We start from the raw sequence: 68,710 nt of genomic DNA on the forward strand, positions 1-68,710 counted from the left end.
CAAGGCCCCCAGGATTTTCGCCCCCTCCCCCACCCTATGATCCACTTCCGCTTCCATGGTTCCATCCGCTGCCAGATCCACTCCCAGATATCTAAAACACTTCACTTCCTCCAGTTTCTCTCCATTCAAACTCACCTCCCAATTGACTTGACCCTCAACCCTACTGTACCTAATAACCTTGCTCTTATTCACATTTACTCTTAACTTTCTTCTTCCACACACTTTTCCAAACTCAGTCACCAGCTTCTGCAGTTTCTCACATGAATCAGCCACCAGCGCTGTATCATCAGCGAACAACAACTGACTCACTTCCCAAGCTCTCTCATCCACAACAGACTTCATACTTGCCCCTCTTTCCAAAACTCTTGCATTCACCTCCCTAACAACCCCATCCATAAACAAATTAAACAACCATGGAGACATCACACACCCCTGCCGCAAACCTACATTCACTGAGAACCAATCACTTTCCTCTCTTCCTACACGTACACATGCCTTACATCCTCGATAAAAACTTTTCACTGCTTCTAACAACTTTCCTCCCACACCATATATTCTTAATGGTTGCTCACCATTGTGAGACGAAGGGTATTCGAGTACTTAGTATTTCGAATAGTTGTTTCCTATTATACAGTCCCATAGCCTAGCGGTTAGCATGCCTGCCTCTTGCACAGGGGTCCCGGGTTCGATCCTGGCTGTTGGAGGTTTGTATGTTCTATGAAGGTGCGCGTTCATATGCACTTTATTCATATATATATATATATATATATATATATATATATATATATATATATATATATACGAATATAGTGCATATATCATCCAACCTCATGTCCCCTTTTATGGCGCCCTTGCAACTTGGAGGAAGCGTTCCATACAGGAGCATCTTGAGGTCAGCTACTATGAGCTGAAAAAGGATCTTCGACGACGCCCAAGTCAGAGCTCTCCGTCCGCTGATGGGAAAAGAAAAAAAGAATCCTCGTCGAATGTGCCTTTTCGCGCGCGGTCTAACCACCACTTAATGGCGGAAGCCGCGAAACTGATGTGTGATTGTTTGTATGTCTAAAACCATGGCTTTCCTAAATGTCTCACCGGTACGTCAGAAGATCAAGGAATGGCGTCCATGTCTGGCAGGGTTTCATATTTGCTTTGCGTCGTGTGTCCCCGTCTGTTGCTGCAGCCTTTTCCTGAACCTAGCCTTCCATCTGCATGTATAATGTAATCTTGTTAACCTTGGAACACATAAACTCAGTGTTTCTGCAACACTGTGAATGTATTCCATCTGATCCACGTACTTGGGAATGATTGCTCCTCCCACAACGGGGAGAGAGAGAGAGAGAGAGAGAGAGAGAGAGAGAGAGAGAGAGAGAGAGAGAGAGAGAGAGAGAGAGAGAGAGAGAACTCTAACGGCTTTCTTGGAGCCATGGAGGAAGCAGGTCATGTTTGCCAGAGGGCATGACAAGGGCGGCTGCTGATCATGTCAAGGGCACCGCCCCCACCCACCACAACCCACTTGAGGAAGGAGTGAACGTTCCCAAGCCCACTGCTCTGCTCCCACTCCCAAAAATCCTTGAACATTTGGGTCAGTCATGTAAGTGATGGCGTCTTCTAGCGTTAAGAGACAGGAAGGTGTAAAAGTTACCTCTCTCTCTCTCTCTCTCTCTCTCTCTCTCTCTCTCTCTCTCTCTCTCTCTCTCTCTCTCTCTCTCTCTCTCTCTCTCTCTCTCTCTCTCTCTCTCTCTCTCTCTCTCTCTCTCTCTCTCTCTCTCTCACGTACACACATCAGGTTGCAGACAGCAGCCGCTCAGAGAAGTTTTACCCTCCAGACTTACGAGTTCTGAGTTGATGCCGCTTCAGTAGGCTGTGGACACCAGCCGCCCATGGAAGTATAGGCACTTCTGGGGTAGCTTCACGTCTGGCACTCTGGGGTTACCTTTACGTCTGGCACTCTGGGGGTACCTTTTACCTCTGGCACTCTGGGGTTACCTTCGCGTCTGGCATTCTGGGGTTATCTTCACGTCTGGCAGTCTGGGGGGATCTTCATGTCGCAATTGCCACATACGGACCTTGTGCGCGCGCGCGTGACTCACCTGTCCACCCAGAAATGAAACATCGAACCCCTGAGAACGGAACAGTATCATTAGCGCCCAGAATGATCAACCCCCATGCTAGCTTCCAGCCGTGACGAGGAGGCTAGAAAGACCGCTTCTGCCGACCGCTTCAAGTGGTTTAAAAGGAATAGAAAGGCTTATGGATGAGAATCAAGTGCACCGCGGGTGGCCATCCGCGACGGTAAAAAGGCTTGAGAATGGGAGCAGATTCCAAGGTGAGCGGGTTCGGTGTGGTATCATCAAACGACCACCTCAGCTTTCCCCTTACCAGGCCCGTGCTGCTGGCTGACGTCATGGACGGCAAGTGCGACTCACATAACACCTGGTGAGGAATTCTCTCTCTCTCTCTCTCTCTCTCTCTCTCTCTCTCTCTCTCTCTCTCTCTCTCTCTCTCTCTCTCTCTCTCTCTCTCTTACCTACATTCAACAACTATCAGTCAATATTATCATCTTATTGACATATTTGTCCTCTGCTTGGCGTTCACGAATTAAACATTCAGTTCGGTGCTGAAGTGACAGTTGTGTAAGATTATCTTACCACTTTAAAGTAACACAAACTCTTGATATTCTAGCCAGATTGCTGTCGAAGATGAATCTGGCTTCCTAAACACTGGCGAGCAACACAATACACAGCTGCGCCTCATTGGTTTTGTTTAATCCTTGTGACCCAGAGGGTCCTATACTTGGTATGTGGAACGAACACGTAATGCGCATGACCATTTTCTGTTCTCTACTGTTTGATTTGTTAGGTCTGGGTGATCCAGCAGGCTGTTTATTCTCCTGACCATAAAGAGGCATATTTGCATGTACATGAGTAAGAGTAAAAGAGTTCCATGTTTGAACGTGGGTCGAGTGTGACCAGGAAGAGACGCTACAAATGGTCGAAGTACCCTGAAAAGCAGTAGACGAAAAGGATAGCAAAGCAAAGGCTCTCTCCTCACTCTACACTTCCTCTGGCAGCACATTGGATGGAAAACAGGTATAAAAGTGCCTTGCAGGATTAATATGCCTGAAGGAAATTCTTAAAGGAAACTCTTAAGGTAGAATGAACACGAATATGCCATGCATTCCATCACGAACAACATACATCCCTTCTCGTTTTGTTATAAAGACAATAGTAAGTATAAACTTGAGCTCCAGCCTCTCGACTTACCATGCCTATATCATTCCTGATGCTGAAGAATGACGCAATAAGTCTTACTCTTTCATAACAAGTGACATGGGTTGATCAATGTCAGTATTACCACAGCCTGGCTGGCCAGAGAGAGAGCGGTGGTTGAGAAGGCAGTGTGATATACCACTGTGTTATGAAGATTGATTTACTAGATCATTCACTATCGGAGAGTGACACGTGATGATCAAGCCTAATTTTGAAGATATTAAGAGTGTTGCTCTGAACAACATGTTCTGGGAGGTTATTCCACGCATCAGTAATGTTGTTAGTAAATAATTACCTCGAACAGTCCAGATTAACTCAGTGGCTACGTTTTAGTCTATTCCTCTCGTTGGCAGCACTGGTGCTACCGTAAAAAAAAGAAAAAAGCTGGATGTTGATGATTCCTTTAAGTACTTTAAAGCATTTTATTAATTTGCCTCGGGTAGCCCTCTTGCTTAGAGAGAACAAGTTAGATTGCTCGTAATTTTTTTCATACGGTTCGTCATGCAGGGAAGGAACCAGTCAAGTTGCCATTCGCTGCACTGTTTCTGATTTAAGGATGTCTATGCTTTAATGTAGGGCCCAAAAATTGCACTGTATATTCGAGGTTTGGACTAACTAGACTTATAGTGACAATATCTCATCCTTGCTTATGTATGTTAAGCTCCTGTTAATATACCCTGATATCCTATTTGTTTTCTTAATAGCTTCAGTACAAAACTGGGAGGATTTCAGATTGTTGAAGATAGTGACACCTACAGCCCTCACATTAAGGGTGCCTTTATTTTGTGAACCATCAGTTCATCTCGATTTATCTTTTCTAGTTTCCCACTCGTAACACCTGACATTTATTGACGTCAAACGGCTTTTGCCATTTTCTAGATCATTTGATGATTTTATCTAGATCCATATGGTCATGTGAGGGGGGTCCTGAGAACCACCTCAGATGGTCATGTGAGGGGGTTCCTGAGAACCACCTCAGATGGTCATGTAGTGAGGGGGGTCCTGAGAACCACCTCAGATGGTCATGTGAGGGGGGTCCTGAGAACCACCTCAGATGGTCATGTAGTGAGGGGGGTCCTGAGAACCACCTCAGATGGTAACGTAATGGGGCCTTCTAGAAAACCAGCTGAGTGTTAATCGACCTGAAAGTGATGCATAACACGACTCACCAGTTCTACTTTGCGTAAGTTCACGAGCCTAATGGTAGGGTGACGTTCTGGTCTGTTTCCATCAAAGGGATATTCAACGTCAGGTCAGGAAGCTGGCACGTTATACCATGCCATAGAAGACGCCTTTTTAGCACTTCAAAGACAGCCATTATATGAGAGTCTTGTGTGAACGCGAAACATTATGGATGTTCTAGAGTTACTTCGTGTCATACAGTGCAACATGTTCTCTTGATTTCTATAATTATGTAAAACAGGAATCGAATTACTGTCAAAGATATTTGGATAAGATATGGCATACTTAGCCACAGCTAACACATTGTCCATACTATAGCATTATCTTCCGTGTGAGTGTAGCGCTCTAGAAGGTCTTCGCTGCGTCATGGTTTTAGGTCACAAGTAAAGGACTGAAAATTTTGCCTGCGGTACAACCTATCTACTGTACATCCCGCCTAATGTACAACCCTCCCACAGTACAACCCGCCTGCTGTACAACCTACTTACGGTACAACTTGCTTGGATATTTGACTCCTACAAACACACACACACACACACACACACACACACACACACACACACACACACACACACACACACACACACACACACACACACACACACACATTATAAAAACGATTACATCATACTGAAAGAAAAACCCACAAACAAAATAGTTAAGATATCTTCTACGTATTTGTTTAGGATTATGTCAGAATGAGAGAGCAGATGACTCGATCTTCTACGCGACATAAAGATCAACCACAAAGTTCGAAGTTGTATAATGACATGATCTAAATGCACGATTGCTGGGGGGATATGAGCTCCTGGCTGCTTGTGAGGAAGGGATTGCTGGGGGATGTGAGCGCCTGGCTGCTTGTGAGGAAGGGATTGCTGGGGGGATGTGAGCGCCTGGCTGCTTGTGAGGAGGGGATTGCTGGGGGGATGTGAGCGCCTGGCTGCTTGTGAGGAGGGGATTGCTGGGGGGATGTGAGCGCCTGGCTGCTTGTGAGGAAGGGATTGCTGGGGGGATGTGAGCGCCTGGCTGCTTGTGAGGAGGGGATTGCTGGGGGGATGTGAGCTCCTGGCTGCTTGTGAGGAGGGGATTGCTGGGGGGGATGTGAGCGCCTGACCGCTTGTGAGGAAGCGATTGCTGGGGGGATGTGAGCGCCTGGCTGCATGTGAGGAAGGGAGTATTATAGATCTGCCTCAGCTCGTGATGAGCAATGTACAGTGGCGAATGGTGTAGAATAATCCATCCTTGATGAGCCTGAACGTCGAGCAAATAAGTTGTAAGAGAGATAAAAACATTTCCTGATTTAGACAAAACCAAAGAAAATGGTTTTCAACAGTCTCGCGAAGCTTGTATAAACATCTGAACTATCGCTGGGGGAAAAATTAGACAGAAGCAAATATAGACGAATGAAAAGGCAGAAAAGTTGGTGGCCTAGAATAGTGAAACACATCGCCCGTGACTCAGGGTAAAGAGAGCATTGGAGAGACCATCTCTGCTGACCTCCATGTTAACATCTTTCATTCTGTTCTCACGTCGCTGAAGGCTGGGCTGGCGGCCATCAAGTTTGACAAAGAAGAATCTTTTTTCCTTCGTGCTTAGGAAGAGGCAAAGGACGGTACATGTAGTTCTTACTTGGTCAAGAAGAGTTGATGAACCTAACTAATAACTTCAGTGGAGATCTTTCTAACACGTCGTCATATATTTATTCTTTAACCCTCTTTAGTTACACAGGTCAGGGAATCGCAAGATAATGAATTCCAGTGCAACTGAAAGGCATTAGCGCAGCACCTGTTTCAATGTTTAGAAATATCTAGAGCAAATGACATCTTTTGAATTTTTACTTTTCGTAGAGCAGGAAGTTAGAACACAAAACGACATCCGGTACTCTAGAGGCCACAGATGGTAATCCTTGCCATTAACGTCTGGACGGCCAAGGTCGGCTTAACAGGAAAGGAACCAAAACTTTTGTCCAGTAGTTTGAGTCTCCCTTGACGTCACTTGGTGGGCGGGGCTTCGTGGGGTCACTCCACCAGTATATATAAGACGAATATGTCCAGTTTGGTTCATTACCTGCACCCTACACTCTCTTTTGCCATGTCTTTCAAGGTACTGCCTCTTTAAGACTCATAGGAACTTAGACTTTTGATTTCCATGTTGGGTTGTCTGTCTATGTGTGAACATTGAGGATCAGCAGGAGGCAGGGGTCGATGCCAGAGTGGGTGTCTATACCAGACATTATCTCCACAGGTTTGCATCGTCGCAGCTCTCGTGGTGGTCGTCTCGGCCCGACCGGAGTCCATCTCCTCATACCGTCGCCCAGCACCCACCTACAGCGCCCCAGCTCCGGCACCCACCTACAGCGCCCCAGCTCCGGTACCCACCTACAGCGCCCCAGCTCCGGTACCCACCTACAGCGCCCCAGCACCCACCTACAGCGCCCCATCCCCAGCACCCACCTACAGTGCCCCATCCCCAGCACCCACCTACAGCGCCCCAGCTCCTGCACCTTCCCCTGTCTATGGTGCTCCTGCCGCAGAGGTAAATTCCTATGTATTCCTTACTGCTAGACTGATGACGTGTGGCTGGGGCTAGTAATGTCACCAGTGGTGAGTGTATGATAATGGTAAGTGAGACTGCAGGCCAGCCGAAATAGCAGGTGACTGCAGGCCAGCCGAAAGATACAGCTCGTTCTCAGAAAAATGATTCAACCAGCCAACAGACAATCGGACATTCACTGTGACTAATGTCTCTTCTAATTCGCAGGCTCCCGCCAAGTACGACTTCAACTGGGCCGTGAAAGACGACTACTCCGGCAACGACTTCGGTCACCAGGAGTCCCGGGATGGATACGACACCCAGGGCTCCTACTACGTTCTCCTTCCCGACGGTCGTCTGCAGAGGGTGACTTACAACGTCAACGGCGACTCCGGCTTCGTGGCCGACGTAACTTACGAGGGCGGCGCCCAGTACCAAGCACCACAGCCCACCTACAGCCCAGCTCCCACTTACCAGCCCGTCCAGACCTACGCTTGACCACTCCAGACCAGACACGACCATAGTTATGATAGTTCATCTGAAGTATTTAAAGTATCAAACATGTTCACTATAGCTAAGACGCTGAACAAGACATGACACAGATTTATGTATTTTTGTCCTTCACCTGTCACGCATGTAGAAGTTTGAACACTTGTGTTCAATGTAGTAATAAATGATTATACAAATAATTCTTAACTCTTGCAACCCTCTGTGCACCAGGAGGTAACAAGTGCGTATACACAGACCTCACCAGGTTCTTGCACAATAACATTTCATGTGTAAGAACATCACACCTGTATGTTCACTGCGTTCAACAATGTTCAGCAGTCTGTGTAGAACATGACGAGGGTTGCCCATGTTCCTCATGTCAGGTCCTGCTCCGCTGGTGTCCAGGTGGTGATATAACAGTTCAGTGGTAGTACAATGGTCCTGTGATGCTCCTGTGGTAGTACAATGCTCCTGTGACGCTCCTGTGGTAGTAGAGTGTTTATGTGACGCACCTGTGGTAGTAGAGTGTTTATGTGACGCACCTGTGGTAGTAGAGTGTTTATGTGGCGCTCCTGTGGTAGTAGTGTTTATGTGACGCACCTGTGGTAGTACAGTGCTCCTGTGACGCTCCTGTGGTAGTAGAGTGTTTATGTGACGCACCTGTGGTAGTACAGTGCTCCTGTGACGCACCTGTGGTAGTAGAGTGTTTATGTGACGCTCCTGTGGTAGTAGAGTGTTTATGTGACGCACCTGTGGTAGTAGAGTGTTTATGTGACGCACCTGTGGTAGTAGAGTGTTTATGTGGCGCTCCTGTGGTAGTAGTGTTTATGTGACGCACCTGTGGTAGTACAGTGCTCCTGTGACGCTCCTGTGGTAGTAGAGTGTTTATGTGACGCACCTGTGGTAGTACAGTGCTCCTGTGACGCACCTGTGGTAGTAGAGTGTTTATGTGACGCACCTGTGGTAGTAGAGTGTTTATGTGACGCACCTGTGGTAGTAGAGTGTTTATGTGGCGCTCCTGTGGTAGTAGAGTGTTTATGTGACGCTCCTGTGGTAGTAGAGTGTTTATGTGACGCACCTGTGGTAGTAGAGTGTTTATGTGATGCACCTGTGGTAGTACAGTGCTCCTGTGACGCTCCTGTGGTAGTAGAGTGCTTATGTGATGCACCTGTGGTAGTAGAGTGTTTATGTGACGCTCCTGTGGTAGTAGAGTGTTTATGTGACGCTCCTGTGGTAGTACAATGCTTATGTAACACTCCTTTGGTAGTACAGTGATCAGGTGACGCTTGTGACCCACCTGGGTAGTACAAAAGGTCTTGTGACGCTCCCGTGGAAGTACAGTGGTCCTGTGAGGCTCCTACGGTAGTACAGTGCTCTTGTGACGGTTTCGTGATAGCATAATGGTCCTGTGATGTTCCTGTGTTAATACATTGGTGTTTTGACGCAGTCCAGGAGATCTGATCAATTCGTCGACCATTTGTATTGTACATGGAGGGCCCCATCACTTAAACATTGTGTGTCATGCAACTTAGATTTATGCACGTCGTCTGTTTTCACCATGTCCTCGGTTTACTCCATTCATTCACCACTCTTATTCTATACAAGTATTTGTTTACAACCTCTTTAGCAACTCTCTTACTTAGTTGCATGTTATAGCCTCTGGTTGCTCTATACGTACATCTCTCGAACTGTTTACTGTCCACGTCGCCGACCTGATTTAAAGATTTAAAGGATGTAATGAAGTCATTCTACACTCCTCTCTTCCACAGTGGACAAATCTAAAGTTTCTAGCCTTCCCCGAAATATAGCTTCCTCAATTCTGGTACCATCATTATTGCCCTCCTCTGGGCTTTTTCTATTAGCTCTTTGTGCTTCTTGGGTGGTGGTAAATAAATTTGAGAAGCATATTCTAGTTTCCGCCTATGTAGGATATAAATAGCTCTCTCTCTCTCTCTCTCTCTCTCTCTCTCTCTCTATATATATATATATATATATATATATATATATATATATATATATATATATATATATATATATATATATATTTTTTTTTTTTTTTTTTTTTTTTTGTCGCTGTCTCCCGGGTTTGCGAGGTAGCGCAAGGAAACAGACGAAAGAAATGGCCCAACGCACCCCCATACACATGTATATACATACGTCCACACACGCAAATATACATACCTACACAGCTTTCCATGGTTTACCCCAGACGCTTCACATGCCCTGATTCAATCCACTGACAGCACGTCAACCCCGGTATACCACATCGCTCCAATTCACTCTATTCCTTGCCCTCCTTTCACCCTCCTGCATGTTCAGGCCCCGATCACACAAAATCTTTTTCACTCCATCTTTCCACCTCCAATTTGGTCTCCCTCTTCTCCTCGTTCCCTCCACCTTCGACACATATATTCTCTTGGTCAATCTTTCCTCACTCATTCTCTCCATGTGCCCGAAACCATTTCAAAACACCCTCTTCTGCTCTCTCAACCACGCTCTTTTTATTTCCACACATCTCTCTTACCCTTACGTTACTTACTCGATCAAACCACCTCACACCACACATTGTCCTCAAACATCTCATTTCCAGCACATCCATCCTCCTGCGCACAACTCTATCCATAGCCCACGCCTCGCAACCATACAACATTGTTGGAACCACTATTCCTTCAAACATACCCATTTTTGCTTTCCGAGATAATGTTCTCGACTTCCACACATTCTTCAAGGCTCCCAGAATTTTCGCCCCCTCCCCCACCCTATGATCCACTTCCGCTTCCATGGTTCCATCCGCTGCCAGATCCACTCCCAGATATCTAAAACACTTCACTTCCTCCAGTTTTTCTCCATTCAAACTCACCTCCCAATTGACTTGACCCTCAACCCTACTGTACCTAATAACCTTGCTCTTATTCACATTTACTCTGAACTTTCTTCTTTCACACACTTTACCAAACTCAGTCACCAGCTTCTGCAGTTTCTCACATGAATCAGCCACCAGCGCTGTATCATCAGCGAACAACAACTGACTCACTTCCCAAGCTCTCTCATCCACAACAGACTTCATACTTGCCCCTCTTTCCGAAACTCTTGCATTCACCTCCCTAACAACCCCATCCACAAACAAATTAAACAACCATGGAGACATCACACACCCCTGCCGCAAACCTACATTCACTGAGAACCAATCACTTTCCTCTCTTCCTACACGTACACATGCCTTACATCCTCGATAAAAACTTTTCACTGCTTCTAACAACTTTCCTCCCACACCATATATTCTTAATACCTTCCACAGAGCATCTCTATCAACTCTATCATATGCCTTCTCCAGATCCATAAATGCTACATACAAATCCATTTGCTTTTCTAAGTATTTCTCACATACATTCTTCAAAGCAAACACCTGATCCACACATCCTCTACCACTTCTGAAACCACACTGCTCTTCCCCAATCTGATGCTCTGTACATGCCTTCACCCTCTCAATCAATATCCTCCCATATAATTTACCAGGAATACTCAACAAACTTATACCTCTGTAATTTGAGCACTCACTCTTATCCCCTTTGCCTTTATACAATGGCACTATGCATGCATTCCGCCAATCCTCAGGCACCTCACCATGAGTCATACATACATTAAATAACCTTACCAACCAGTCAACAATACAGTCACCCCCTTTTTTAATAAATTCCACTGCAATACCATCCAAACCTGCTGCCTTGCCGGCTTTCATCTTCCGCAAAGCTTTTACTACCTCTTCTCTGTTTACCAAATCATTTTCCCTAACCCTCTCACTTTGCACACCACCTCGACCAAAACACCCTATATCTGCCACTCTATCATCAGACACATTCAACAAACCTTCAAAATACTCACTCCATCTCCTTCTCACATCACCACTACTTGTTATCACCTCCCCATTTGCGCCCTTCACTGAAGTTCCCATTTGCTCCCTTGTCTTACGCACTTTATTTACCTCCTTCCAGAACATCTTTTTATTCTCCCTAAAATTTAATGATACTCTCTCACCCCAACTCTCATTTGCCCTTTTTTTCACCTCTTGCACCTTTCTCTTGACCTCCTGTCTCTTTCTTTTATACATCTCCCACTCAATTTCATTTTTTCCCTGCAAAAATCGTCCAAATGCCTCTCTCTTCTCTTTCACTAATACTCTTACTTCTTCATCCCACCACTCACTACCCTTTCTAATCAACCCACCTCCCACTCTTCTCATGCCACAAGCATCTTTTGCGCAATCCATCACTGATTCCCTAAATACATCCCATTCCTCCCCCACTCCCCTTACTTCCATTGTTCTCACCTTTTTTCCATTCTGTACTCAGTCTCTCCTGGTACTTCCTCACACAAGTCTACTTCCCAAGCTCACTTACTCTCACCACCCTCTTCACCCCAACATTCACTCTTCTTTTCTGAAAACCCATACAAATCTTCACCTTAGCCTCCACAAGATAATGATCAGACATCCCTCCAGTTGCACCTCTCAGCACATTAACATCCAAAAGTCTCTCTTATATATATATATATATATATATATATATATATATATATATATATATATATATATATATATATATATATATATATATATATATATATATATTTTTTTTTTTTTTTTTTTTTCAAACTATTCGCCATTTCCCGCGTTAGCGAGGTAGCGTTAAGAACAGAGAACTGGGCCACTGAGGGAATATCCTCACCTGGCCCCCTTCTCTGTTCCTTCTTTTGGAAAATTAAAAAAAATTGAGAGGGGAGGATTTCCAGCCCCCCGCTCCCTCCCCTTTTAGTCGCCTTCTACGACACGCAGGGAATACGTGGGAAGTATTCTTTCTCCCCTATCCCCAGGGATAATATATATATATATATATATATATATATATATATATATATATATATATATATATATATATATATATATATATATATATATATAAATTTATATATATATATATATATATATATATATATATATATATATATATATATATATATATATATATATATATATATATATATATATATTCTTTCTTTCTTTCATACTATTCGCCATTTCCCGCATTAGCGAGGTAGCGTTGAGAACAGAGGACTGGGCCCTTGAGGGAATATCCTCGCCTGGGCCCCTTCTCTGTTCCCTCTTTTGGAAAAAAAAAAAAAAAAAAAAAAAAAAAAAAAAAAAAGGCTACTCTGATATTTACAAGCAGCCAGCTTTTCTGTGTGTGTGTGTGTGCGTGTGAGTGTGTGTGTGTGCTTTGCATACATGCATAGAGGCAACACGCTTGTTCCCTCTCTTCCCGTAAAACACAAACATTAATTACGCTGATCAAACTTATAGAAGTTACCGCTTAATTATTGTTTTCTTTTAAGTCAGCTTAGCTTAAAGAAAATTGGCCTCACTTGATTATGGATAACTATTGTAAAATGGACTTCTTATTTCCCTTTGTTTTTCAAAAATATTCACCGTTTCCCTTTTTATAAAGCAATCACTAGGTACAGAAATAAACGACTTTATTTTCTCCAAACATCATTTGGCAGTGTTGCATAATGGCACGGGTCGGGTGTGTATTCTCAGGGTACCTTTACTTGTACAGGCCAGTGTGTAACTTTAGTGTAGCGGACTGTTGGGTGAATGTGTGCATTGTGGAAGATGTGAAGATCACCTGCAAAGCGCAGTAATGTCTCTTGTTTGCCTGGAATTTAAGGATATGAACTACCATGGTCATTAAGGATGATAACGCCTTTTTTGGATATGAAGAATAGTTCTGACACCACATACTCTCATCATAATACAGTACGTGACCTTTATTGTAAAGTGTGTGTGTGTGTGTGTGTGTGTGTGTGTGTGTGTGTGTGTGTGTGTCAAGGACGGCCAGTTTTCGGGTGTGCCATTACTGGCACAGGTCGGGCGTGTGTGTTCGGCACAGAGCGATCCATGTAAATTTGCAGTGTAGTGGGCTCTTAGTCAAGCCTGTGTGTTGTGTGAAATGTGATGAATTGCTTCATACCACATATAACTATTTCATGAAAAGTAATTATGTCGTAATGTGAGATGGCAAAGCTGTTTACATACACCTTTTTGTTAACAATATTCTCTTCGATCTTCTCTTTGTGATCAAATTCAATTAGCAGACAGTTTAGAGAATGTGGGCTTAAACTCCATTATCAGTATCCCTTACTAAAATTGAAATTATTATGAACAATCTAATATATAATCGTTCAAAAAGCAAAATAATTTCGAGGATGCATAAATCCGTTTTCTGCTTCAAATTTAGGGATAACCTGTAAATTTACCTAATGTGCACATCGCAATAGATTTGCCATATATAGAATTCTATATAGATTATGATGATGAAAACAACTTCCATTAACAGATTTCTTATAGCACTGGAAGTTATCCAACAACAAGGAAAAGTTAAATGCCTCAAATTTGTTCATCACGAAAAAAAGAAGTGTAAGGAGTGACCTGGCTGGTTCGCTCCTTGGATTGTTATGGTATGTTGTTACTCCTTGGCCTCTCCTGTTAGTCGGTCCTTGTGCACGAGTTGCATATAGAATATAATCGACGATAAAATGCCATTCCATTATACTTATTTGGCTGTGGTTGGGTCCTGATGTCATAAACAGATAAATCAGTTTTCCTCTGCCCAATCTGGTTTCTTTTCTTACTACTTGAATATGAAAATATATCCTAAGCAACAACTGGATCAGCTAGTGGAACGAGCAGGTTGCCAGAGAGTAAATATGTAAGCCCGGACTCTGGATCAGGTATCTGTGAAATTTCCACTTTGTGTATAGCTCAACCCTTGATAGAATCCGTACACTGTCTGCGGCTCAACGCTCGATTGAAATTGTACGTCTGGCGTCAAACTTTCCTTGGGGAGTCGCCTTGATACAAGTCAGAGCGTCATACACTAACGAAAATTTCCTGTGACGAACCAAGGGACTGAGAGATGGCTGTCACCTCACTAATTTTCACAGGATTATCTGTAAGTACATACCGAAAACATTGTACAGTTACCCATAAAAAAATATGGATCAATGTAAGGCAGTCCATAACCTTAGAGAAAAAAGAAAGAGAACAAGATTTGTCGTTTTCAGTTTTATTGAAAAAAGGGACATTTGAACTTGAGAAGGTGACCACCACTAGACTTAGGTTAGGGATATGCTGGTGGCTCGGATGGCGGGTACTGAGCCTCTCCCTCGTAAGCGATCTCAGCCACGTAGCCGGAGTCGCCGGAGACGGTGTAGATCACCTTCTGCAGGCGACCATCGGGAAGTTGGACGTAGTAGGAGCCACTCACTGCGTCGCCATCCCGGTCCTCCAGATGGGTGAAATCGTTGCCGGAGTCACCATCCTTGACAGCGTACTGGAACTCATAATTTGCCGGAACCTGTAGGGAGAGGGGCACACCTCACTTGATAGACAACACTCGTTGACCATCTGTGGTGTATCTTACATTTACAACATATAAATTAAAACTAGTCTTTTTTTATCACACGGACAAGTTATCGTACGTACGGTACTAAGACTGTTATGTACACCTGGTGGATCAAGATGACCTTACAAGTACCTTGTCACTAAAGTTACACTCGGGCGAAATCTATGTCGTTAACTGTTTGTTGCTAAGCGGTAAATTTTACCCTTACCTCCACTAGCTAATGAGGACGACTCACACGTGTTCGCCATGGTACTCAGGAACATGTACCCACGACCATCATACTTATGACCATCTTTCTCATGACCATGCTACTTACGACCACGTTACTCAAGACAACACGTATGAGGTTGTAATGTTACGACTATGTAACATGTTTACAAACGATTTGCGTGATATGCAAACCTTACAGAACGTGTACATTTACCTAACAGAACACACTACACATATCCAACCAGTGCCAGTAATGGTTTCCCGAGAACATGCACTCGATAGTCCAACTCTTGAACACTTAACTAAGCTAGAACAAGTTATCCTGATGCGTCGGAATCAGAATAGTATAATGCTGATCATAGGAGTCTTACAGGAGGTAGATTAGAAAAGATAATGCGAAAAATCCTACCTGGTTAAATCCATACATATATGTTGGTGGATTTGACATTTATCAGTAGATGAAGATCATTAAACCAGAATCCAGACCGCACCGGAACATCCAAACATAAGTTTACGTTTAAAATTTTTCGTTTTCTCTCTTTGGTTTTTTTACAGAAAACGTAAAAATCATATGATTTAACAGGCTAACCTATGTAATTTTAAATTACTATACAGTGCTATGATATTAGGTAAATTTGTTAGCTTCATGAGCAAGTTAGTAAGATTTGGATGTATATTTTGGTAAATTGTACCTTTGGGAAGCACATTCACCTGCGTTAGAAATTATAGAGACATGGGCTTACGCTTTACAAATTATTTTGTCAGGCGCATTGTGATTTTGAAGTTTTTTCATCTTTTAAGATAATAGATAATGCAAAATAAGCTCGTTTCCAATGATGAGAGAAAATGTGGGTTTGAATGAAATGAAAAAGAGCCATCATAACCAATTAAAATTTGATAATGCTTGAGGTTTGTCATATATATATGTATAATAGTATATAACAAATACAATAATCATATAGTCACCAGTTTTCGTAAGGCGGGTGCAAACAATGCAAGGCTCGTATTCACGATAAGTAAGGGATCTTAGACTTAACGCCGATATTCAAAGAAAGTGTGAAAGATATTTCGGTTGATGGTTGAAATAGCAATGACAGCTTCAATTACCCTGGCAGCTGATAGACCAAGCAGGCGTGGATTTATACATTTATAAAGGAGAGCGAAACAGCTTGAATCGCCGCTAAAGCTGCTACAGAAAGTTTCGGTAAACGGACATGTAGCAATGATCATCTATACATCAGGAATTCACTCATGTCCAATTGATAGTAAGGTCAACCAAAGGAAATTCATATGTGTGTAGAATCATAGGTGGAGTCATGGGGACTTCTCACGACCAAAGGTAGCGGATCTAATGCTATATTCACTGTTTACAGATATGATTACTCTAGTTCAAATGGATTCAGGTATCATTTCTGAGAACCTATCCCTTTAGGACTTACTTGGGATGCGTCATTGCCTGGCTTGTCAGATGGGCGGGCTACAATGGACACCACGAAGGCGGCCATCAGAAGGGCCTGTAGATTTGCAAATAAAGAGTCAATTAGCCAGTAGCCATATCATTCATGATCATGATTATAATCATTTATGAAATGAAGAGCAAAAAAAAAGCACAGGATGTCGCAGTAGTTTTCACTCAGGGGCAGAATACATGATTATGTAACTTTAATTCAACAAAGGTTCACAAATGCGGGACATGAATTGGTATACACATACCCACAAGTGTTCCGATGCCACGCATATTCACTGCCTGCAAGTTGAACAAAAAGTAAATCATGCATTCTACCTCTGTGCTCTGACTTCTTAAGATATCTGAATGGCGAGTATTGACCGATCAGACACTGAAAAACAAAGGACTTCATTCTCTCTCTCACCCAAGCCTGCAGAGCCATGCTGAAATGCGTAGCGGCAACTGACGCCCACCAGCAGCAGTTCCCTGTATATATGTATGTACATATATATATGTACGTACACCACTCACCTCTCCCCAGCCGCCGCCACCACCCAAGGTTAGCCCAGCCCATCCGTGGTGCTAATAGACCCAACTGTAACCACAAGTTCGAGTTGCTTAACCGCTGTTACACGTCCATAGTGTGTAACGGTTGTGACAGGTGGTTGTAATGAAAGGTTGCTCCTCAAGTACCCACTAACATTTACATTTCACTTACTTTGATATATATATATATATATATATATATATATATATATATATATATATATATATATATATATATATATATATATATATATATATATATATATATATATTATTATTATTATTATTATACTTTGTCGCTGTCTCCCGCGTTTGCGAGGTAGCGCAAGGAAACAAACGAAAGAAATTGCCCAACCCCCCCCCCCATACACATGTATATACATACGTCCACACACGCAAATATACATACCTACACAGCTTTCCATGGTTTACCCCAGACGCTTCACATGCCTTGATTCAATCCACTGACAGCACGTCAACCCCGGTATACCACATCGCTCCAATTCACTCTATTCCTTGCCCTCCTTTCACCCTCCTGCATGTTCAGGCCCCGATCACACAAAATATTTTTCACTCCATCTTTCCACCTCCAATTTGGTCTCCCTCTTCTCTCCTCGTTCCCTCCACCTCCGACACATATATCCTCTTGGTCAATCTTTCCTCACTCATTCTCTCCATGTGCCCAAACCATTTCAAAACACCCTCTTCTGCTCTCTCAACCACGCTCTTTTTATTTCCACACATCTCTCTTACCCTTACGTTACTTACTCGATCAAACCACCTCACACCACACATTGTCCTCAAACATCTCATTTCCAGCACATCCATCCTCCTGCGCACAACTCTATCCATAGTCCACGCCTCGCAACCATACAACATTGTTGGAACTACTATTCCTTCAAACATACCCATTTTTGCTTTCCGAGATAATGTTCTCGACTTCCACACATTCTTCAAGGCTCCCAGAATTTTCGCCCCCTCCCCCACCCTATGATCCACTTCCGCTTCCATGGTTCCATCCGCTGCCAGATCCACTCCCAGATATCTAAAACACTTCACTTCCTCCAGTTTTTCTCCATTCAAACTCACCTCCCAATTGACTTGACCCTCAACCCTACTGTACCTAATAACCTTGCTCTTATTCACATTTACTCTTAACTTTCTTCTTTCACACACTTTACCAAACTCAGTCACCAGCTTCTGCAGTTTCTCACATGAATCAGCCACCAGCGTTGTATCATCAGCGAACAACAACTGACTCACTTCCCAAGCTCTCTCATCCCCAGCAGACTTCATACTTGCCCCTCTTTCCAAAACTCTTGCATTCACCTCCCTAACAACCCCATCCATAAACAAATTAAACAACCATGGAGACATCACACACCCCTGCCGCAAACCTACATTCACTGAGAACCAATCACTTTCCTCTCTTCCTACACGTACACATGCCTTACATCCTCGATAAAAACTTTTCACTGCTTCTAACAACTTGCCTCCCACACCATATATTCTTAATACCTTCCACAGAGCATCTCTATCAACTCTATCATATGCCTTCTCCAGATCCATAAATGCTACATACAAATCCATTTGCTTTTCTAAGTATTTCTCACATACATTCTTCAAAGCAAACACCTGATCCACACATCCTCTACCACTTCTGAAACCACACTGCTCTTCCCCAATCTGATGCTCTGTACATGCCTTCACCCTCTCAATCAATACCCTCCCATATAATTTACCAGGAATACTCAACAAACTTATACCTCTGTAATTTGAGCACTCACTCTTATCCCCTTTGCCTTTGTACAATGGCACTATGCACGCATTCCGCCAATCCTCAGGCACCTCACCATGAGTCATACATACATTAAATAACCTTACCAACCAGTCAACAATACAGTCACCACCTTTTTTAATAAATGCCACTGCAATACCATCCAAACCTGCTGCCTTGCCGGCTTTCATCTTCCGCAAAGCTTTTACTACCTCTTCTCTGTTTACCAAATCATTTTCCCTAACCCTCTCACTTTGCACACCACCTCGACCAAAACACCCTATATCTGCCACTCTATCATCAAACACATTCAACAAACCTTCAAAATACTCACTCCATCTCCTTCTCACATCACCACTACTTGTTATCACCTCCCCATTTGCGCCCTTCACTGAAGTTCCCATTTGCTCCCTTGTCTACGCACTTTATTTACCTCCTTCCAGAACATCTTTTTATTCTCCCTAAAATTTAATGATACTCTCTCACCCCAACTCTCATTTGCCCTTTTTTTCACCTCTTGCACCTTTCTCTTTTGTGTAATTGTCTTTTATGAGCTGAGTTTATATTATATACTCACTTCCTCACTGATAGCGGTGGTTCGAATCCTGCTGTTGTAGACTTTGTATGTCTGTGAAAGTATGTCATTGTACTATATTTGTAGTTATATATATATATATCTGGCAGCGGATGGAACCATGGAAGCGGAAGTGAATCATAGGATGGGGGAGGGGGCGAAAATTCTGGGAGCCTTGAAGAATGTTTGGAAGTCGAGAACATTATCTCGGAAAGCAAAAATGAGTATGTTTGAAGGAATAGTGGTTCCAACGATGTTGTATGGTTGCGAGGCGTGGGCTATGGATAGAGTTGTGCGCAGGAGGGTGGATGTGCTGGAAATGAGGTGTTTGAGGACAATATGTGGTGTGAGGTGGTTTGATCGAGTAAGTAATATAAGGGTAAGAGAGATGTGTAGAAATAAAAAGAGTGTGGCTGAGAGAGCTGAAGAGGGTGTTTTGAAATGGTTTGGTCACATGGAGAGAATGAGAGAGGAAAGATTGACCAAGAGGATATATATGTCAGAGGTGGAGGGAACGAGAAGTGGGAGACCAAATTGGAGGTGGAAAGATGGAGTGAAAAAGATTTTGAGTGATCGGGGCCTGAACATGCAGGAGGGTGAAAGGCGTGCAAGGAATAGAGTGAATTGGAACGATGTGGTATACCGGGGTCGACGTGCTGTCAATGGATTGAACCAGGGCATGTGAAGCGTCTGGGGTAAACCATGGAAAGTTGTGTGGGGCCTGGATGTGGAAAGGGAGCTGTGGTTTCGGTGCATTATTACATGACAGCTAGAGACTGAATGTGAACGAATGTGGCCTTTGTTGTCTTTTCCTAGCGCTATCTCGCACACATGAGGGGGGAGGGGGTTGTTATTCCATGTGTGGCGAGGTGGCGATGGGAATAAATAAAGGCAGACAGTATGAATTATGTACATGTGTATATATGTATATGTCTGTGTGTATATATATGTGTACATTGAAATGTATAGGTATGTATATTTGCGTGTGTGGACGTGTATGTATATACATGTGTATGTGGGTAGGTTGGGCCATTCGTTCGTCTGTTTCCTTGCGCTACCTCGCTAACGCGGGAGACAGCGACAAAGCAAATAATATATATATATATATATATATATATATATATATATATATATATATATGTATATATATATATATATATATATATATATATATATAGAGAGAGAGAGAGAGAGAGAGAGAGAGAGAGAGAGAGAGAGAGAGAGAGAGAGAGAGAGAGAATACTTGATCGCCGTTTCCCGCGTCAGTGAGGTAGCGCCAGGAAACAGGTTCATACACCTTCTGCTCTCTCAACCACACTCTTTATTTCCACACATCTCTCTTACCTTTTCATTACTTACTCGATCAAACCACCTCACACCACATATTGTCCTCAAACATTCCATTTCCAACACATCCACCCTCTTCCTTACAACCCTGTCTCTAGCCAATGCCTCGCAACCATACAACTTGGAACTACTATTCCTTCAAACATACCCAATTTTGCTCTCCGAGATAACGTTCTCTCCTTCCACATATTCTTCGTCACTTCCCGCAGTAGTGAGGTAGCGCCAGGAACAGAAGCAATTAACCCTACAAGACATGCATATCCTAAGCTCATTTCTCTCATGCTATAATTTAAGGTAACTTACCGTTTTCTATGTGTGTCACAGATTTGCCTAATAGAAGACTGTGTGGTCGGTGTGGTCCTCACCAACGCCAGCAGCCCACGACGGCCTCCCTCACCAGTGGTTGGTCCGAGGGTCCGTGGTCTCTGAAACCCCACCCCCACCCCATCCCCAGTTGTTGAATGATTTGGCCTCCTTTTAATAAGGTCCCATTGATGGTGTTGTTGTACTGGAAGGCAACATTACGAGCACTGTTTTTCAGAGCCTGTCTTAGTTTAGCTAAGTTAGGAAGATAGGACAACTCTATAAACATTTTGACCTCTCCTCATTTTGTCACATTTTTGTTACTAGATGCAGGAATTGTCTTCCTAGCTTTGTTCATAAGTTACCTGGGATAAGATCACTGCCAGGATATCTTCCTTATCAATCTCTCCTCACTCATTTTCTCCATATGTCCAAACCATTTCAACACTCCCTCTTCTGCTCTCTCAACCACACCCTTTTTATTACCACACCCTCTTCTGCTCTCTCAACCACACTCTTTTTATTACCACACATCTCTCTTACCCCTTCGTTACTTACTGGGTCAAAGCACCTCACACCACATATTGTTCTCTAACATTTTATTTCCAACACATGCACCCTCCTCCGCACAACCCTATCTGTAGTCCACGCCTCGCAACCACATAACATTGTTGGAACCACTATTCCTTCAGACATACCCATTTTCGCTCTCCGAGATAACGTTCTCTCTTTCCATACATTATCCATCGCTCCCAGAACCTTCTCCCTCTTCCCTCATCTAATGACACTTCCGCTTTCATGGTTCCTCTCCCAGTTATCTAGAACAACACTTCCTCCAGTTTTTCTCCATTCAAACTTACACCCCAACTAACTTGTCACTCAGCCCTGCTGAACCTAAAAACCTTGCTCTTATTCACATATTCCCTCAACTTTCTCCATTCACACACTTCCAAACTCACTCACCAACTTCTGCAGTTTCTCATTCGAATCAGCCACCAATGCTGTATCATCGACGAACAATAACTGACTCACTTCCCAGGCCCTCTCATCCCTAACTGATTGCATACTCGCCCATCTCTCCAAAACTCGTGCATCCTATCCCTCCCTCACCACACCACCCATGAGCAAATTAAACAACCATGGGGACATCACATACCCTGAGGACAATACATGGTGTGATGTGAGTTAATGAAGTGAGGAACGACACCAAAAGAGAGGTATGGTTAGTAAGCGCTCTCACTCTATTGAGAACGCAGAAGAAATTATGCTGAAATAGTTAGTCATATAGAGAGGATAAGTAATGAAAGACTGACTAAAAGGCTCTACGTGTCATTCGAAAGGAAATGGGCGATAAATAGGTTGAGACCGAGAAGAAAATGGAGAGTTGGCATGTAAACAATGTATGGTTTGTTTTGGTAGTTGAATGACACGGAAAGCATTTTGTATTTATTACAATTTCACGTAGCATTGGAGGCAAATGATACACTTACAGCATTAGACAACTAACTGAATTACCGCTATCAGTTGTCATGATATACACAGGGCTAATAATTAGTATACTTTACGTATTGACTCACACACCATCGAGATACTGGAACAAAATTTGTTATCCACTGCTTTCCACTCAAAAAAGAGAGGTATTTCCCGTTTCATAGAGATGTTAATAATAAAAGAAAATGTTATCCATAATAATAGGCACCCCATAAAAGAAAGGTATCCTTCTTGATACAAGTGGCCCTTATAAAATAGAGGAGCCATCTATTTAAAAGAGTCTGCCAACCAGATTAATCATAGAAAATGGATGACTGGAGTGGGATGGGATATGTGTATAAGCGACCAGTAATGTTTGTGTACTCCTGCCAACATCAGAGGTTGACGTACCATCCGGGTGGAAGTGGTGGCACTGTCTTCACCGTATCTCCGGGTCAATAACTTTTAAAATGTCTCGACTTAGCCCTGCGGACCCAAATTCTTATTCAAGACCAGGTGAGAAGTGTTTCTTTAACTATAGATTAACTATAGATTTAATGTCTTTTAAGTTACAGGGTTTTGTTTGGCGTTTACGTAAAGCTTTCACTACCGGCGAAATGTTCATCAGGGGACGAACTGGTACCGGTAGCCCCGAGGACTGTGCAATCTAGGACAGTGCTCGCCCTAACCTAACCGGTGTATTAGAACTAACATGGTAACTAAGTTATAAAATGTGTTCAATAGAACAAACACAAACCAATGATCAGTGTTATCCAGATGGTTTGTCCATTGAAGTCCATTTAAGATTAAGTGGGCTGAAAACCCTGTAGAAAATATCCTGGAAAACATTTACAGATCCTGGAAATATCCTGGAAAAAGCCTAGAATTTTATGTCAGTAAAAGAATGGGAACCCTGTCACACTGTCAGGAGGAATGTCGTCTGAGGTGCCGGGGGCACTTCATTGTGACGCGGTTGGTGAAGTTGACGTGGATGTAAAGTGATTTTGAAGGGTACATAAGGTTGACCACTATTTACACCTTAACGTTAGTGGCAGTATGATGAGTTTGATGTATCAACGTATGGGTGAGATTGTGCATGAACCTCTAGGTTGGAGTAAGTTGAATTTTTGCCTGGGTTTTTTTTTTCGCACTGTCCTTTAGGCCCATTCTCCTCTGGACTTCTGGTAGGGCCGCTAATTTAGACATTGATCTTCCTTCTGGCGGGGTAGATCCAGTGTGCCTCAGAATCGCCATTAGAAATTGTGTTTGGTGGTGTCCCGTAAGCATTTTTCCATATCAAATATGAGTGCCTGAGGGGATGCTGCCCACAAGGATTGAATTTGCACAGCTGCTGTGCGACTGGGATTGCGTTTATCCATAACATCTTCTCTATGATGGTCTCTTATTAGCCAAAAGTGAACTATAAATGAGCAAGCTGTTCCACTACCATGATTGAGTCAATAACTAAGTATGTTGAAGGCCAGTGCTTCATCACTAGAGATACTGAAACTTGGAAGGTCCTGACCCTGATTTTCTTAGAGATATTATATAAAATCTCTCATGCTTGTGGGGTATGGTCATTTAAAGACAAAGGTTTTCAGTTTATACAACTTACATCTTTTAGCTAAATAAGTCTTATGTAGCAGGCTTATAGGGTTTGATCCTCAGTCCAGGAATCATCTCTGTAGCTCCTGGCTCATTTCTTTCAATATCTGTTTTCAAGTAAGGGAACTATGTTGCATTGTTACATCTCACAGCGATAGGCCGAGCTTCAAACCATGATGAATTTATAAGATAAAACCAATAAAACATATCCTGTTAAAAGATGAGCACACAAATTTGGGGAATAAGGACTATTTAGATTAGTGTTAGAGGAGTTTGATTTGAAGAAATATTTACCTAGTAGAGCTTCTAATTTGGGATATTCCTAGTGTTTTTAACTTGATTTATGTGATTCACTCATAATACAATTTTTTAAAACAGGCTCTTGATGGGGGTTGCTTTAACTGCAGCCTAGTCATTTAGGTTGGTTGTAGGCAACTGCAGTCAAAAACTAAAGTTTTATTGTTGATTCAGACTTTTACACCACAAGTCATATATATATATATATATATATATATATATATATATATATATATATATTTTTTTTTTTTTTTTTTTTTTTTTTTATACTTTGTCGCTGTCTCCCGCGTTTGCGAGGTAGCGCAAGGAAACAGACGAAAGAAATGGCCCAACCCCCCCCCCCATACACATGTACATACACATGTCCACACACGCAAATATACATACCTACACAGCTTTCCATGGTCCACCCCAGACGCTTCACATGCCTTGATTCACTCCACTGACAGCACGTCAACCCCTGTATACCACATCGCTCCAATTCACTCTATTCCTTGCCCTCCTTACACCCTCCTGCATGTTCAGGCCCCGATCACACAAAATCTTTTTCACTCCATCTTTCCACCTCCAATTTGGTCTCCCTCTTCTCCTCGTTCCCTCCACCTCCGACACATATATCCTCTTGGTCAATCTTTCCTCACTCATTCTCTCCATGTGCCCAAACCATTTCAAAACACCCTCTTCTGCTCTCTCAACCACGCTCTTTTTATTTCCACACATCTCTCTTACCCTTACGTTACTTACTCGATCAAACCACCTCACACCACACATTGTCCTCAAACATCTCATTTCCAGCACATCCATCCTCCTGCGCACAACTCTATCCATAGCCCACGCCTCGCAACCATACAACATTGTTGGAACCACTATTCCTTCAAACATACCCATTTTTGCTTTCCGAGATAATGTTCTCGACTTCCACACATTTTTCAAGGCTCCCAAAATTTTCGCCCCCTCCCCACCCTATGATCCACTTCCGCTTTTTTATCTTTTTTTATTTTTTATTTTTTATTTTTTTTTTTTTTTTTTTCCAAAAGAAGGAACAGAGAAGAGGGCCAGGTGAGGCTATTCCCTCAAAGGCCCAGTCCTCTGTTCTTAACGCTACCTCGCTATCGCGGGAAATAGCGAATAGTATGAAAAAAAAAAATATATATATATATATATATATATATATATATATATATATATATATATATATATATATATATATATATATTTCTTTCTTTTAAACTATTAGCCATTTCCCGCGTTAGCGAGGTAGCGTTAAGAACAGAGGACTGGGCCTTTGTGGGATATCCTCACCTGGCCCCCTTCTCTGTTCCTCCTTTTGGAAAATTAAAAAAAAAAAAAAAAAACGAGAGGGGAGGATTTCCAGCCCCCCGCTCCCTCCCCTTTTAGTCGCCTTCTACGACACGCAGGGAATACGTGGGAAGTATTCTTAATCCCCTATCCCCAGGGATATATATATATATATATATATATATATATATATATATATATATATATATATATATATATATATATATATATATATATATTATCCCTGGGGATAGGGGAGAAAGAATACTTCCCACGTATTCCCTGCGTGTCGTAGAAGGCGACTAAAAGGGGAGGGAGCGGGTGGCTGGAAATCCTCCCCTTTCTTGTTTTTTTTTTTAATTTTCCAAAAGAGGGAACAGAGAAGGGGGTCAGGTGAGGATATTCCCTCTAAGGCCCAGTTCTTTGTTCTTAACGCTACCTCGCTAACGCGGGAAATGGCAAATAGTATGAAAAAATATATATATATATATATATATATATATATATATATATATATATTTTTTTTTTCCTTTGTCGCTGTCTCCCACGTTTGCGAGGTAGCGCAAGGAAACAGACGAAAGAAATGGCCCAACCCACCCCCATACACATGTATATACATACGTCCACACACACAAATATACATACCTACACAGCTTTCCATGGTTTACCCCAGACGCTTCACATGCCCTGATTCAATCCACTGACAGCACGTCAACCCTGGTATACCACATCGATCCAATTCACTCTATTCCTTGCCCTCCTTTCACCCTCCTGCATGTTCAGGCCCCGATCACTCAAAATCTTTTTCGCTCCATCTTTCCACCTCCAATTTGGTCTCCCACTTCTCCTTGTTCCCTCCACCTCCGACACATATATCCTTTTGGTCAATCTTTCGTCACTCATTCTCTCCATGTGCCCAAACCATTTCAAAACACCCTCTTCTGCTCTCTCAACCATGATCTTTTTATTTCCACACATCTCTCTTACCTTTACATTACTTACTCGATCAAACCACCTCACACCACACATTGTCCTCAAACATCTCATTTCCAGCACATCCACCCTCCTGCGCACAACTCTATCCATTGCCCACGCCTCGCAACCATACAACATTGTTGGAACCACTATTCCTTCAAACATACCCATTTTTGCTTTCCGAGATAATGTTCTCGACTTCCACACATTCTTCAAGGCTCCCAGGATTTTCGCCCCCTCCCCCACCCTATGATTCACTTCCGCTTCCATGGTTTCATCCGCTGCCAGATCCACTCCCAGATATCTAAAACACTTTACTTCCTCCAGTTTTTCTCCATTCAAACTTACCTCCCAATTGACTCAACCCTACTGTACCTAATGACCTTGCTCTTATTCACGTTTACTCTTAACTGTCTTCTTTCACACACTTTACCAAACTCAGTCACCAGCTTCTGCAGTTTCTCACATGAATCAGCCACCAGCGCTGTATCATCAGCGAACAACAACTGACTCACTTCCCAAGCTCTCTCATCCACAACAGACTTCATACTTGCCCCTCTTTCCAAAACTCTTGCATTCACCTCCCTAACAACCCCATCCATAAGCAAATTAAACAACCATGGAGACATCACACACCCCTGCCGCAAACCTACATTCACTGAGAACCAATCACTTTCCTCTCTTCCTACACTTACACATGCCTTACATCCTCGATAAAAACTTTTCACTGCTTCTAACAACTTGCCTCCCACACCATATATTCTTGATACCTTCCACAGAGCATCTCTATCAACTCTATCATATGCCTTCTCCAGATCCATAAATGCTACATACAAATCCATTTGCTTTTCTAAGTATTTCTCACATACATTCTTCAAAGCATAACACCTGATCCACACATCCTCTACCACTTCTGAAACCACACTGCTCTTCCCCAATCTGATGCTCTGTACATGCCTTCACCCTCTCAATCAATACCCTCCCATATAATTTACCAGGAATACTCAACAAACTTATACCTCTGTAATTTGAGCACTCACTCTTATCCCCTTTGCCTTTGTACAATGGCACTGTGCATGCATTCCGCCAATCCTCAGGCACCTCACCATGAGTCATACATACGTTAAATAACCTTACCAACCAGTCAACAATACAGTCACCCCTTTTTTAATAGATTCCACTGCAATACCATCCAAACCTGCTGCCTTGCCGGTTTTCATCTTCCGCAAAGCTTTTACTACCTCTTCTCTGTTTACCAAATCATTTTCCCTAACCCTCTCACTTTGCTCACCACCTCGACCAAAACACCCTATATCTGCCACTCTATCATCAAACACATTCAACAAACCTTCAAAATACTCACTCCATCTCCTTCTCACATCACCACTACTTGTTATCACCTCCCCATTAGCGCCCTTCACTGAAGTTCCCATTTGCTCCCTTGTCTTACGCACTTTATTTACCTCCTTCCAGAACATCTTTTTACTCTCCCTAAAATTAAATGATACTCTCTCACCCCAACTCTCATTTGCCCTCTTTTTCACCTCTTGCACCTTTCTCTTGACCTCCTGTCTCTTTCTTTTATACATCTCCCACTCCATTGCATTTTTTCCCTGCAAAAATCGTCGAAATGCCTCTCTCTTCTCTTTCACTAATAATCTTACTTCTTCATCCCACCACTCACTACCCTTTCTAATCAACCCACCTCCCACGCTTCTCATGCCACAAACATCTTTTGCGCACTCCATCACTGATTCCCTAAATACATCCCATTCCTCCCCCACTCCCCTTACTTCCTTCTAAATAATAATAATAATAATAATATTTTTTTTTTTTTTTTTTTATATACTTTGTCGCTGTCTCCCGCGTTTGCGAGGTAGCGCAATAATAATAATAATAATAATATATATATATATATATATATATATATATATATATATATATATATATATATACATTTTTTTTTTTTTTTTTTTTTTTTTTTTTGCTTTGTCGCTGTCTCCCGCGTTTGCGAGGTAGCACAAGGAAACAGACAAAGGAAATGGCCCAACCCACCCCCATACACATGTATATACATACACCTATACACACGCAAATATACATACCCATACATCTCAATGTACACATATATATACACACACAGACACCTACATATATACACATGCACACAATTCACACTGTCTGCCTTTATTCATTCCCATCGCCACCTTGCCACACATGGAATAACATCCCCCTCCCCCCTCATGTGTGCGAGGTAGCGCTAGGAAAAGACAACAAAGGCCTCATTCGTTCACACTCAGTCTCTAGCTGTCATGCAATAACGCCCGAAACCACAGCTCCCTTTCCGCATCCAGGCCCCACAGAACTTTCCATGGTTTACCCCAGACGCTTCACATGCCCTGGTTCAATCCATTGACAGCACATCGACCCCGGTATACCACATCGTTCCAATTCACTCTATTCCTTGCACGCCTTTCACCCTCCTGCATGTTCAGGCCCCGATCACTCAAAATCTTTTTCACTCCATCTTTCCACCTCCAGTTTGGTCTCCCACTTCTTCTCGTTCCCTCCACCTCTGACACATATATCCTCCTGTTCAATCTTTCCTCACTCATTCTCTCCATGTGACCAAACCATTTCAAAACACCCTCTTCAGCTCTCTCAACCACACTCTTTTTATTACCACACATCTCTCTTGCCCTATTATTACTTGTTCAATCAAACCACCTCACACCACATATTGTCCTCAAACATCTCATTTCCAGCACATTCACCCTCCTCCGCACAACTCTATCCATAGCCCATGCCTCTCAACCATATAACATTGTTGGAACCACTATTCCTTCAAACATACCCATTTTTGCTTTCCGAGATAATGTTCTCGACTTCCACACATTCTTCAAGGCTCCCAGAACTTTCGCCCCCTCCCCCACCCTGTGATTCACTTCCGCTTCCATAGTTCCATCCGCTGCCAAATCCACTCCCAGATATCTAAAACACTTCACTTCCTCCAGTTTTTCTCCATTCAAACTTACCTCCCGATTGACTTGACCCTCAACCCTCCTGTACCTAATAACCTTGCTCTTATTCACATTTACTCTCAACTTTCTTCTTTCACGCACTTTACCAAACTCAGTCACCAGCTTCTGCAGTTTCTCACATGAATCAGCCACCAGCGCTCTATCATCAGCGAACAACAACTGACTCACTTTCCAAGCTCTCTCATCCAAAAAAACAGACTGCATACTTGCCCCTCTTTCCAAAACTCTTGCATTCACCTCCCTAACAACCCCACCCATAAACAAATTAAACAACCATGGAGACATCACACACCCCTGCCGCAAACCTACATTCACTGAGAACCAATCACTTTCCTCTCTTCCTACATGTACACATGCCTTACATCCTCGATAAAAACTTTTCACTGCTTCTAACAACTTGCCTCCCACACCATATATTCTTAATACTTTCCACAGAGCATCTCTATCAAGTCTATCATATGCCTTCTCCAGATCCATAAATGCTACATACAAATCCATTTGCTTTTCTAAGTATTTCTCACATACATTCTTCAAAGCAAACACCTGATCCACACATCCTCTACCACTTCTGAAACCACACTGCTCTTCCCCAATCTGATGCTCTGTACATGCCTTCACCCTCTCAATCAATACCCTCCCATATAATTTACCAGGAATACTCAACAAACTTATACCTCTGTAATTTGAGCACTCACTCTTATCCCCTTTGCCTTTGTACAATGGCACTATGCATGCATTCCGCCAATCCTCAGGCACCTCACCATGAGTCATACATACATTAAATAACCTTACCAACCAGTCAATAATACAGTCACCCCCTTTTTTAATGAATTCCACTGCAATACCATCCAAACCTGCTGCCTTGCCGGCTTTCATCTTCTGCAAATATATATATTATCCCTGGGGATAGGGGAGAATGATGAATCATTTAGTGAAAGTGGATCATGAGTTTTCCCTCTACTGTACAATGCCCTTCTTTTATATGTATCAGTATTTTAGAGTTAAGAGCAGTGTGAAAAATGAAGTTACCTTGTGGAAATTCATGCATAGGGTAGTAATGCTTGAAAAAATCTGATTTTTCTTTTTATTCAAATTTATGTTTAGCAAATGCCAATTAAACTATTAGACAGATTTCTGAGTTTTGAATAATTTTTTGAGTGTGTACATCCTTATGTCACCAGACCAGGTTATGGTATTATCGCTTCATCTGAAATGGGATGTGGACTTCTCTCGCAAGGTTGTCTCTGGCACAGCTACACTTACCGTAGATCATAAACAAAAGGATGCCACACATTTGGTATGTCTTTTTTGTTGCTTTCATTTAAATATATGTTTTTTTAGGCAGTCACTTGTCCTTGCCCTCTGTTGGAATCATTGAGTTCACATACAAATGTTTTGATAGTGCAGATCATTGAGTTCACATGTAATCATAATAGAAAGAAAATGTTGTAAACATTTTACTAATCTTTTTTAGATTCTTGACACTCGTGACCTGACAATAAAAAGTGTGAAGGATGAAGAGACAGGACAGGTGTTACAATACACACTAGGAGAAGCTCATCCCAATTTTGGATCACAGATGAAGATAACCTTGTCATCAATAGTAAAGAAGCAGTGAGTAAAGGCCTTGCTACCAGTCAGGTTGTTTTGGAAATTATTAATAAGGTAAATTGACTTGATCACTGTTCTATGAATGATGAAAACATATCAGAATACTGCTTGAGATTAAGTCAAATATTGTGTTACAGTGAATAGTTCTTGCATTTTATAGATGACTACCCAGTAGTAAAACCTCTGATTAAGAATCCTCAGATTAAGATGAAAGGGAAGGATTTGCATGTGCCATATATGAACCTAAAGAAAGCATATGAAAGGATTGATGGAGATGCCTTGTGGAAGGTCTTTCGAATATATAATCTGGGGGGAAGACTAATAGAAACAGTGAAAACTTTTTATCATGAGTTTCGGGTGTGTGAGCAAGCAGGCTGAAAGAAGGATGAGTGGTTCCAGGTCATCTGCAGGGGTATGTGATGTCACCATGGCTGTTCAATTTGTTTATGGATGGGATGATGGATGTAAATGCAAGTGTTGTGGAGAGAGGGGCTTTATCCATCCCACAGGGAGTGAGAGGGCCTGAGAAGTGAGTCAGTTGTTGTTTGCTGATGACAGCACTGGTGGCAGATTCAAGTAAGAAATTGCAAAACTTGATGTTTGAGTTTCTGGAGAGTATATGAAAGGAGGAAGTTGAGAATAAATGTAAATGATCTATCTATTCATCTATGCCTTTGATGCCCATTCCCTCTGGGAGCTTCCATCGAAGGGTGGCCACTTATCCCTGTCCTTATATGCCTCCCTCACCTACACCACTCGGCACATTCTTCCTCTATTTCTCTTCCTCCAGTATTCCTCCACTCTGTTTGCCCATGTCACAGGTGGTCTTTTACTCACGCCAACCCCTTTAATTGTACTATCTTACACTCTACTTTTAAACTCCCAGTCTTGCATTCTTTCCACTTACCCAAACCACATCAAAGTATTGCATTTCAACCATTCTCCCACTCCACAATTTACTCCCTTTGCATTCTTTGCCATACCTCATCTTTCATACACCCTTTCATTTCTTTCTTCATTCCATTTAGTCACACTGCATGCTCTTCTCAAATAGCTCACCTCCACAACATGGATTCTTGACCTCTTTGCCTCATTCCATATGGGTCTATGTTTTGGCTGCAGAGGTCAGGGTGGGGAGGACCATCCAGCACTTGTCCCTTTATACCATACATTCTTAATACATCCTGCAAAGCATTCCACATGACTGTCATACACTTTCTTCAGATCCATAAAAGCTGCATACAACTAATTACCTATTGCTAAATACTTTTCTGAGGTCAACTTCATTACAAAAATATGATCCATACATCCCCTAACTTTCCTAAAACCCCCTTGCTCTTCACTTTTTCTGCATTTAGTCACTTTCATCACTCTGTCAATTAATATTTTTGCATACACTTTTCCTGGTATACTCAACAGATGTATTCCCCAGTAATTACTTCATACACCCCTAGCACCTTTTCTTTTGAATAAAGGAACAGTAATAGCCCTCACCCAATCTTCAGACACAACCTTCTGTTTCCATCTTAATCACATATAAGACGCTTCCACTCTGTCACACTTTCTTCTCCATACTTCAGCATTTCAGCCATAATCCCATCCACTCCAGCCTCATTATTGCCCCTCTTACCTCTCTTTTTGCTATAGGCCCCTGCACTTGTATCCTTTTCCTTCCCTCCTCCATACCAATGCATGTAATAACTGCTGCCTCCCCTCCTCCCACCTTGATTAGTTCTTCGAAATATTCTTTCCAGCTTCCTTTCACTTTCTCCTTTTGATTCAGCAGTTCCCCTTCCTTGCTTCTCAAATCATTTCCACTCTTACATCCACCTCTTTCCTTTGTCACCTCCTTCCAATATAGTTTCTTATGATCCCAAAACTTTTCACTTTCTTCCAAAATGTTCATCTACTCTTTCTTTGCTTACTTTCTTCTATCAGCTTCTTAACATTCCGCTTACATATTTTGTATTCCTCCCTCCTCCTTTGCTGAACTTCCAGTTGTTCATTCCTATTAAGCAATCTACCATTTGAATAAAAGTATGGCTATTGGGTAAGAAGTGTAGATGAACAGGTTAGTTGTAGTTTGAGTTTGAATGGAGAAAGTTTGGAGGAAGTGTAGTGTTTGAGATGCTGGGAGTGGACATGGCAGCAAATAGAACCAAGTAAGTGAAAGTGAGCTACAGGGTTGATGAGGGTGCAGAGGTTTGGGGGGCATTGATGAATGGGTAAAAAGAGAAGTCATTATTTAGGAGGGCAAAAGTGGTTATGTTTGAAGGTAGAGAGTCCCAGTGGTCTTTTTGGATGTGAGGCATAGGCTTTTGATGAGAATTTGCAGAGGTGAGTGAATGTGTTGGAAATTAAATGTTTGAAGATAGTATGTGGTGTGAAGGTGTTTGATCAAGTAAGTAATAAAAGAGTAAGAGAGAGGCATGGTAATAAAAATTGTGGTTGAGAGAGCTGAACAGGGTGTGCTAATTTGGTTTGAACATATGAAGAAAAGTAGTGAGGAGAGATTGACAAAGAGTGCATATGTGTCAGAAGGGGAGGGGACAAGGAGAAGGCCAAATTTGAAATGGGAGAATGGGGTAAAAAAAATTTTGTGCTTGGGACCTAAACATGCAGAAGGAGAAAAAACATGAGTGGGATAGAGTGAATTGATGTGGTATACAGGAGGCAACATGCTATCAGTGGATTGAAGCAGGCCATGTGAAACAGCCAGGGGAAACCAAGGAAAGGTCTGTGGGGTCTGTTTGTGGATAGAGGGCTATGGTTTTGGTGCATTTCATGTGACAGCTAGAGAATTGATATAAGCAAATGAGGCCCATACTCATCTGTTTTGGTGCATTCCATGTGACAGCTAGAGAATTGATATAAGCGAACGAGGCCCATACTCATCTGTTCCTGATACTATTTCTCTAACATAGAAAACGACAAGTAAGGATAAAAAAATATATATATATATATTTTTTTTTGTACTTGATCGCCATTTCCCACTGTAGCGAGGTAGTGTCAGTAAACAGACAAAGAAAGACGCATCCACTCACATACACATATATGCACATATATGTATATATGAATAAATATATTTTATTTTCATACATATTCGCCATTTCCCACATTAATGAGGTAGTGTCAAGAACAGAGGACTGAGCCTTAAAGGGAAAGTCCTCACTTGGCCCCATGCTCTGGTCCTTCTTTTGGAAAAGTGAAAACTTGAGGGTAGGATTTACAGCCCCTAGTTCCCACCCCTTTTAGTTGCATTCCATGATACGTAGGGAAGATGTGGGAAATATTTTTTCCCTATCCCCAGGCATATATTTATATAATCCCTGAGGATAGGGGAGAAAGAATATCTATTCATATATATCTCTGAAGCCTGTTTCATTCTGGAGCTCCCTCAAAGGGGCGCCATGGCATTAGAGTGTCCGTAACTAATGAAACCCTCTTCTTAGCCTATAATGCTTCACCCTTAGTGGGCCACTGGCTGAGGGCAACTCTAGCGCTTTATTTCTAAAGACCCCTACATAATGTTCCTGCCAACTACTTCTACTTAATATTCCTGCCTAACCTTCCAACCTACTATTTCTACTTAATGTCCCTGGCATTCATCCATATATTCCAGAATAGGGAATATACTGATTTAGTTGTATTCGCATCATATGGTATTCATTATGTTGTCATTAATATCCTATTTGAATATTTTTTAGAACTGTGTGCTAATGCAGACATCTTTTGCAGATTCAAGGTACAGATTGAGTATGAAACATCCCCAAAGTGCTCTGCACTACAGTGGCTAGCTCCAGAACAGACAGCTGGAAAGCAGCACCCATACATGTTCTCCCAGTGTCAGGCAATTCACTGCCGTTCTTTGGTTCCTTGTCAGGTAATACTGTTCCAAATAATTGTAGAGTTTGCTTGGTGTTTTTAACACTCAAAAGGACTTTATGAATTTAGTTGCATGTACATACTTTTTGAGAGCCATTTCTTGTACATACAGGCATTCCCTACAAAACATAATAGATATGATCTTGGAAAATGCTATCTCAAGTGAAATTGCATTAGGTGAACCACATTATCCCATGCATTTTCATTATGTAATTGTAAATGCATTGAACCCGGGCTTGTGAAGTGTCTAGAGTAAACCATAGAAAGTTTTGCGGGGCCTGGATGTGGAAAGGGAGCTGTGGTTTCGGGGCATTATACATGACAGCTAGAGCTCTAACTGAGTGTGAATGAATGTGGCCTTTGTTGTCTTTTCCTAGCGCTACCTCACGCACATGCAGGGAGAGGGGGTTTGTCATTTCATGTGTGGCGGGGTGGCGATGGGAATGAATAAGGGCAGACAGTATGAATTATGCACATGTGTATATATATGTATATGTCTGTGTATGTATATATATGTATACGTTGAGATGTACAGGTATGTATATGTGCTGTGTGTGGACGTGTATGTATATACATGTGTATGTGGGTGGGTTGGGCCATTCTTTCATCTGTTTCCTTGCCCTACCTCGCTAACGCGGGAGACAGTGACAAAGTGTGGTAAATAAATATAAAAAATATTTCCCATGTATTCCCTATGTGTCGTTAAAGGCAACTAAAAGGGGAGGGAATTGGAGGCTGGAAATCCTCCCTCCAGTTTTTTTACTTTTCCAAAAGAAGGAACAGAGAAGGGGCCAAGTGAGGATTTTCCCTCTTAGGCTCGGTCCTCTGTTCTTAATGCTACCTCACTAACATGGGAAATGGCGAATTATATAAAAAGAATATATACATACAATTATAAGCTTTTAGATATCTTTTCATGCTAAAAAGGACTGAATAACCAATAGATTTTAGAGTTTTGCAGATTCCACAAAACAGAATCAGACCTATATCATAACTTTTACTCTTGCTATGAATTACCCTCACACATGCCCTGTTTAAGTTATAATAGCCTTTAACAACATTTAGAAATCCTTCATGTACTTCTCATTTGGCTTTTCCATTCAGTTTAGTATATCTGTTTTCTAAATCCATAAATGCTGAATACACTTTCTTCTTTTTTGTAAAACTTTTTCCAGTGCCTGTTGAAATGTAAAAATCTGGTGGACACATCCTCTTTCTTTCCTCGACCCACCTTCCTTTTCATCTGTAAGGGGTTCACTGGTCATTTTAACACAGTCAGTCCTCATCCTGTTCTACACCTTCCCATTTTGCTCAAAAGACTCATTCCTCCATAATTATTACAATCATTTACTCCTCTTTTCAATTCTTAAATAATTTTTACTTCCCATTCTAATTCCCATTCTTACAATTCATTTTTACTCCTCTACCTTTATGAAATTAAATTGCTGCTGCCTTTGATCTGTACACAGGCACACGACCATTTACCATGTTTCCATGCACACTTTACACATTCACACAGCACTTTCATCACTCCACCTGCACACCAGCTTTTTCATTCTTTAACAACATTCTCTGTCTTACACCCATTCTTATCTCTACACCTCTGATCCTACACTGCCAGTAAGAGACAGATTATAGCTATATAAGCAACCCCACACCCAGTCTCCACTTATCACAGTTGTTTGATCATGAGTTGAGTAACTGTTTTGAATCACTTTAGTAAGGTTTTCACCTTCAAATGGAGTCCAGTTAATGGAGAGCATATTTTTGGTAATTTTTACTTTGTCATCCATTATTCATATATTCACTGTGTTTAATCTGCAGGATACTCCAGCTGTGAAGATAACTTACACTGCAGAGGTGAATGCCTCTCCTGGCCTAGTGGTGCTTATGAGTGCTCTGAGAGATGGTGAGCAAAAGAAGGGAAGCTCTACAACTTTCAGGTTTGTGAAAATAGTGTATTTCAGATGTTTCTTATTGCTGTATTTATTTTTTACATTAATTAAAGGAATGTATAGTGTGAGACAAGTGGTTGATTACTGAAGTGAAAGGATATTGAAATGGGGTGGTGTTTGTAGATGGATTGATTAAAGGATTTAGTTAACTAAAAGCATATGTACATTGCATTCTGAGGTGATGTTAGAGGACAAGGTCAGAATTATAATGAAAAAGAGGTGTGCAAAGGTTGGCATGTTTGTAGGAGGATCTGCACGAGTCATAGTGCTGTAAAGTAAGGGAATGTATTTGAGATATTATTGTTTTGCAACCCCAAGACCCTTATGTGGAAGGGATCCTAGGACAATAACCCAAGGATGCCATCCAGGGGCTTCAGCAAGGCAGCACTACGATAGAGTGGACTACTTGAAAGTGAGAAGTTTTCAGTGAGATTGCATATTGTTTTATCAACTAAAGGTGATACAGACACATGAGGTGACTTTTCACCTGCAGTGTAACCTCATGCAGGTGGACTTTGATATCTTTAAGCTTTAATTTCAAAAATTTTGTAGAATTGTAAAACTATAGAGAGTAACTGAAAATATCTCCCTTCATTGGTTTAACCTGTAAGTAAATGTAAATGATTATTAAGTTATTCTGTTGCAGGTTCCGGCAGCCTGTACCAATACCTTCGTACTTGATAGCAATAGCTGTGGGGGCACTGGAGAGTAGGCAAGTTGGACCACGTTCACTAGTGTGGTCTGAGAAGGAACTTGTTGAGAAGGCAGCATTTGAATTTTCAGAGGTAATTTATCTCTTAGTTATTCATAAAACTCTCTCTTTGACGTCCCTAAATCATACGTATTGATGATGATGGTAACATGTATTCATTTGAGAAAGAGTGCTTTTGATTTAAGAATGCATTTGAACATATAAGACTTCTTACTGATGTTACAAGCATTTAAGAAAATTTAAGACATGTCTCATTCTATTTAAAAAGTTGTATAGCAAATCTCATTTATCATATTAATTATCACAGACAGAGACAATGCTGAAGACTGCTGAGTCACTGTGTGGGGACTATGTCTGGGGACAGTATGATCTGCTGATTCTTCCACCAAGCTTCCCCTATGGTGGTATGGAGAACCCATGTCTGACATTTGTCACACCTACACTGCTGGTAAGACACAAACTTAAGTAAACCCTGTTAAATATGTATTTGCGTTTCCACTTGTCTCTAATGTAAAGTATTCAATTTCTTTTAGTTTTTTGTATTTCTTTGATGTCATTATATCTTTTATATTTTTCAATGAAAGAAATATGAAGGTATTGCTCACTTCCATTCATACTCAAGGGGGCGACTGTGGCACCAAATAGAGATGATGTAGTATTTCGTGCATTGGTGTACTTTGTTTGTATCATCAGGTAGACGAACAGTTGCCTTTATTGAAAGACATTTAGGACCATAGACTGTCCAAAAAACATTTTTCTTAGTGACCTGCATATCTCTTGTATGCTAGAAATTTTAGTGAATTTAAAGCTATGGAAACAAATCATTTGCTTTAGCTGCATGCACGAGTTACACTGTGAAGAAAGTAGAGGTTTTTTCTTTTTATAGTTATATCAGTCCTTAATAGATGCTCAGATGAGCTTACCTGTATATAATAGTTACTTAGACCATTTTATCATAGATGAAACAAAATTGAAATACTTCCCAGAGAGCCTAAATTTGTAGTGAACAGAAATATCCCATTTTCCCTCCTGTTCAGTTGCTTGATACCAGGAGGCTGGCTTATAGAGTTGTGCTGTTACTGTCAGTTCTGTGTGTATGACAGTATTTGTTGTAGATCTTTTCATACACATTTAAGACTAGTTTTGCTCTACTGAAGCTCAGTATTTTTCAGTGATTGCATGTTGTACTGTTTGTGGTAGTAATACTATACTCAAAAATGCAACAAATGATATTTCTGCTTCATCTCTTGCTTTATTAATCTGTTAGTACCATTATATACTTTTGTTGCTTTTATGCAGAGATCTGATCAACACTGTGTCATAACATCAGCTGATGACCTTTTCCATTCTTGACTTAAGAGTGTTCTAGTGATGTCCAGAATCATTGTATGCCCTCTATGTCAGAATTGCTGGTTTAACTTTCTGTATTATTAAACTCAAGTTACTGGGATAAACTGATCATGTTTTCCATACATACACAGTAGCCTTATTCTTTTTTCCTGCTTTTGACAGTCTGTGGCAGGGTTCTACAAAGTACAGGTCACAGTTCAGTACAGGGTAACAGTCTTTTGTTCAGTGGGCCACCATGGCATAAACAGATATATGAATGAAAAGTGAAATGCATTAATGATAATAATGATAATAATAGTAATATTTTTCATACATATTTGCCGTTTCCCGCATTAGCAAGGTAGCATTAAGAACAGAGGACTGAGCCTATGAGAGAAAATCCTCACTTGGCCTCCTCTGTCCCTTCTTTTGGAAAAGTAAAAAACAGGAAGGGAGGATTTCCCTAGGGATAGGGGAGAAAGAATACTTTCCACGTATTCCCTGCGTGTCGTAGAAGGTGACTAAAAGGAGAGGGAGCAGGGAGCTGGAAATTCTCCTTTCCTGTTTTTTACTTTTAAAAAAAGAAAAGGAACAGAGAAGGAGGCCAAATGAGGATATTCCCTCTAAGGCTCAGTCCTCTGCTCTTAACACTACCTTGCTGATGTGGGAAATGGCAAATATGTGTGAATAGAAAATAATAATAAATGATAATGAAAATAATCATCATCATCATCATCATCATCAAATGGGAGAGACAGACAGGACTTTTACACATTCAGAAATAATCTTCATTCACCACAGAAACATACTTATCCTCAGTTACGTTTGCACTGCGGGAGTGTGAACATTGTCCCTTCTTTAGTCATACGTTATGCCCAACGCTTTGATAGAATGGATCATTTTGTTTTAAGAAGTAAAGTCGTGGCTCAGTCATCAAGTATGTGTGCACCTGATAAAGATGCACAGGCAGAGAGATGTGTGTCGAGCATGGGACAGGCCTTATCCTCATCACCCTCCTCTTCTGAGCCACCTGCCTAAAGAGAGTTAAGTCATGTATAAGGCAGTGCAGTGATGAATTTTTGAAGTATGGCTTTATCAGTTGTAAACAGGAAAAAGGAGAACCAAGACCAGAGAGTGTGATTTGCAGTGAAGTTCTTGCAAATGAAAATTTGAAACCTTCAAAATTAAAGAGACTTGAGACTAAGCATGCTGATCTTGTTGGAAAACCAACCAAGAAAGACCTACTCCCTGGTATATTCCTTTGTAGAGGGTGAGGATCTAGGAGGCAGAAACCTTTGTGAATTACTCAGGCTTAGCGGCCAGCTATGAAGTTGGCTATCCATTTTTTGTCATTTTGATGGGAGGTGGTGTCAAATATCATTGGTGTGAAAATGTTGGGAACAACATTAAATGCTTAATTGATATCCATTGCCACTATCATGGAGAGAGGGGATGTGATCAGTTGAAGGCATTCAGGATGTGTTGTGTGATATCCAAGAGCAGTGTGGTAATGGAGTGATTTAGTCTAAAGCTGTGTTGTGTTGGGTGAAAGTGGGATATTTTCTGATATACTTGAGTTTAGATATCAGTGAGATGAATGGAAGTTTAATCATTTACTGGGTTTCAGGATGGTTGCTATGTTGTAAGTTTCCAGATGTTTGTGATTTTGTGTATAACCATTCCCTGAGAATGTCTGTGCTTGGAATGCAGTTGGGGAGATGAAGTGTCTTGAGTGGAAGTTTGACATGTTGGTAGGGCCTGTTGCATGTACAAGTTACAGTTTCTCATCTGCTTCTTTGTAGATGCCATTCATCTTTGCATCAGTATGAATAGTGCTTTATCATATCACAAGATCCTTGAGACCCAGGATGCAACTTCTACTCTGAAAATACTGAACATTCACTCCCTATTGTCCTTCACTCACCACATTTAGACACATCCCATATCCATGACTCTAGTATCTTAAATATTCGATTGTTCTTCAGAATACCTCTTCTTTATCTGTTACCACTTCCCAATATGCTTTTCTTTGTTTTCTTGTCCTCTGCACACTGTTCATCTCCTTCCAAAACGTTGTCTTATTCTTCCAGAAGTTTGCCAATATTCTCTCCCCATATTTTATTCCCCAACTTTTTCTGCCCCAGTACCTTCCTTTTGAACTCCTGCTGCCTCCTCTTGTGTATCTCTCAAATACTCACAGTCCTTCCCTGGAGGTTATGCCCATGTACCTCCTTAGTCTCTTTCTCTTTCATTAGCAACTTAAATACCTCATCTCACCCCTTACTACCATTTTTTCACATCCTTACATCCTACCTTCCTTCTGGCACACACTTCTGCACATGAAAGCACTGCTTCCATAAATGCCTTACATTCCTTACCCACTCCTCAAGGTTTGTTTACTCTCATCTTTTGCAAATCTTCACCTAATCTCTGTTAGTATCTTCTCGTACAAGTTTCCTTTCAAAGCTCACTTACTTTTACTTCTGTCTTCCCACCCAAAGCATTTTCTCTTTTACTAAAGTCATTACAAACTTTCAGCCTTTCCTCCACCAAAAATAACAAGACAGTAAGACACACACTTACACACACACACACATACACACACACACACACACACACACACACCCCGCCCCATACATCTTTATCCAAAATTCTCTCCTTTGCATGCCAATTAAGTTGTACATAATCCAACAATACCTTTCTTTTTTTCTTTCAAACTATTCGCCATTTCCCGCATTAGCGAGGTAGCGTTAAGAACAGAGGACTGGGCCTTTGAGGGAATACCCTCACCTGGCCCAATTCTCTGTTCCTTCTTTTGAAAAAGAAAAAAAAAAAAACGAGAGGGGAGGATTTCCAGCCCCCCGCTCCCTCCCCTTTTAGTCGCCTTCTACGACACGCAGGGAATACGTGGGAAGTATTCTTACCTATCGACTCCTAATCCTATTCACCCCTTTTTTTTAGAATAGAAAATCCTAATCACCTGTCCTTTTTCAGATCAGAGCTCCAACAAGGTGTTGATCATTGTTACTCACAGTGACTACCAGATGCCCCTCAAATATACCCAGAACTGCAACATCACCCACTCTTGCATTCACATCATCCATCACCCATATTCATTCCCTTGCATCAAAACTTGACATACTCAGTCAGCTCCTCCTAAGACATTCTCATCTCTTCCTAGGTATGTATTTATTGAAAACTTGATATTTATATTCAATTTTCCTATGATTTAAGGCAGGTGATCGCTCACTGACTGATGTCATTGCACATGAAATAACACACAGTTGGACAGGGAATCTAGTGACAAATTCCAGCTGGCAGGACTTTTGGCTAAATGAGGGCTTTACCAAATTCATCGAGAGGAAAATTGTTGAATGCCTACACGAAGAAAAAAATGCAAGACATTTTTCTGCCCTTGGAGGATGGAAGGAGCTTTCTGAATGTGTAAGTTGGAAAGTTAACTTATATTGATTTTTATTTGCTATCATCTACAGGCAGGAGACCGTTCTCTGGCTGATGTAGTTGCACATGAGATCAGCCATTCCTGGACAGGCAATTTGATTACCAATAGCCAGTGGGAACATTTTTGGCTTAATGAAGGCTTCACTATGTTTGTGGAGCGTAAGATTGATGGACGCATGCATGGTGAGGCTACAAGAAACTTCTCAGCTATAGGAGGATGGAAGGACTTGGCTGAATGTGTGAGTTCATAAGTTATAAACTTTACCTTGGTCTTTTCTTTTTTCTTTTAACATAATGAGAGTGCATGTGTGTGTGTTTAAAGCACACTTTTAAGATGTGTATTTATCTGAAGGTGATACTAGAGTCAAAGATTATTTACCTCTGTTGTATTGGTTAAGTGCTTCCAATTTTATGCTTATTTATATTACTTGGTGGAACTGGTGATAATGACAGTGTCACTAGTTAGGATGGCTGGTTGAGTTTTGCATTAAGAGTTTTGATTCATAGAAATGTCATGGATTTCTTCAAGTGTATTGTCATGTGGGCTCATTTTCCCTGTGGTATTGGCATTTAGTTTTTGCTCCTGAGAGCTGGCTGCTTGTGTGCCCCCACCACTAGCTAGACCTCGCAGTACTCGGCAAGCTGCTTTTTCACAGTTACTGCATGGCCATTGGCAATTCAAGAGTGGGCCATTTTGATCACTACTTCCTTCCCTACACCATGAAGTTTTGGGACTTTCTACCTTTTCATGTCCTTCCCAATAACTATGACCTGGCATATATTAAAAGATAGGTTTTTCATTTCCTCCAAAATTTGTAATTACTTTCCCTTGTCTTTTCTTTTCCCTTTTATAATTCTCCATATATTTCAATTAGGGCCTGGGCTTGATGTGGACTTTTGTCTGTGACTGGAATCTTCAAAAAACGTTATATGTGGGCTTGTTGGGTCTGGAGAAAATATATTATAGCATTGACAGAGAGGCCTTTTGGAAGATACTATGAATATAGGGGGTAAATGTGAAGTGTGTAGGTAGGAAGATAGGAGGGTAGTGGTTCCAGGTAAAGATGTATCTGTATCAAGGGAATGAGTTATCAGCATGGTTGCTATCTCTTATATCTCTGATGCTCATTCCCTTTGGAAGCTCCTAGCAAGGGGATGGCAGTGGCAAAAGAGTTTTCACTCATCCCAGTTCTTACATTGCTCCCTCAAACACATCATTTTTCCCCCATTTCTCTCCCTCCAGTACTCTTCTGCTGTATGTCCCCATTTTACAGGTGGTTTTCCTCTCAAGCTACCCCTTCAAACCCCCTCAAAGTATTATGTTTTACCCATTCTTTCACTCAACTATTCATTTCCTTTGCATTCCATGTAAAGGAGTGGTGAGGGAGGTTAATGCATGGGTTTTAAAACAAGGAATAGGTCTGCTCTATGTTTTGGGGGGTTGGGAAGTGAATTGTCATTTACAGATGACATGGTTGTGGTGTGAAACACTGTCTTTAAGTGAGGCCAATGTTTGTTTCTGTTAATACCCACCATTGGTGGGAGAATCAACTGAGTATAGAAAGAAAGCTGCTCAGGTGCTTCCCAAATAATTTTTTTTCTGTATTTCTATTCAAGATACGCACAAGAGGTGAGAAAGATCCGCTGACTTGTCTTGTACCAGACCTAACAGGAGTTGACCCAGATGATGCATTCTCAACTGTGCCATATGAAAAGGGACACACATTCCTCTGGTACCTTGAGACGCTTGTTGGAGGACCTAGTGAGTTTAAGTCCTTTAATGTTTATCGGTGTACGTGTGAAGTGTTCAGTCTTTCGTAGAACTTCGGTTACAGCATACATGTGCATATTCTTCTATCTTGGGATCACTTACCATTGTCCTTGTATGCTTTTGTTAAAACATTGAAGGAATTCTGCTTCTTATCTCAACAATTAACCATAAAATTGTCAGTTGTAAAGCCAAAGCCAGTAATGTTTTCTGAAAATGTAAGGTTTTATGCAGGCTGTTTAAACCTCCACCAAAATAGTTTGATTCAGATAAGTTACATATACTGTAACTAATTTATAAGGAATAAGTTTCAGGATTTTATTATACCACTTGAAGCATGTTAAATGTTCAATCCATTTATAATAATTTCAGTCTTCCAGTGTAGCCCCACTCCCATTTGCACTGTGGGATCAGATAAATATAGCCTACCAGCTCTCCCACATATATTCTCAGTTTACAGTACTTCTAGTGTGCTGAATAGTATAAAGTCTTCCGTATTACTATCACTGCATTCTTTGATTTTATAACCACATACCCACATTGAAGTACTTTCATAAGAATTTTCTTCCTTTCCCTGATAGTTTCTTCCTTTAGCTACATCTTTCTTGGAGATCATAGTACAAGACACATTTTCAAACCCTGCATTTTCTCCCCTCTGCAATTAACAATTGACTCACTCCCCAGGCCCTCTCATCCCCAACTGACTGCATACTGACCCATCTGTCTCTCAAAAAGTCTTTTGCATTTAGCTACCTAACCACCCCATCCATAAACAAATTAAACAGCCATGGTGACATCACACACTCATGTCACAGACCAGCTTTCACTGGGAACAAATCACTCTCAAATCTTCCTACTCGTACACATGATTTACACCTTGATAAAAGCTTTTCACTGCTTCTAGCAGCCTACCTCCCATGCCATATATTCTTAAGACCTTTCAGAAAGCATCTCTATCAACCCTGTATATAAATATATGTAATTGTCATTGATAGTGTATCCTATTGTTTTGATACCTAATAGCCAACAAGTGTTGTAGAATCTTTAAACCATCTAACCCCATGCTTATGTATGGATTGCTATACTTGTGTTTTAAAGTATACATTGATAATCTCTCTTTAATCAAGTAGGTAGTGGATAAAGCAAGTGCATCTCATTGGTACACTAATTAATGCTAAAAGCGGCAAGTCTTTCATGATGTTTCAAAACTTCTTTTTTATTTTCAGGTGAGTTTGAGCCTTTCCTCAAGGCATACCTGGACAAGTTCAAGTACCAGTCTATTACTTCTGAAATATTTCGCAGCTTCCTATTAGAATATTTTGTGGACAAGAAAGATGTTTTTGATGCTGTGGATTGGGAAGCTTGGTGGCACACTCCGGGCATGCCACCCATTAAACCAAAGTCTGTAATAATTTGTTTTCTTATGCTTTAAAATAAGTGCTATTCTTTGAGTTTTATGAAAGGGTAAGAGAGATGTGTGGCAATAAAAAGAGTGTGGTAGAGAGTGTAGAAGAGGATGTGTTGAAATGGTTTGGACGATGGAGAGAATGAGTGAGGAAAGATTGACAAAGAGGATATATGTGTCAGAGGATGAGGGAACAAGGAGAAGCAGGAGACCAAATTGGAGGTGGAAGGATGGAGTGAAAAAGATTTTGAGCGACTGGGGCTTGAACATAAAGGAGGGTGAGAGGCATGCAAGGAATAGAGTGAATTGGAATGATTTGGTATACCAAGGTCAATGTGCTGTCAGTGGACTAAACCAGCACATGTGAAACATCTGGGGTAAACCATGGAAAGGTTTGTTGGGCCTGGATGTGGATAGGGAGCTGTGGTTTCGATGCATTACGCCTGACAGCTAGAGACTTAGTGTGAATGAGTGTGGCCTTTTTTTGTCTGTTTCCTGGCACTACTTTGCTGAAGCGGGGTAGAGATGCTGTTTCTTGTGGGACGGGGTAGCGCCAGGAATGGTTGAAGGCAAGCAAGTAGGAATATGGGTGTATGTATATATGTATATATCTGTATGTATATGTATATGTGTATATTTTGATATGTATACTTATACGTATGTTGTGTACCTGTATGGGCTTTCACATATATAGATATGTGTGTGTATATGAGTGGATGGGCCATTCTTCTGTTTCCTGGGACTACCTCGCTGATGCAGGAAACAGCAATCAAGTATCTTATTTTATTTATTATACTTTGTCGCTATCTCCCACATTAGTGAGGTAGCGCAAGGAAACAGATGAAAGAATGGCCCAACCCACCCACATACACATGTATATACATACATGTCCACACACGCACATATACATACCTATACGTCTCAACGTATACATATATGTACACACACAGAGACATATACATATATACACATGTACATAATTCATAGTCTTCCCTTATTCATTCCCGTCGCCACCCCACCACACATGAAATGACAACCCCCTCCCCCCACATGTGCATGAGGTAGCGCTAGGAAAAGACAACAAAGGCCACATTCGTTCACACTCAGTCTCTAGCTGTCATGTATAATGCACCAAAACCACAGCTCCCTTTCCATATCCAGGCCCCACAGAACTTTCCATGGTTTACCCCAGACACTTCACATGCCCTGGTTCAATCAATTGACAGCACATCAACCCCGGTATACCATATCGTTCCAATTCACTCTACTCCTTGCATGCATTTCACCCTCCTGCATGTTCAGGCTCCAATCACTCAGAATCTTTTTCACTCCATCTTTCCACCTCAAATTTGGTCTCCCACTTCTCCTCATTCCCTCCACCTCTGGCACATATATTCTCCTTGTCAATCTTTCCTCACTCATTCTCTCCATGTGACCAAACCATTTCAAAACACCCTCTTCTGCGCTCTCAACCACACTCTTTTTATTACCACACATCTCTCTTACCCTTTCATTACTTGATCAAACCACCTCACACCACATATTGTCCTCAAACATCTCATTAAGTGTAAAAATATATATTTTTTTCCCATGCTTATTTGCCATTTCCCACTCTTGCAAGATAACGTCAAGAACAGGGAACTGAGCCTTGGATGGAATATTTGTACTTGGCCCCCTTCTCTGTTCCTTTTTTTGTTTTTCTTGGAAAAGTAAAAAATGAGAGGGGAGGATTTCCAGCCCCCAGCTACCTCACTGGAAGGGGGGATGCTATTTCATGTGTGGCGCGGTGGCGATGGGAATGGATGAAGTCAGCAAGTATGAATATGTGCATGTGTAAATATGTCTGTGTATGTATATATGTTTACGTTGAAATGTATATGTATGTATATGTGCATGTGTGGGCGTTTATGTATATACATGTGTATGTTGGTGGGTTAGGCCATTCCTCATCTGTTTCCTTGCACTTCCTTGCTAACACGAGAGACGACGATTAAGTATAATAGATAAACTGAATAATATATAATGAGGAAACTCAGTGGAAAAATATACTCAAAAGTTTCAAGCTTTTGACTGAATTGCAAGCCATAATCAGGGATAAAAAGTTGCGGTGAACATGAGGATGTGTACCAAACTACTGATCACTTCAGCTGAGGAACATGGTAGACCTGAGGTCCTTGGCCAGATAGTGATAGGTCATTTATATTTAAACACACACATAAAGAATATAATCTTGTCAAAGAACTTCTCATTTCAAAGGAGTCCATCTTGTCCATGCTACTGAATGTATTGTATCTTTAAGGCTGCTAGAGTCCTAGGAAAATGATGATGGATAACATCAGGACCTTATCAGAAAAAGTTTGTGGAGTAATTATGAACAGCTATATCTGCTGAAGAGTTAGCTGTATATTGATCTGGTCAGATGAGAGGAAAAAGTCTTAACTGTGTCTGTTACCAGTGATGCATTTATCTAAGAACCAGAAAGATTTATCACTAGAGGTCAAGTCAGCAAATGTTCTTTTTATAAAGGTGTGTTTGAATTTATGAACAACAGCTTTGTGGTGATTCTGAGGAAAAAAGTGGGATGGAACTCAGATGAAGGGATGAGTTTTATAGCCCAATATGCTAGCATAATGTAAATGTCTTCAAAGTATGATTGATCAGACTTAGATCTATAGGGAGGAGGATTTGGTTGAAAGGACTTAGGACTCCACCTCAGCTTAGGTAACCTCTGCTGTAAGGTCAGCACAGCTGGGGGCATCTCAGCTGGTGATGGAATGCCCATTCCAAGGAAAGTCAGGAAGGAAGCTATGCAAAGATGACTGCTGAGCACTTAAAATGCAAAAATTAGCATATCAAGGGGCAGGAACAGGGATTTTGCATTCCCAGTTAGAAGTGATGGAGATAGGTTATAGTCAGAGGATCCTATGTGGTTAGCAGTGGTTAAGAGTAGTGGAAGAGGTCATAGGCAAAGATGAGATCAAGTGTGTTGGAAAAGTGGTCATGATGGTCTGGAACTTTTGCTGGGTGTTTGATTGATTGTTCTAGATCATTAAGTTTTGTTGCAAAATACTTGAAATAGTAACTAAGGAAGATTATCCTAAATTTACAGGTTTGATGAAGAGCTGGCTCATGTTTGTAAAAATCTTCGCAAACGGTGGGTTGAGTGGGATCCAGCAAAAAAGTGTCCTTTCCATTGTGATGATCTCAGGAATATGACATCCAATCAGGTAAGTTGTATGAGGTAGAGGAGGGAAAGGAGTAGGATCCTGTATATGATAAAGTAAGTTTTGTATTGATCATCCCGTAAATATCTTTTAAGTTTGGCATATTTTATTTGGTACTGTTGACAGTGGTTTCCCTGTTGGTGCTAAAAGATTCTCCATGTCTTATTTCTCTTGCTTCATCTCTTCAATGTATATCAACTCACCGTTATATTTCTCTCTTGTGTCTCCCCTGATGATGTGATTATTACATGAAAGTGCACTTAGGAACTTATCATGTTTTATTTTCCCCATGGACTCGTAGGAATATATATATATATACATACATTACTTATTTTATTATTTATAATACTCAATCGCCATATCTCATGTCAGCTAGATAGCACCAGAAAACAGATGAAGAAAGACCCATATTCACATATATACATACACTCCCATACACACACATATACATATCAACTTATACACATATGTATAATACATGTATACATATGTACATATTCATACTCGCCTGGCTTCATCGATTCCCAGCACCATCCCGCCACACAAGAAACAGCATCACCACCCCCTGCATCAGCGAGGTAGCACCAGGCAAACAGCCTAGGGGTGGATGAACAGCTTGGTGGACCGACTGGTACAAACAGGATTCATACCTATGGGCTCAACCCTGGGGAGCACCATGAATGCTTCTCAGTCAGGAATGCAAATTGCAGCACAATGGAAGTTTCTTCAAAATACTGTTCTGCTTTAAGATTCCATTCACAGTTTGGGTTGTTATCATGTCATATCTGAAGAGCCCTGTCAGAATGGGAGAAAGCTGAAGACAGCAGGTTTGTTGGAAAGACACTTGCATGATCTGCTTCCATTTCCTCTTCCTCATCTCTTGTAGCCAGTCTTGATATGTTAATATCATATCTTCATTTGAGAGTTTCTCTCTCTGATGATAGGTATGTGGTGATATCACTGTCTTCTAATTCAGTGTAATTTATTGTGGTTTCCTATTTCCTACTCAGTCTTTTGGCTGATACAACTGATGTAACTCCTTGTATGTGAATTTTTTCTTTCCCTCCAAGTTTTCTAGTGTCCTAGCAATAAGCATGATAGATAAAACTGAGAAAACTTTTTTGAGGTCAGGTCAGGAATTTCCTCAAAACATACACTATGCTAATTGTATTAAGAGTTCTTTCTTTCCCTGTCCTCTTTTCTGAGATGTATTAGAACTATTGAGTTTTACAGACTGAGTTAAGTGTATAATTATCTTCATACTGTTGTCTAAATGGCACATGTACATGAGATAGAATTTTGAGTTGACATTTGGGATGATTATTTATTTGAACCACTTACCAACAGTACATTTTTCAGAGGTGCTCAGAGCAAACACAGATGTGCTTAGATGAGTATTAATCGTAGTAGTATTTAACATCTAGGAGAAATTAATCCCATATCTATCAATATGACTTGTTAATTGGGTAATGTTTCATTAAGATCTTGTAATAGTAAACAATGATCCTCAGGTACGTGAGTGGCTTGCACAGCTGTTAGAGGAGGAACCCTTACCAGTGATAAAGCTTGAAAAGATGGATGAACTGTATAACATGTCATCTCGCAACAATTCAGAGATCAAATTCCGCTGGTTGCGTTTGGGTCTTAAAGCTCACTGGAATAACAGTGTAGATGAGGCACTTAAGTTTGTCACTGAACAAGGGCGCATGAAGTTTGTTAGGCCCATATATAGGTAAGTAGTTTGTCAGGTTCAGACATAAGTGAGCAGCTTTTACTCATACTGCCTATCATAGACAAACTGGTCTTTGTAAAATCATTTATAGACCTCTTTAACATGTTTCATATGAATCTATTTCCTACAACCACTAATTATTATCATTTACAACCCAACTTGTTTTTCATTCTTCTCACATCATTCTTGTTGCATACCCAGGTTATTCAATCATTATTTATTATTTTTACCTATTTTGTTTAAAGCAGTTTTTCAAAACTTTGCTTTCACTCTTCATCACAATGAATTTTTAAGACTTTCCAAAAAAATTTGTTAATAGTGTTGTTACAAACTTTTTTGCTGTATGTCTGAAAATTCTTACCTAGGACAAACCCAGAATACCATGAGCAATATAAACATCAGGAATATAAATTGATCCATTGTAATTTTATGGGACAAACAGATTAATCAGAAATTCAATAGTAACAAATACAGCAAAGATACTTTTGCTTATGAAAAGTATTTACAGTTTCTTTGCACTCCTATCATCTTGTCACATTAAGTATCTTAGGCAGCTAACACTCTTGCTTGGGATATAGCTGCTTGACAGAGAATGAGAAACATCTATATTATAGAAATTTGGTCTGTGAATGGAAGAGTAAACATCATTAGCATTCAGTTAGCACCAGCAGTAAAGATGACAGAATGGAGGATGAAGCACTATCAGTAAAGGTGACAGAATGAAGGATGAGGTATGAAAAGATCTGGAGGGTAGACAGACATAGATTAATGAAAGGAAAAGCATTAGAGGAAATGTTTAGGAATGGTTACTTCAGATTCTATATGACCTGATCATCCACAGGCCAGTGAAATTTGTTTATCAGAATAGCAGTGATTGTGCTTGATTCCAACATTCAGACTGTGCACTATGAGCAGCTGTTAGAGCACTTGTTCATAGGGGAAATTAAAACACAATTTTTCATCTATTCTCATTACTCCATTCCCAGTTTAATGAGTTGGATCAGGTACATACAGCTCCTGCAACATCACATATATCCAAAACCCATGCCTAATTTGTTTAAGTGAAACACTTTCTTTCACACTCATAAAAGTGCTTTATGTCTTATCAGTTTACACACTGAATATATTTTCCACTTGTGTCCATATTGAGTCCTATTCTCACACCACTTTTGTCCATCTCTTTGTTGGTCTACTTCTTTTCCTTATGCCTTATCCTTCAGTTCAGTATAACTTTTTGACCAGCCCCTTATATGCTATACATTCTACATGACTGTACTATCCTAAACATATATCCCCGTATCATTCTAGAGACTTTACTCTGCATAACCTTTTCACATCATTTTATATAATGTAATGCACTGAAACCATAAGCCTGTAAACACAACCAGAACCCACAGACCTGTCTGTGGTTTCCCCTAGCTACTTTATGTGACCAGGTTCAGTCCGTTGACATTGCATTAGCCCCAGCATATCTCATCACTCCAGTTCACCCTATCCAGTGTATGTCTTTCACTCTCCTGCATATTTTTATTCACTCCATCCTTCGCTCTCCAGTTTGATACCCCTTCTGTTTGTACCTCTACTTCTGACACTATCATCTTTGTCAGTTTTTCTGCAGTCATTCCCTCCGTATGCCCAACGTACTTCAACAAACCCTCTTCAGCTTTCTCAACTGTACTTTATTTTTTTTACCACACCTCTCTCATACCCAAAAATTTTTACCTGATCAGTCCTTGTGACATCAGTCAGTTGGCTTCCAACACATTCACCATCTTTCATGCATTCTCATAAAGAGCCCATGCCACACATCCATACAACCTCAGTGGGACTATACCTTTGCCGCCTTCACACATCCCTCAATGCTCCCAAACCCCCCCCCCCCCCCACACACACACACACACACACACACACACACACACACACACACACACACACACACACACACACACACAATACAACACACACACCAACCTTATGACTTGCATCCATTTGCTGTCATGTCCACTTCCATTTATCTAAAGCACTTTACTTCCTCCAAGTATTCTTTCAAACTCATGCCCCATTTAACCTTTGCATAGCATTCTGCCTGTCATTATTCCAACTATAATGAGCAAATTATTTACTGTTCTGCTCATAGTTTTAACTTAGCTTGATCTGTGTACTCTTGGGTTTCACATCCTTACATCACTGTTAGGATAGGTAATCATTCATGCAAGATTATTATCCATTTTACGCTATATTTTATCATTCACTGGAGCTTTCGGTGCATTCCAGATTTTTCTCTATTGAATGACTATACTTTCTAGCTCACCTTTCCCTTATTAAATTCCCAATATTTAGGTTCATCCACAGCTTCCAGATCTTCATCATGCAAATTGTTGTTACAGTCTAACATCCTTTACTTTTTAGCTACTTATGGTGTGCAAAGTGAGAGGGTTAGGGAAAATGATTTGGTAAACAGAGAAGAGGTAGTAAAAGCTTTGCAGAAGATGAAAGCCAGCAAGGCAGCAGGTTTGGATGGTATTGCAGTGGAATTTATTAAAAAAGGGGGTGACTGTATTATTGACTGGTTGGTAAGGTTATTTAATGTATGTATGACTCATGGTGAGGTGCCTGAGGATTGGCAGAATGCGTGCATAGTGCCATTGTACAAAGGCAAAGGGGATAAGAGTGAGTGCTCAAATTACAGAGGTATAAGTTTGTTGAGTATTCCTGGTAAATTATATTGGAGGGTATTGATTGAGAGGGTGAAGGCATGTACAGAGCATCAGATTGGGGAAGAGCAGTGTGGTTTCAGAAGTGGTAGAGGATGTGTGGATCAGGTGTTTGCTTTGAAGAATGTATGTGAGAAATACTTAGAAAAGCAAATGGATTTGTGTGTAGCATTTATGGATCTGGAGAAGGCATATGATAGAGTTGATAGAGATGCTCTGTGGAAGGTATTAAGAATATATGGTGTGGGAGGCAAGTTGTTAGAAGCAGTGAAAAGTTTTTATCGAGGATGTACGGCATGTGTACGTGTAGGAAGAGAGGAAAGTGATTGGTTCTCAGTGAATGTAGGTTTGCAGCAGGGATGTGTGATGTCTCCATGGTTGTTTAATTTGTTTATGGATGGGGTTGTTAGGGAGGTGAATGCAAGAGTTTTGGAAAGAGGGGCAAGTATGAAGTCTGTTGTGGATGAGAGAGCTTGGGAAGTGAGTCAGTTGTTGTTCGCTGATGATAGAGCACTGGTGGCTGATTCATGTGAGAAACTGCAGAAGCTGGTGACTGAGTTTGGTAAAGTGTGTGAAAGAAGAAAGTTAAGAGTAAATGTGAATAAGAGCAAGGTTATTAGGTACAGTAGGGTTGAGGGTCAAGTCAATTGGGAGGTAAGTTTGAATGGAGAAAAACTGGAGGAAGTAAAGTGTTTTAGATATCTGGGAGTGGATCTGGCAGCGGATGGAACCATGGAAGCGGAAGTGGATCATAGGGTGGGGGAGGGGGCGAAAATTCTGGGAGCCTTGAAGAGTGTGTGGAAGTTGAGAACATTGTCTTGGAGAGCAAAAATGGGTATGTTTGAAGGAATAGTGGTTCCAACAATGTTGTATGGTTGCGAGGCATGGGCTATGGATAGAGTTGTGCGCAGGAGGATGGATGTGTTGGAAATGAGATGTTTGAGGACAGTGTGTGGTGTGAGGTGGTTTGATCGAGTAAGTAACGTAAGGGTAAGAGAGATGTGTGGAAATGAAAAGAGCGTGGTTGAGAGAGCAGAAGAGGGTGTTTTGAAATGGTTTGGGCACATGGAGAGAATGAGTGAGGAAAGATTGACCAAGAGGATATATGTGTCGGAGGTGGAGGGAACGAGGAGAAGTGGGAGACCAAATTGGAGGTGGAAAGATGGAGTGAAAAAGATTTTGTGTGATCGGGGCCTGAACATGCAGGAGGGTGAAAGGAGGGCAAGGAATAGAGTGAATTGGATCGATGTGGTATACCGGGATTGACGTGCTGTCAGTGGATTGAATCAGGGCATGTGAAGCGTCTGGGGTAAACCATTAAACCATGAAAGCTGTGTAGGTATGTATATTTGCGTGTGTGGACGTATGTATATACATGTGTATGGGGGTGGGTTGGGCCATTTCTTTCGTCTGTTTCCTTGCACTACCTCGCAAACGCGGGAGACCGACAAAGCAAAAAAAAAAAAAAAAAAATGTTTAACTTGTATTCACATTCACTTTCAGCTTCCTCTATCCTAACTTATCATCACCATTCTGTCCAACTCTTCCTCATTTAGCAAACAACACAGCTGTCGTCCAGTTATGAGGAACCTCACTTTTCCGTGATTCCATACACATTTTCCAGATCCACTGCACAGCAGTTTTACCCCAGCTTTTTTACAGTATTATTCAGTACTTTATCTGTGATCCTGCTTTTATGTGCTTTTACTTTTTTTTTTTCCAAAAGAAGGAACTGATATGTTATCCTTGGAGACGGGAGAAAGAATACTTCCCAAATATTCCCTACTTGTCATAGAAGGCGACTAAAAGGGGAGGGAACGGGGCTGGAAATCCTCTCCTCCCGTTTTTAATTTTCCAAAAGAAGGAACAGAGAATGGGGTCAGATAAGGATATTTTCCTTTAAGGCTCAGTCCTCTGTTTGTAATGCTACCTGATTAATGTGGGAAATAGCGAACATGTACATATTCATACTTGCTTGCCTTCATCCATTCCCGGTGCCAACCCACCCTAGAGGAAACAGCATCACTATCCCATTTCAGCGAGGTAGCACCAGGAAAACACAAAAAAGGCCAAATTTGTTCACACTCAGTCTCTAGCTGTCATGTGTAATGCACCGAAACCATAGGACCCATTGACCTTTCTTTGTAATATCTTTCTCCTATATACAAATTTGTCTCTTAATTTCCTCTCCCATGTACTGTACCCATTTCTCTGTCTACATACATTTATTCTTGCAACACCATTAGACATGGTTGAATGCTATTTTACCCCCAAAATTTGTTATACTTCAGATTTGTCTTAGCAATGGGCACTAATATCCTCTTTTAATTCACCAGAGACTTCTATGAGTGGAAAGAAATGCGGCAACAAGCAGTTGCTGTTTATGAAGCTAACAAGGACTCCATGATGCATGTAGCAGCATATGTTGTAGCCAAAGACTTACACATCAATGAATAACCTCACGTCCATACATCACTGACACATACATTGTAGCATTTAGATATTTTTTCATGTTTTGATTATATATCTAAAATGGGTAATACATGAATCCTAATATTCTGTTTACTTATGTTTCCTAGAGATGAATAATTATCAAGAAAGTAATGTATTTACGTTCATAAATATATAAATATATGTAAAAGTCTCCAAAACAGGTGGAAGTTATAACTTTTAAGATGTATAATTATTTTAGGAAGGTTTTCCAATTTTTGTTCCCATTTGAGAGCAACTGAAGTATAAATTTGATCATATTTTTTATAGATTCTTTTCAGACAGTTGGCAAGATATTTAAACAATTCACTAAATGAGTAGGTGCTGTCATGGCTTCATACTTTTGCGAAACTATGTCTGAGCTTCAATCAGTTTCATCATCACTCTGGTCCCATTGTGTTTTGTACTGTACTCGTGCCTCTCATTGTACTTTTACTTCTCTATCAGTGCGATGATTACAGTTGGATGAAAATTACCATTATACTGGAAAGCTTACATTTTCATTTGGGAATGTTTCAGTATGCTTAACAGGATATGATTATATAGCCTTTTTTGTATTTTTGTTGTATGTCATAACATCTTGTATGACATTGTGATAGGGTTATGCATGCTGAAATTTAACAAGCAATCTAATTCATTATCATCTCCACTAAGTCTTGAGGATCCCAGCTTTCTTGGAAATTTTAATGCAGAATTTTTTATGTTGGTTTGGCTCACACATCATTAAAGAAAGTGTCATTTGTCTATTTATCTGTATATATGACTGATGCCTGTTCCTTTCTGGAACTCTGTCAAGGGGATGGCCATGGAAATAGCATCTATAATTAGTGAACTTCAGTGCTGCTTCTTAGCCTTTAGTGCCTCACCTTTGACAGACCATTGGCAGAGGGCAAGACTAGGGCAGTGTTTGCAGGGGCTCCTACCTAATGTTCATTCTGACTATTTCTACCCAGTGTTTTTATCTATTGCTCCTACCTAAATGTTCCTACCTATTACTTCTGTCTACTGCTCGTACCATCTTGCTGAAAGGCAGGTCTAGCTCATAGCGCTCACCACATGAAAATCTAGAATTACGAAGAATGAACTGTGTGAGTTAAGTGATGTCAAGTGTTATGTGTGAAATGGAGAGATTATATTTTTGTGGACAGGATACCAGTAGTGTATGTATGGGTGAGGCAGAAAGAAAAGACAGTTACCTGGGTTATAGGAGTGCAGCTTAAACAACCACTGAAGTGCTGGCTCACTACACAGCTGTCACTAACCCTCCCAATACCAAGGCAGTTAGTACTGGTAGTACACCTTTCTAGTTGTTGGCTGCCTACCAACACTGCCTACTAGTGTCATCTTTACTTCGGAATAAAGTTTAAAATGAATGGTAGTTGTCTTATCAGGTACATTCGAGAAGGAAAGTAGAGGTATTGTAGCATATATGATAGAAAAGTGTAGAATAAAAAGGAAATACAAAATAGTCGGATGCAGGAAAACAACAGTCTTGAAGTGTGAGACAATCCTTCAAATGATTCTTCAGTATACGTGTGGTCAGTGTCTAGCTTATAAATCTTGGATGAGCAAACTGAATGCTTCCCATTCATTTTCTTCATCTTATATTTCTACACAGTCATATGTTTAGTTTCATATTGAACTTCCAATGATGCTTATAATACTTCCTTTGGAAAGTGAAGTATATTGGTTTAATTTCTATTACAATTGCAGTGGTTTCCTGTTATGTGCAGCTACAGTTTTTGGTATTTTTACTATGATTGTGCCAATCATTTGTATTATTTTCATTATTGTAATAGACTTGATGATTCCTCAAAGTTTTTATCATAGTAATATATTATCCTTGGGTAGGAGGTGGTGACCAGGATCGGTAGTATGTGGACACCTGGTGCTCATTAAGTTATGCACAATGATTTCTTTATTGTGGAGATATTTTACCAAACAGTTGTAAGAACTTCAACATTTTTAGTATTTTAATTAGATATATAAACTGTTTCTGTAGTATTTATGTATCTGCAGATTTTATGTATAATGTTATATGAAAGTTTTTACTGTTAGTATTTTTACTATGATTGTGCCAGTCATTTGTATTATTTTCATTGTTGTAAAAGACTTGATGATTCCTCAAAACTTTTATCAGAGTAATATATTATCCTTGGGTTGGAGGTGGTGACCAGGATTGGTAGTATGTGGACACCTAGAACTCATTAAAATATGCACAATAAATGGTTTCTTTATTGTGGAGGTATATTACCAAACAGTTGCAAGAACTTGAACATTTTTAGTATTTTAATTAGATTTATAAACTATTACTGTAGTTTTTATGTATCTGCAGATTTTATATATAATGTTATATTGAAGTTTTTACTCTTCAAAATTTGAGTGTGCAGTATTTGATTATCAGCAAAGGCTGCACTTGAGTTGCCCTTTGCCAGTGGCCTGTTAAGCATGAGGTACTAAAGGCTAAGAAGCAGCACTGGAGTTCACTAGATATGGAGATTCTAATGCCATAACCACCCACTAGAGGGAGTTCCAATTGGAGTGGGCATCAGAGATGTAGATAGATGGTGAATTGCAGTAATTTGTTGTTAATTTTTGTAATACCCCTTGTAATATATGAGTTTTTGTCTGATATGTTTGTATAGCATGACCTTAAATGGTAGTATAAGTTCAGAAATCCCATCCTGTTTGAATTGAGAGATTGACATGCAGAAGTAAAAGGAACTGCACAAAAAGTAACAAAACTGCTTCAGTTTTAGCCGGGTGGAATGATTAGTTAAGTGGATGTAAGGGGTGTGGCTGACATGCCTGGCAGCTTGAAATAAGAGGGTAGAACATGGAGGTCTTATTATTTCTTTCTCTTTAACGTGAAGTTGATTTGTCACACTCTATTTGATCCTCAAGCACAGTGTTTGTAGTGAATAACAAATATATTCAAAGACATTAAAGTAGGCACACTTAGAAATGAGTGGGAGGAAGGGGTGTGACTAGCACGTGTACGTGTAGAGCAACCCTTGCTTACCTTGAGAAAACAGGGAAGAACGTAGAAATCCTTTTTGGACAACATGAAAGTCATGTTTGTATTTGTCACATACTGCTCTTATTTCTAGCACAACCACAGTGTTGGATGTGACACACTGATGTATGTAGAAATGTTACATTTAACTCTAGAAATGATATATTACATTCAACAGTTTTATAGAAACATTCTGGTTCTTTCCTATCATCTGTTACCTGGTCCTCTACAACCTCAGGATGATATAGATTGAAAATTAGGTCCAACTGATACGTAATTTCTTCCATGTGAGAAACATTTTTACACCTAACCTTTTATATTTTGCCTTAAACTGTATTTGCAACTGGTGATTTTGGTCCAAGCCTAGATTACTAACAGTCTTATATGGCCTACAAAATGTAAATTACTGTGGAAGTGTATAATTACAAGCTGAATAGTATTAAATAGTATATCTACAGTTATAGTAGTAGATCTGTAGATTATTTTTATATATGTGTAAATTTTTTATACTAAATAGAAGTTTCTTATGTTCAAGATTTGTTTTAGATTTACAGTGCTGGAGTATTATAATGAAATGCAGTCATTTCTAGTTCATTTCTGTGATTCAGATTTTAGTATTTTAGTTTTTTCATATATTGATATATACCATGACTAAGTAAGAATAGTATTACTTTGGATAACATTATTTTTACCTTATTATCTAAAATTTGCTTCAAGGTAAATTCTCAATAGGTGACTGTGATGCAGTTTTAACTTACATACTATCTTATGAGCCCTATGGAATTTAAGTTACTACTTAAGTGTGAAAACCATTGCAACATGCCTACAAGTATATCTGTTTTATTTAGGTGTAGATACATCTTGGTGGAAAATGCTTAACTTGCTCTTACTGATAATTTTTGGCTGTGATTTTGTCTTTCCAATATTCATTTAGCATAGTTACGTATAGGCTTGCCCTCTGCCCATAGCCTGATAAAGGATGAGGCACTAAAGGCAAAGCAGCAGCATTAGAGCTCACTAGTTTTGGAGACTATTGCTATGGCCACCACCTTGAGAGAGTTCCAGAATGGAAAAGGTGTCAGAGATATAGATAGATAGATTAGATGTGGTTTAATATATGTTGGTCATATCAAGTTATTCTCATGGACAGATAAAGACCATTTGAATAAAGGTGCCATCTGTTATTTGATTATTACTTATTGCTTATTAACCATATGGTTTAGTGTACTACTCTGCACACAAGTATGATTATTTGGAAATTCAAGGAGCTTGTATTGTATGTTAAGAAATTCAGCATTAAATTGCATCAAATAGATTTTGATTCACCCTTTCGTTGTATTCCTGAGGGTTGTGAATTCTCCAGTAAAATTTGAAAATAACAATGTCCTTCTCTTATGCAGCTTTTTTATTGAGGCAATACCTTATACCTTAAGTTTCCATATCTAGGATTATTTTTCTTAAAAATGTATGACAGCAGGGAAAGATTAAATAAAAAAAAGATGAAAAAAGTATTTATCATCTGGTGTCTGCAGACTGGTATAAACCTCTGTAACAATTTTTGCTCCCTCTTCCTCTCAAAATGACAAGTTAATTGTAAAAGGCTTGGAAGAAAGTGGTGAATTTAAAGGGAGACCAAGGAACCCTATATTCCTAGTTCATTACATTATTATTATTATGTCCTCATTTTTGCATCATAAAACAACGCATCCATCCTTCCCTCTCTTTTTTGTTTCTAATTTTCCAAAAGGGAAGCAGAAAAGGGGGCCAAGTGAGGACATTCCCTCAAAGGCTCAGTCCTCTGTTCTTAGCACTACCTCGCTAATGCGGGAAATGGCAAATAGTATGAAAAAAAACATAATTAATAAAATGTAAAGGATGAAGAAAAAGTGCCAAATTAAAATGGACATTAAGTACCCCTATGTTGCCAGCTAAAGCACTCATCAGAAACATCATATATTATCAGTACATGTCTTTATTCATGCATTATAACTCATAACATTATCCCTGGGGATATGGGTGAAAGAATACTGCCCACATATTCCCTGCGCTTCATAGAAGGCCACAAATAGTGTTAGAAACAGGTGGCTGGAAATCCTATCTATCTATATCCATGATGCCTGTTCCAATAGAACTACCTCAAAGGGGGTGACCATGGCAAAAGTCTCCATAAATAAAGAACTCCAGTGCCACTTGTTAGCCTTTAGTGCCTCACCCTTAACAGGCCATTGGCAGAGAGCAAGTCTAACACAATGTTTGCAGAGGCTCCTACCTAATGTTCCCAATGACTACTATACAATGCTCCTACCTACTGCTTCTATCCAATTCTCCTACCTACTGCTTCTATGTAATGTTTCTTCCTAATGCTCCTGCCTAAATGTTCCTATCTACTGCTCCTTCCATTTTGCCAAAAGGCAGGGCTAGTGCATAGTGCTCACCACAGGAAAATCTAGAGTTACAAAGAATGAGAGAATGAGCTGTGTGAGTTAAGTGTTGTCAGGTGTTACATATGACAAGGAGAGATTGTATGTTTGTGAACAGAATGCTAAGCAGTGAGACAATCCCTGGAAATATCAGGATCAGGATTTCTCCTACCTTCATAATACTGGTGAGGCCACACATAAGCTAACCCTTTTTGATTGTTCCTCATATCACTGAAACTATCTGCTTGACTCATGGGTTCACTCTTAGCCAATTAACAACTACCACAAGGTCAGTGTCAATGACCCACATTTCCTTGGAATCTCGTCACAAATGCACACACCAAGGGCCACATACATAGAGTGAATATGTGATCTAAGAATTGGGAGAGGTAGTTGATGAATTACATGTGATATCTAGACACAAGAATCTTTATGATTTTGATGATGAGCTCTTACGGATCAGGAGAAACCCAAACCCAAACCCAAATATTTTTTTCCCATGAAAGAAACATTTAAATATAGAAATTTAGTAGTCCCATTATCATCTACTCTTCAAAGATTTCATCAAGAAAGCATCATCCCTCCAGTTAAGTTCCAAAGAGATTTCACTATATAGATTATAGATTATCCTAGAACATTGAAAACATTTTGGTTAGAAATGTCTCTACATGGATCAGAAACTCATCTTTTTTGGCTTAACCTGGGCTTTACATGAAAGCACATGATGTGAGGAAAGTGGCTTTTAATTTAGCCTACCTTGGAAACCTTTCACTGGAGAGAGAGAAAATTGCCTTTGGCACTCTAATGCCACCTTTATCAAAACATTTCTTTGCTAATGTGGCAGATCTGTTCTGGGAATTCCTCTTCCTAGAGAGTCGAATTTCAACATGTCAGATTCACCTGGAAAGGAATCTATTTTTTCTTGTTCTGCAGGAGGAGAGTAATGTAGGTTTTTGTTGAAAAACCTTCCCTCTCCAGTCCAGTGTCTTGCAAATAATTTTTCCTGTTTTTCTGTCCCTGCCCTGCCTTTTCCTTTTTTTTTTTTTTTGACATTTTGTAACCACCTTGGGCTGGTGCCTCAATTTGTGAATGGCCAAGAACTGATTGATTAGTCATTGCCTTGTGGTGATCAGTGATTGACTAAAAGTGAACCTACTGGTCAAGCAGCCTCCTCACCAACATTATAAGGGTAGGAATAATCTTGATACTCCCAGTAAATATCTCACTGTTTATGTGACATTGCCTCAGAGAAGACAAGGGATTGAAAACTCAAGACTTCAAAACCTACATTTTTTCACTGCCATCAAAACTCGTATATTATTTTTCTTCTTCTCTACATCTTATCCTTTCAGCTCTTATATTTTTTTTTTTTTTTTTTGAAGACTTGGTCTCAATGAAGACTTTTGCCTGTGACCAGAGCCCCAAACAAAAATGTTTTGCATGTCCTGCACTCGATGTTCTGTTTCAGACCCTGTACACGTATGTTTAAGGCTGGTCCTGCCAACAAGGTGATTCACAAAGTCTTTTATGTTCTTTAAACACTCCCCAAACTAAAACGTTTATCACTCCCTGACTCTTATCATGCCTTCTGTCAGCTCCTATCATTTTCCTTTTTTACTTATTTACACTAGCTTGAGTTGTTTGTGGGACTTGGTCATGAATGGTATTCTCTGGTTTCTGGATATGATGCTTGACAGGAAAATGAGTGTGGGGAAATGAGTCCAATGTTTGTTCCTGACAGCATTTCACTATACCAGAAAAGGCAATTAGGTATAAAGAAAATGAAGAAATGGGTGTGTGGATATGTTCTTGATGCTACCTTGCTCATACAGGAAATGACAAGCATGTATGAAAAAATACACTTACACAGCATATCTTGATATTTTAATGTACAAAACAAAACTAAAATATGGTGAATACAAGAATAAACTATGAATGAATCACTGCAGTTAACAATGGTGGTAGCTGATGACTGTGTCATTTTTTTGGTTGGGACCTTTGACTAGACAAGGCCAGTTGGTAGCACCTACTGGGTGCTGACGGCATCCATGTGAAGTCTATGAATTGCCTAAATTATGGTTTAAACATAGTTAAAAAGGAATTTATGATAAAATAACAATATGAAAGTGGCATGTGACAGTGAATTGGTCATTGTTGGGTTTGGGGAGCTTAAATTCATGCCCATGCAGAAAACAAGACCAACTGAGTTCCTAAGACCATTTTATGATCAGGGAAATGTTGGACAACTGCTCAAATTGTTCAACCCATTTTTATTACTTTTGACACATACTGTTCTTGGTAAGTGGCAATAATATGTATGTCAACTTGGATTGATCATCATAGCCAAAGTGCTAAGGATCAGATTATTTGCAAGAATCAATTCTTTTAGAATATCAGGTTGAATGGAATCGCTACCTACTAGGGATCCAGGGTCTTAGGGCCCTGTACAGGTACTTCATGTAAGAACCATATGTGTTACTATTTTTCTTTGTGAAAATGCAATCTAAATGAGATATAGGTACTTTTTAAATTTTGTCAGAATGATCATGAAAAGTTTATCTAAAAACAGTTTCAAAGCAGTATTTAGGAAAATTAAATATTTTTACGTGAAATCATATTATGAATAGATTGGTTGCTGTTTTACCAAGTGATGAATATGACATATATCAATAAAACCCACATTGAAAATTGCATACAATAATTCATACACTTAGCACATATGAAAACCCAAAAAAAGAACAAAATTTAATCATAATAAATGAACATGATAACCCTAAGAGAGTCATCATAAGTAAATGAACATCAAAGGCTATTCTGGACTTAAACTCAGTTTTTATTAAGTATTTAGATAAATGACTTGTGGTAGAGCTGTATGATTAAATGATTCTGTTATTAATTCATCAGTGTCTCAAAAAGTATCCCCAAGGGCTAAGTTATTAAAGTTGGTCTATAATGTACTGTATTAAGGAACAAAGACAATTTGACATTATCTACTAATACAATTAATGTATTTTTACACTTTATATAAAATAAAAACCAACAATTCATTTCTCAAAATAATTGTGTCATTTTGTCCTGAGACCACATTCAGTTTGGAGTGGAAAAGGTTTTCAGTACTTGGGGTCTGAACATGCAGGAATATGTCAGGCATGCACAGAATAAGGTGAGTTGGTGTGTCTGGGATGACTGCTGACAATGGACTGAACCAGGGCCCATGAAGCAGCTGGAGTAAACCACAGAAAGGTTGGTGGGTGGTTATTTGTGGATTAACTCATGACACTTGCATGGTTCCTTTCCCTGTCATGTCCACTCCCATTCAAATTCACACCCCAATGAACCTGTCCCTATGCCTTGCTAATCCTCATACCCTTGCTTTTATTCCCCCACACTAAGACATCAACTTTTCTAATTTCTCTCTCAATTTTGCCACCAGTGCTGTGTCATCAGCAAGCAACTGAATCACTAAAAGGCCACTTCACTCCCTACAGACTGCAAATTCTCCCCTCTCTCCAAGACTCTCTTGCATTTACCTCCCTATCACCCCATCCACAAAAAACAAGTTAAACAACCTGCTGACATTATACACCCTTTCCGCAGACCAACCTTTATCTGGAACCATTGTAACATGTATTACATATACGTCACCAGACACCACCTGTTCAAGGTTACACCGTGATTAGATAATCACCCTTGGCGAGACTCCAAAGAAGTCTATATTTCCCTGCTACTGGAATTAGCGTAGCCAAGGGCCGAGAGACTTCAGAAATAACTAGGTATATTAACTTTCTCATAGAAATTGGCCTTGAGGTATATATAATTTTCCAAAATAAGGAATAGAGAAGGGGGCCAAGTGAGGATATTCCCTCTAAGGCTTAGTCCTCTGTTCTTGGCACTAGCGAGGGAAATGGCGAATGTGTGAAAAGGTTTAAATATATATTTTTATTATCATTATTATATTATACTTTGTCGCTGTCTCCCGCGTTTGCGAGGTAGCGCAAGGAAACAGACGAAAGAAATGGCCCAACCTCCCCCCCCATACACATGTATATACATACGTCCACACACGCAAATATACATACCTACACAGCTTTCCATGGTTTACCCCAGACGCTTCACATGCCTTGATTCAATCCACTGACAGCACGTCAACCCCGGTATACCACATCGCTCCAATTCACTCTATTCCTTGCCCTCCTTTCACCCTCCTGCATGTTCAGGCCCCAATCACACAAAATCTTTTTCACTCCATCTTTCCACCTCCAATTTGGTCTCCCTCTTCTCCTCGTTCCCTCCACCTCCGACACATATATCCTCTTGGTCAATCTTTCCTCACTCATTCTCTCCATGTGCCCAAACCACTTCAAAACACCCTCTTCTGCTCTCTCAACCACGCTCTTTTTATTTCCACACATCTCTCTTACCCTTATGTTACTCACTCGATCAAACCACCTCACACCACACATTGTCCTCAAACATCTCATTTCCAGCACATCCATCCTCCTGCGCACAACTCTATCCATAGCCCACGCCTCGCAACCATACAACATTGTTGGAACCACTATTCCTTCAAACATACCCATTTTTGCTTTCCGAGATAATGTTCTCGACTTCCACACATTCTTCAAGGCCCCCAGAATTTTTGCCCCCTCCCCCACCCTATGATCCACTTCCGCTTCCATGGTTCCATCCGCTGCCAGATCCACTCCCAGATATCTAAAACACTTCACTTCCTCCAGTTTTTCTCCATTCAGACTCACCTCCCAATTGACTTGACCCTCAACCCTACTGTACCTAATAACCTTGCTCTTATTCACATTTACTCTTAACTTTCTTCTTCCACACACTTTACCAAACTCAGTCACCAGCTTCTGCAGTTTCTCACATGAATCAGCCTCCAGCGCTGTATCATCAGCGAACAACAACTGACTCACTTCCCAAGCTCTCTCATCCCCAACAGACTTCATACTTGCCCCTCTTTCCAAAACTCTTGCATTTACCTCCCTAACAACCCCATCCATAAACAAATTAAACAACCATGGAGACATCACACACCCCTGCCGCAAACCTACATTGACTGAGAACCAATCACTTTCCTCTCTTCCTACACGTACACATGCCTTACATCCTCGATAAAAACTTTTCACTGCTTCTAACAACTTTCCTCCCACACCATATATTCTTAATACCTTCCACAGAGCATCTCTATCAACTCTATCATATGCCTTCTCCAGATCCATAAATGCTACATACAAATCCATTTGCTTTTCTAAGTATTTCTCACATACATTCTTCAAAGCAAACACCTGATCCACACATCCTCTACCACTTCTGAAACCACACTGCTCTTCCCCAATCTGATGCTCTGTACATGCCTTCACCCTCTCAATCAATACCCTCCCATATAATTTACCCATATAATTAATATATATATATATATATATATATATATATATATATATATATATATATATATATATATATATAAACCTTTCATTTCATTTCAAGCTAGAAGTTTCAGTTTTCTAAATTGTTTCTTACATTTTTCATATATCTTTCTTTCATACTATTCGCCATTTCCCGTGTTAGCAAGGTAGCGTTAAGAACAGAGGACTGGGCCTCTGAGGGAATATCCTCACCTGGCCTCGTTCTCTGTTCCTTCTTTTGGAAAATCAAAAAAAAAAAAAAAAAACGAGAGGGGAGGATTTCCAGCCCCCCGCTCCCTCCCCTTTTAGTCGCCTTCTACGACACGCAGGGAATACGTGGGAAGTATTCTTTCTCCCCTATCCCCAGGGATATATATATATATATATTTCTTTCTTTCATACTATTCGCCATTTCCCGCGATAGCGAGGTAGCGTTAAGAACAGAGGACTGGGTCTTTGAGGGAATATCCTCACCTGGCCCTCTTCTCTGTTCCTTCTTTTGGAAAAAAAAAAAAAATATGTATATATATGTATATGTGTGTGTGTGTGTGTATATGTGCGTATGTATGTGTATGTATATATATATGTATATATATATGTATTATCCCTGGGGATAGGGGTGAAAGAATACTTCCCACGCATTCCTCGCGTGTCGTAGAAGGCGACTAGAGGGGATGGGAGCGGGGGGCCAGAAATCCTCCCCTCCTTGTATTTTTTGACTTTCTAAAATGGGAAACAGAAGAAGGAGTCACGCGGGGAGTCCTCATCCTCCTCGAAGGCTCAGACTGGGGTGTCTAAATGTGTATGGATGTAACCAAGGTGTGAAAAAAGGAGAGATAGGTAGTATGTTTGAGGAAAGGAACCTGGATGTTTTGGCTCTGAGTTAAACGAAGCTCAAGGGTAAAGGGGAAGAGTGGTTTGGGAATGTCTTGGGGGTAAAGTCAGGGGTTAGTGAGAGGACAAGAGCAAGGGAAGGAGTAGCAGTACTCCTGAAACAGGAGTTGTGGGAGTATGTGATAGAATGTAAGAAAGTAAATTCTCGATTAATATGGGTAAAACTGAAAGTTGATGGAGAGAGATGGGTGATTATTGGTGCATATGCACCTGGGCATGAGAAGAAAGATCATGAGAGGCAAGTGTTTTGGGAGCAGCTGAATGAGTGTGTTAGTGGTTTTGATGCACGAGACCGGGTTATAGTGATGGGTGATTTGAATGCAAAGGTGAGAAATGTGGCAGTTGAGGAAATAATTGGTATACATGGGGTGTTCAGTGTTGTAAATGGAAATGGTGAAGAGCTTGTAGATTTATGTGCTGAAAAAGGACTGGTGATTGGGAATACCTGGTTTAAAAAGCGAGATATACATAAGTATACGTATGTAAGTAGGAGAGAGGCGTTATTGGATTACGTGTTAATTGACAGGCGCACGAAAGAGAGACTTTTGGATGTTAATGTATGGTTGAGGATCAAGTCAATTGGGAGGTAAGTTTGAATGGAGAAAAACTGGAGGAAGTGAAGTGTTTTAGATATCTGGGAGTGGATTTGGCAGCAGATGGAACCATGGAAGCAGAAGTGAATCATAGGGTGGGGGACGGGGCGAAAATCCAGGGAGCGTTGAAGAGTGTGTGGAAATTGAGAACATTATCTCGGAAAGCAAAAATGGCTATGTTTGAAGGAATAGTGGCTCCAACAATGTTTTATGGTTGCGAGACATGGGCTATGGATAGAGTTGTGCGCAGGAGG

The 68,710-nt window shown here is 40.5% G+C and overlaps 3 protein-coding genes across 5 annotated transcripts; 2 read left to right on the forward strand and 1 right to left on the reverse strand.

Moving 5' to 3' along the window:
• The first annotated feature begins 6,513 nt into the window (after nucleotides 1-6,513).
• On the forward strand, nucleotides 6,514-7,666 carry LOC139758466 (uncharacterized). Its single transcript, XM_071679910.1, has 3 exons — nucleotides 6,514-6,554; nucleotides 6,696-6,986; nucleotides 7,212-7,666. The coding sequence occupies exons 1-3, from the start codon at nucleotides 6,543-6,545 to the stop codon at nucleotides 7,479-7,481; spliced, it is 573 nt and encodes a 190-aa protein (XP_071536011.1). The 5' UTR covers nucleotides 6,514-6,542; the 3' UTR covers nucleotides 7,482-7,666.
• Nucleotides 7,667-14,576: 6,910 nt separating this feature from the next.
• Nucleotides 14,577-17,047, reverse strand: LOC139758604 (pro-resilin-like). Its single transcript, XM_071680124.1, has 2 exons — nucleotides 16,582-17,047; nucleotides 14,577-14,884 (listed from the first exon to the last, which is right to left on the reverse strand). Exons 1-2 carry the CDS (start codon nucleotides 16,645-16,647, stop codon nucleotides 14,648-14,650), a joined length of 303 nt encoding a protein of 100 aa, XP_071536225.1. The 5' UTR covers nucleotides 16,648-17,047; the 3' UTR covers nucleotides 14,577-14,647.
• Nucleotides 17,048-22,966: 5,919 nt separating this feature from the next.
• On the forward strand, nucleotides 22,967-60,521 carry LOC139758469 (leukotriene A-4 hydrolase). Of its 3 annotated transcripts, none has more exons than XM_071679913.1 (13): nucleotides 22,967-23,122; nucleotides 31,005-31,120; nucleotides 31,298-31,437; nucleotides 35,173-35,317; nucleotides 37,144-37,262; nucleotides 37,921-38,059; nucleotides 38,294-38,434; nucleotides 42,550-42,759; nucleotides 44,395-44,539; nucleotides 45,772-45,946; nucleotides 49,060-49,177; nucleotides 50,686-50,906; nucleotides 55,957-60,521. In XM_071679913.1, the coding sequence occupies exons 1-13, from the start codon at nucleotides 23,077-23,079 to the stop codon at nucleotides 56,075-56,077; spliced, it is 1,836 nt and encodes a 611-aa protein (XP_071536014.1). In that variant the 5' UTR covers nucleotides 22,967-23,076; the 3' UTR covers nucleotides 56,078-60,521. The 3 variants fall into 3 exon arrangements, with proteins under 3 accessions (XP_071536014.1, XP_071536015.1, XP_071536016.1); XM_071679914.1 differs by lacking the exon at nucleotides 42,550-42,759 and adding an exon at nucleotides 42,810-43,016; XM_071679915.1 differs by lacking the exons at nucleotides 50,686-50,906; nucleotides 55,957-60,521 and adding an exon at nucleotides 49,703-49,863.
• Nucleotides 60,522-68,710: the final 8,189 nt, after the last annotated feature.

The sequence above is a fragment of the Panulirus ornatus genome, chromosome 30 (genome assembly GCF_036320965.1).
Source record: "Panulirus ornatus isolate Po-2019 chromosome 30, ASM3632096v1, whole genome shotgun sequence".
Lineage (NCBI taxonomy): Eukaryota > Metazoa > Arthropoda > Malacostraca > Decapoda > Palinuridae > Panulirus > Panulirus ornatus.

Bases quoted from the DNA above. Each gene is read 5' to 3' on its own strand.
- LOC139758466 (XM_071679910.1), top strand. The intron at 6,987-7,211 runs GTAAATTCCTAT...TCTAATTCGCAG, and splicing joins ATGGTGCTCCTGCCGCAGAG to GCTCCCGCCAAGTACGACTT.
- LOC139758604 (XM_071680124.1), bottom strand. From the start codon at position 16,647: ATGGCCGCCTTCGTGGTGTCCATTGTAGCCCGCCCATCTGACAAGCCA. The intron at 14,885-16,581 runs GTAAGTCCTAAA...CTCTCCCTACAG, and splicing joins CAGGCAATGACGCATCCCAA to GTTCCGGCAAATTATGAGTT.
- LOC139758469 (XM_071679913.1), top strand. From the start codon at position 23,077: ATGTCTCGACTTAGCCCTGCGGACCCAAATTCTTATTCAAGACCAG. The intron at 44,540-45,771 runs GTGAGTTTAAGT...TTTTATTTTCAG, and splicing joins GACGCTTGTTGGAGGACCTA to GTGAGTTTGAGCCTTTCCTC. The intron at 50,907-55,956 runs GTAAGTAGTTTG...TTAATTCACCAG, and splicing joins TTTGTTAGGCCCATATATAG to AGACTTCTATGAGTGGAAAG.